The 64,511-nt window shown below is 44.1% G+C and overlaps 17 protein-coding genes across 17 annotated transcripts; 8 read left to right on the forward strand and 9 right to left on the reverse strand.

Annotated features, from left to right (window-relative positions):
* Window positions 1–21,611: 21,611 nt before the first annotated feature.
* On the reverse strand, window positions 21,612–22,463 carry PSV08DRAFT_354439 (uncharacterized protein; the record flags this gene model as incomplete). Its single annotated transcript, XM_014217651.1, has 3 exons — window positions 21,612–21,650; window positions 21,698–22,254; window positions 22,313–22,463. 3 exons carry the CDS (start codon window positions 22,461–22,463, stop codon window positions 21,612–21,614), a joined length of 747 nt encoding a protein of 248 aa, XP_014073126.1.
* Window positions 22,464–24,757: 2,294 nt separating this feature from the next.
* PSV08DRAFT_354440 (uncharacterized protein) lies at window positions 24,758–25,555 on the forward strand (the record flags this gene model as incomplete). The annotated part of the gene is made up of 1 exon (XM_014217660.1): window positions 24,758–25,555. The coding sequence occupies one exon, from the start codon at window positions 24,758–24,760 to the stop codon at window positions 25,553–25,555; it is 798 nt and encodes a 265-aa protein (XP_014073135.1).
* A 4,610-nt stretch (window positions 25,556–30,165) lies between these two features.
* PSV08DRAFT_364625 (kinase-like domain-containing protein) lies at window positions 30,166–31,650 on the reverse strand (the record flags this gene model as incomplete). The annotated part of the gene is made up of 5 exons (XM_014217653.2): window positions 30,166–30,463; window positions 30,511–30,673; window positions 30,726–31,033; window positions 31,079–31,431; window positions 31,490–31,650. The coding sequence occupies 5 exons, from the start codon at window positions 31,648–31,650 to the stop codon at window positions 30,339–30,341; spliced, it is 1,110 nt and encodes a 369-aa protein (XP_014073128.1). The 3' UTR covers window positions 30,166–30,338.
* Window positions 31,651–33,495: 1,845 nt separating this feature from the next.
* Window positions 33,496–33,852, forward strand: PSV08DRAFT_364626 (uncharacterized protein; the record flags this gene model as incomplete). The annotated part of the gene is made up of 1 exon (XM_014217661.2): window positions 33,496–33,852. One exon carries the CDS (start codon window positions 33,496–33,498, stop codon window positions 33,850–33,852), a length of 357 nt encoding a protein of 118 aa, XP_014073136.2.
* Window positions 33,853–35,235: 1,383 nt separating this feature from the next.
* PSV08DRAFT_354443 (uncharacterized protein) lies at window positions 35,236–35,604 on the forward strand (the record flags this gene model as incomplete). Its single annotated transcript, XM_014216971.2, has 1 exon — window positions 35,236–35,604. The coding sequence occupies one exon, from the start codon at window positions 35,236–35,238 to the stop codon at window positions 35,602–35,604; it is 369 nt and encodes a 122-aa protein (XP_014072446.2).
* A 171-nt stretch (window positions 35,605–35,775) lies between these two features.
* On the forward strand, window positions 35,776–36,575 carry PSV08DRAFT_404092 (uncharacterized protein; the record flags this gene model as incomplete). Its single annotated transcript, XM_066093670.1, has 3 exons — window positions 35,776–35,826; window positions 36,134–36,207; window positions 36,262–36,575. The coding sequence occupies 3 exons, from the start codon at window positions 35,776–35,778 to the stop codon at window positions 36,476–36,478; spliced, it is 342 nt and encodes a 113-aa protein (XP_065948561.1). The 3' UTR covers window positions 36,479–36,575.
* A 2,659-nt stretch (window positions 36,576–39,234) lies between these two features.
* PSV08DRAFT_373218 (general substrate transporter) lies at window positions 39,235–40,884 on the forward strand (the record flags this gene model as incomplete). The annotated part of the gene is made up of 3 exons (XM_014217632.1): window positions 39,235–40,125; window positions 40,183–40,566; window positions 40,621–40,884. 3 exons carry the CDS (start codon window positions 39,235–39,237, stop codon window positions 40,882–40,884), a joined length of 1,539 nt encoding a protein of 512 aa, XP_014073107.1.
* Window positions 40,885–41,291: 407 nt separating this feature from the next.
* Window positions 41,292–42,366, reverse strand: PSV08DRAFT_321606 (velvet factor; the record flags this gene model as incomplete). The annotated part of the gene is made up of 1 exon (XM_014217636.2): window positions 41,292–42,366. A coding segment is annotated over exon 1 (845 nt), but the record flags the coding sequence as incomplete, so codon positions are not given.
* A 1,436-nt stretch (window positions 42,367–43,802) lies between these two features.
* PSV08DRAFT_10413 (uncharacterized protein) lies at window positions 43,803–46,476 on the reverse strand. The gene is made up of 2 exons (XM_014217662.2): window positions 45,640–46,476; window positions 43,803–45,579 (listed from the first exon to the last, which is right to left on the reverse strand). The coding sequence occupies exons 1-2, from the start codon at window positions 46,323–46,325 to the stop codon at window positions 43,869–43,871; spliced, it is 2,397 nt and encodes a 798-aa protein (XP_014073137.1). The 5' UTR covers window positions 46,326–46,476; the 3' UTR covers window positions 43,803–43,868.
* A 2-nt stretch (window positions 46,477–46,478) lies between these two features.
* Window positions 46,479–47,651, reverse strand: PSV08DRAFT_228405 (Mnd1 family-domain-containing protein). Its single transcript, XM_014217675.1, has 3 exons — window positions 47,523–47,651; window positions 47,109–47,475; window positions 46,479–47,061 (listed from the first exon to the last, which is right to left on the reverse strand). Exons 1-3 carry the CDS (start codon window positions 47,619–47,621, stop codon window positions 46,760–46,762), a joined length of 768 nt encoding a protein of 255 aa, XP_014073150.1. The 5' UTR covers window positions 47,622–47,651; the 3' UTR covers window positions 46,479–46,759.
* Window positions 47,641–48,408, reverse strand: PSV08DRAFT_321627 (uncharacterized protein). The gene is made up of 2 exons (XM_014217663.2): window positions 48,292–48,408; window positions 47,641–48,239 (listed from the first exon to the last, which is right to left on the reverse strand). Exons 1-2 carry the CDS (start codon window positions 48,371–48,373, stop codon window positions 47,707–47,709), a joined length of 615 nt encoding a protein of 204 aa, XP_014073138.1. The 5' UTR covers window positions 48,374–48,408; the 3' UTR covers window positions 47,641–47,706.
* Window positions 48,409–48,588: 180 nt separating this feature from the next.
* PSV08DRAFT_10423 (WD40-repeat-containing domain protein) lies at window positions 48,589–50,391 on the forward strand. Its single transcript, XM_014217672.2, has one exon. The coding sequence runs from the start codon at window positions 48,675–48,677 to the stop codon at window positions 50,043–50,045; it is 1,371 nt and encodes a 456-aa protein (XP_014073147.1). The 5' UTR covers window positions 48,589–48,674; the 3' UTR covers window positions 50,046–50,391.
* PSV08DRAFT_379175 (uncharacterized protein) lies at window positions 50,251–51,567 on the reverse strand (the record flags this gene model as incomplete). Its single annotated transcript, XM_014217676.2, has 1 exon — window positions 50,251–51,567. The coding sequence occupies exon 1, from the start codon at window positions 51,493–51,495 to the stop codon at window positions 50,251–50,253; it is 1,245 nt and encodes a 414-aa protein (XP_014073151.1). The 5' UTR covers window positions 51,496–51,567.
* Window positions 51,568–51,754: 187 nt separating this feature from the next.
* PSV08DRAFT_321645 (putative methyltransferase-domain-containing protein) lies at window positions 51,755–53,049 on the forward strand. The gene is made up of 3 exons (XM_014217677.1): window positions 51,755–52,263; window positions 52,324–52,689; window positions 52,746–53,049. Exons 1-3 carry the CDS (start codon window positions 51,782–51,784, stop codon window positions 52,969–52,971), a joined length of 1,074 nt encoding a protein of 357 aa, XP_014073152.1. The 5' UTR covers window positions 51,755–51,781; the 3' UTR covers window positions 52,972–53,049.
* A 679-nt stretch (window positions 53,050–53,728) lies between these two features.
* PSV08DRAFT_228412 (uncharacterized protein) lies at window positions 53,729–55,042 on the reverse strand (the record flags this gene model as incomplete). The annotated part of the gene is made up of 3 exons (XM_014217673.1): window positions 53,729–53,821; window positions 53,899–54,143; window positions 54,208–55,042. The coding sequence occupies 3 exons, from the start codon at window positions 55,040–55,042 to the stop codon at window positions 53,729–53,731; spliced, it is 1,173 nt and encodes a 390-aa protein (XP_014073148.1).
* Window positions 55,043–58,691: 3,649 nt separating this feature from the next.
* Window positions 58,692–60,241, forward strand: PSV08DRAFT_250085 (uncharacterized protein; the record flags this gene model as incomplete). Its single annotated transcript, XM_066092396.1, has 4 exons — window positions 58,692–59,178; window positions 59,271–59,617; window positions 59,707–60,070; window positions 60,147–60,241. The coding sequence occupies 4 exons, from the start codon at window positions 58,692–58,694 to the stop codon at window positions 60,239–60,241; spliced, it is 1,293 nt and encodes a 430-aa protein (XP_065948562.1).
* Window positions 60,242–61,590: 1,349 nt separating this feature from the next.
* Window positions 61,591–63,089, reverse strand: PSV08DRAFT_228417 (uncharacterized protein; the record flags this gene model as incomplete). Its single annotated transcript, XM_014217678.1, has 3 exons — window positions 61,591–62,567; window positions 62,646–62,918; window positions 62,972–63,089. 3 exons carry the CDS (start codon window positions 63,087–63,089, stop codon window positions 61,591–61,593), a joined length of 1,368 nt encoding a protein of 455 aa, XP_014073153.1.
* Between the last annotated feature and the right edge of the window lie 1,422 nt (window positions 63,090–64,511).

A 64,511-nucleotide genomic window follows, 5' to 3' on the forward strand; every position in this document is an offset into this window, starting at 1 on the left:
AGTTCTCTTCTAGTTTCATTAGAGGAACTTAGCTCTTAGGCTAAGAATATTAAAATAAAGTATTTATAATAACGTTTCTTTTTCTAAGTACGTACTTAATATTAAAGTTCTATAAAAGTATAGCTAAAATTTTTTAGTTTATAATAGATCTAAGAATATTTATAAATAAATAATTAAGCTAAGCTATTAGAGTTACTATATTAGTTTTAATAGTAAAGTAGACTCTATATAGATATATATAGAACTTCTTTAGTATCTATACTATAGCTTTATACTCTAGCTTTATAGAGTGCTAGTAGCTCTCTTATTTTAACTATAGAGTACTTTTAAATTAGACTAGATACTATTTCTTATCTACTCTAAGCTATTTAATTACTACGCTCTCTCTAATATAGCTAGTATCTACTATTAAGAAGATAAAATATTTTAAGATATCTAAGTAGTTAATATTAATAAGCGTAGAAGCTTAGGTAATTACTATCTTAAGTAGAAGTATAGCTTACTTCTAAGCTTCGCTCTATATAAAGAGAGTTCTACTCTTTATTAGTAAGAAGAGAGATCTTATAATATAGAAGAAGTATTCTACTTAAATCTAATAGTAGATATAAAGGCTAATAAAGCTATATACCTTTTAGATATTTCTATAAGCTAGCTAGTCTAAAATCTTAGTAACTTTACTCTAGCTTAGATAAAGCCCTTTTAGACTAACTTTATAACTTATTACTTCTAGTTAATTTATTATAAAGTAATACTTTTTACTAGAAATAGTACCTCTTACCTTCTTAATATTAGTAAGAACTTTATCTAGTTATATAATATACTTAAGCACGTACTTATAGACGCTAGAGAAAAACTTCTCTTTATTATAGTTAGTCTTTAGGCCTCTATATATAATATTATTAATAAATGCTATTATATTTAGCTAGTAGTCTTTTAGAATTTTTATTATTACTTATTAAAATATAGCTACTAAGTTTATAGCTTCTTAAACTATAGTATAATTATAAATAAGTTTAATTAGTATCTAAATTACTATTATATTCTAGCTATTAAAATATAATATAATTTAATTATATCTAAAGAATAAGTTTATAAGAGAGAATACTTAGTACTTTATAAAATATTCTAAGAACTTATTAACTATTAGTAGTAGATTTATATTATAGATAGCTATACTATTTATTTTCTAAGTACTAATAATTATCTAGTAACTCTTATTCTTCTTTAGTACTAGGTACTAAGAGTTATAATATTAACTATTATAGAGCTTATAAGTACCTTAATCTATTTTTTTAATTACTATTTTTATAACATTAAGTTTAAGAGACTTTAAAACTATAAAATCTCTAATCTACTAAGTTTAGTAGAGGATAGTTTAAATTCTATATAGTAGATATATATTTAAACTAATATACCTAACTTCCTTAAAGATCTATAATAGCGCCCCTTCTTAATTATATAGTATCTAGATTATAAGTTTATATTCTTATATACTTAGCTAGTTCTCTATATAAAGCTACGTAATTATTTACTCTATTAGTTAGGTTCTTTATAGAAATAGAGCGTAGCGTTACTTAAAGAAGTAGTTATATAGCTTAATATTTAGCTTATAAACTCTTAGTTAGAATTATTATTACTTTCTTATAATTTCTTTCTAGTCTATTTAGCTAAACTCTATTAGCTCTTTTAGGCGTAGAATATCTATAAGTTAGACCTTCTTAGCTACTAACTTATATAGTATGTATAGGTTAAAATTATACTATAATATATTAAAATATTTATCTCTTAGGTTTTACCTATTTAGTTTATATATTATAGAGAAAAGGCTTAGTCCTCTTAATACTAAAAAGTTTTTACTTTATATTATAGTATAGAAGAAGACTTAGTTTTACTATTAGATTAGCTAGTTTTAGTTCTCTCTTATAAACGCTATAGAGTAAGGCCTAAAGCTAGTATTATAGTTTATCTATACTACTTTTTAGATATACTTTACTAATACTATATATAAAAGTAATATTAGTATAGAGTTTATAATTATTTATAAGTATAGTATCTCTAAGGCTATACTTATTACTTATTTTTTAAGCTCTTATTATTTTCTTTATAGGCGTCTATATAAGCTAGATAAGTAAGCGTAGAATCTAAGGCTATAAATATAATATTTTATTTCTTATTATTTAATACTACTTTATATATTACTCTTCTAAGGGCTATATATTAGATAAAGATACGCGTAGCTATATACTATAGTTTACTAAGTATAGCTAATCTTAATAAGTTAGTAAGAATATAAAACGTTACTCTTATAATTACTAATTTAATTCTAATAAGAATATTATATATAGTACCTATAAAGGTATTATATATTTTATTTACTAATATTATACTCTACTTTAGCTTACCTAGCTTCTACTCTATAATCTTATATAGAATTTTTAAGGCTTATACTATACTAAGGTATAAAATATTTATTTAGGCGCCTATATTAATTAAGTATTTTATAGTATATCTATCTATTATAGCTTATTACTTAGATAAGTTAGTAACTATATTTATAAGCTCTACTTATTAGTAGTAACTATAAATAGTCTTACTTATAAGCTAGTTAAAGTTATTATTTTATAAATCTTTTTATTTAGTAGCTTTATAATAAACCTACGTACTAACGTAATATATACTAGTATTATAGATTATTATAATGTTATAGTTTAGCTAAGGCTATTTTTTAAGTTTTAATTAATTAAGCTAGTTAATAATAGAGTCTAGAGTATAAGTAGTAGTCTACGCGCACTATTAGGTTTAGTAGAGTAAAGAATCTAAGTAGTTATAGAAGTACTTAGATTCTTAGCTTTAAGTAGTAGCTATTATATTAACGCTTATACTATTTATTATATTACTATCTAGCTTATTTAGTAGCTTATAAAGTTACTTCTAAATACTTAGCTACTCTATAAGGTTAGAAATTATAATTCTATATATCTTTTAGATAAGTATAGTAGTAGCGATTTAGTTTAGCTTACTTTACGCTATTTTATAAAGCTTAGGGTCTTCTATTATATAAAAAAAGTATATAGTCTTCTTCTTTTAATTTCTTAATATTATAGAGTTAGCTAATATACTATTAAGTACTAGAATACTTCTTAGCTTAATAATAGTAAAGAGGTTATTATATAGTTAGCTAATATATAGAACTTTAGCCTACTTACTCTCTATATTACTAGAGTTATCTATTAAGCTATCTTTTAGTACTAAATTAGTAGCTTTATTATAAGTAGCTCTAAGATTAGAAGTATAAAATATTATTAGCTTCTTAGGTTATCTTTACTTTTATATATATTTATCTTAAACTCTCTTAATAGCCCCCTCCTCTTAAAGCTATATTTAATTAGCTACGTTTATTTTTAATATATTAGTAGTATTAAATTGATTCTTAGCTGAATTAATTAACTATATATCTACGCTAGCTAGTAGTATAGTATATTTCTTACTTAGGTAATATATTATTAAATTTTAGAAATACTAGAACTTATATAATATATTATTATCGCCTATACTATATAATAACTTAATAAGTATATTTATAGCTAGCTTAGGTAAGTATATAGTTAAGCTATTTATATAATAATACTAGTATAGTCTTAAGTCTTCTTTAAATTTCTTATACTAGATAAGAGAAGCTAGCTAAGTTATAATATTATTAATAATATTAAAAAATTCTCTAACTTTTAATTTAATCTACTATATCTAGAAAGTTAGAGAGTACTAGTCTTATATCTCTCTAAGCTACTTATAAGATAGGCTAAAGAAGTATATTTTAGACTTTATATTTCTATTATAAATAAAGCTTATCTATCTTAGCTTTAGAAGCTTATTCTAGTTTATATAATTCTTACTAATATACTTAAACTAGCTATATATATTATATATATTATAGAACTCTTAGTTACTTTCTTATCTTAAGCTTTAGGTAATATTTATATTAACTAAAGCACCTAATATAAATAATTTATTATTTCTTTTTATACTTATTCTATATATAGTTACTTAGGATATAAAATAAGTATAGTTACTAGATTAGCTTAGTATTTTACTAATAGTAGTATACTTTTAGAGTATATTAATAGCTCTTATTTTAATTTTTAACTTTTTAACTACTTTAATAAGGTTATTAACTTTTAGGTTTATATCTAAGTGTTTTTCTAGCTTAGACTTAGTATTTTTTAAACTTTTATCTTTTACTACTAGATATATATTCTCTAGCGTAAATATTACTTTATAATTAAACTTAATAATTTACTTTATCTATATAATATTACTATACTCTTACTAGTTAAGCTCTTATAGCTTCTCTCTCTATTTTTAAAGAATTTTTAGATACTAGTATATAATATTAATATTATATAAGTCTTAATTCTTATTCTTAGATTCTATAAGTATATAGAATAAAACTATCTTATAGTTAAATACTAGAAGTCTAGTAAAGAATAGATAGCTAATTTTATCTTCTATAATTTCTTTATTTTAAATATACTTATCTATAGATATTATAAACTATCGCTTAAATTTTTTTCCCTCTGTTTACTATATAGCGTATTAGATTAATTATCTTAGAAAAGAATAGTAGGCTATACTCTAACCTACTAGAATTAGGTATTAAAAAAATTAGCTTTATAGTTAAAGTACGTAATAAAAGGATTTAGGTAGACCTCTGCGAGACCCTATTAAACTCTAAAAAACAGGTTAGTATTACTACTAAAATACGTCTCTTAACAGGTATATGTTAAATAGACAAATCTCTATTAGGTACGATAACTAAAATGTAGTTACGACGAAGGTAGTAGCCTAGCGAACTATAGTTACGACGAAGGTAGTAGAACAGCGAACTACAGTTGCGATAAGATAATAAACTATAGTTATAATAAGAATATATTGCGTAAAACGCTTCTATACTTATATATTCGCTATATTATATCTTATTAAAGGTATAAATCTATTATAACTTAATCTCCTCTTACTACTATGTCGAGCTTCGTTTCGTAGCTACTATCGCAAGTATTTCCCTATAATAAGCTAAATTTATAATACTAATAACTAATTAAGATTACTACTATAGCTCTAAAGGCTATACTAGCTTTCTTTTGCTAGCTATCTTATAACGTTAAATACGAACTTAGCCGCTAGATACTAAATAGGCTATACGAGCTACGTGTTCTTTAGCTAGACTATACTATACCTAGAGATCTAACTAGTATCTATATTATAGATAAGTACGCGTATATAGATAACGTTAACGCTTATACGATCTACTTAGCAGGCACGCGTATTATACTTAAACGTAGGTTAGGACTATTAGAGGACACTCGCTGTTAGCTTAGTAGTAAAATTAACCTTATTAATAAGGCTATTAACGCTATAGAACTAATAATTAAGTAGAGGGAGTTTTTTAATAGGTTATAGAATAAAGAGAGTAAGGCGTAGATAGGGTTAATCCTATAGTTCTTTAGTTAAGAGCTAGGTGTTTACGGCTAGGTACGAGTAAGGCGTCGCAGGCTTGTCGTTCGTGTGGACGCTGCTAGCGTATGACGATATCAATAGGCGGGCGTGATAGTTTTAATAGGTAGAGCTAAGAATAGGCGCGCGTGGTTGCTAATTCAAATATCTATATAACTAGTTCTAATAAATCCTAAAATTTTATTTTATAAAAATTGTTCCTAAAAGGCCGGAGCTAAATAAACTATATATAGTAATTTTATAGTTTTAGTTAATATTAGACGCTCTCTTAAATAAAAGTCTAAAGAAATAAATGTTGTTCTATTAAGATACTAGTATCTTAGTTACGCTAGTACTCCCTTATTAATTTTTAGAGTAGTATCTAGTTCTTATTATAGTAGCTCTTAAGACGCTTAATAGTAAGTAGGAGGTATTAGTTATTAGTATCTATATAGTCTAAAAGAATAGAGACTTTTATTTTCTTTAAAAGTCTTATATTTATAGCTTAATAATTAAACTTATATAAGAATTTAGTAATATCTTTACTAGTAAATAGTACTATATTATACTTAGGTTATACTATATTAATTATACTAGATAATATTATTAGAGGAGAATATAGTAGCTTTCTAAAACTATTATTTAAGAGAGAGGAAGTTAGTATAGTAGAAGGGCTTATCTTATAATCTTTTAGTTTTTATTATTCTTAGTTAGGAGCTTAGTTATTAGTTATTACTTAGTAGGGCTCTTTTTTTTTTTTTTTTTTTTTTTTTTCTTCTCTTTAATAACTAGCGTTCTTTTCTTATAGACTTTAATAATAGTTTATAGTTTTTTAAGCTTCTTTACTTAAGAAGACTATTTCTCTAAATAAGCTAGGCTCTTAGTATATACTTAAACTCTATTTCTAAGCTTCTTTACTTAAGAAGGCTATTCTTTTAAATAAGCTAGGCCCTTAGTATATACTTAAACTTTATTTCTAAGCTTCTTTACTTAAGAAAGCTATTCCCCTAGATAAACTAGGCCCTTAGTATATACTTAAACTCTATTTCTAAGCTTCTTTACTTAAGAAAGCTATTCCCCTAGATAAACTAGGCCCTTAGTATATACTTAAACTCTATTTCTAAATAAAACTTTTCTTACTAGATAGTAGAACTATTTAGCTTAGCGTTTCTTATTAGTAGTAGTTTCTTATATAGATTAGCGCTATATTAGCTAAAGACTACGTAAGAACTAAGCTAGTTTAAGTATTTATTAAAATTATTAAGGTCTTAGACTACTCTCTTTATATAAGTACTATATAAATATAGTAGTAGTATATTTTTATAATATAGTAACGCTAGTATTTAAATCTACTAAGTAGAAGCTTATAGCCTCTTAGGCTTTACTATTTAAATAGATATAGAGTATACTATAGCTATAAGTTCTACTATAGTAGATAATTTAGTCGCGACTCTCTTTAAAAAGGGCTAGTTTAGTATAAGAATAGTAGGTAAGAGATAGTAAAACTTAAATTCTACTTAAGTGTATTAAAGTATATCCTATCTTAAAGTTCTCCTACTATAATTTATAGTCTATTATCCTTAGTAAGTAGAGACTATTTATATAATAGCTACTAGTAACTATATATACTAGTATAATAGATATAATCTACTCTATCTAAATAACTTTTACTCTCTAAGAGTTCTTTATATAAATTTTTATAATTTTATATAATAAAATTATACTAAATCTCTTATTTAAGTTTATATATTAATTTATTAGGTATATTTTTTATTATATACTAGTAACTTTATATATAAGTTCTTAGCTATATATTAATTTCTTTTACTAGTTAATTATAAAGTTATACTCTAATAACTAGTTATAGCTAATTATTATCTTAGTCTTACTAAGATTTATAATACTAATTTTTATTTAGCTTTTTTAACTAGCTAAGTATAATAATATAGTCTTAGTCTTAAGTTAAATCTAGCTATTCTTATATATTATAAGACTATTATTAGCTAATACTACTTATATTAGTACTTTCTTAGTCTAATAGAGTATATTATTCTTTTTTACTTTTTAAAGTAAAATCATAGTTTATATAGCTCTACTATTTATAAGTACTATTACTTTATATTTATTTATAAGTACTATAGCTTATAGTTATAAATCTTATACTTTTAGTTTATATACTTCTTTAAGAGTTATTTTAAAACTACTTTTACTAGTATAACTTTATCTTTAGTAGTATCTTAGTTTTTTATTTACTTATATTTTCTCTTCTTAAGAAAGTAGTCTTTACTATTTTTAGTAAAATAGTATATTTTATACTAATTATTATAATAAAAGCTTTAATAAGTATTTTAGTATAGTATATCTCTTTTTATAATCTTTTTTATTAAGCTTAGCTTCTTTATTTTATAAATTAGGTATTTATTTAACTTATAGATATTTATTAATAAAATATAAGAAAGATAATTATTTACTCTATAAGTATTCTTAAACTATTATTAGTAAAAGATATATTTCTTCTTATAATATATCTATAAGAGTTATTTATAGCTCTTTTCTTTCTTAAACTTTTTTTAATTTTATTTAATTACTTTAGTTATTATAACTTTTTATCTTATATCTCTATATATTCTATAGTTCTATATATTATATTTCTTAGTAGATATTATACTATAGTAGTAGTTATCTATTTTTTAAGTATTTTATTATTATTTCTTATAGAACTAGTAATTAGTTATATAATTGATCCAGTAGAGCTTCTTATAAGCTTTTTTTTCTTCTAGCTAGTATATTTAAAAATATTATACTTAATACTTAATAAGTTATAAGTTAATATAGTAGTAATTATCTTTATTATTTCTAGTTTTTTCTTACTTTCTTAAGTAATAATTATACTATTTTAGGTAGTTAACTTAATATAGGCGCTTATATTACTTTATTTATTTTATAAATATCTAAGGTATCTTCTTATTATTAGATTCTTTAAATTTAAGTTATTCTTAAGTAGCTTTATAAGTAATTTCTTCTATATAGAGTTCTATAATTATAATTTATTCTTTAATATTATAATTATTAGCTTAGTATCTAGTATTTTTATAAATTTAGTACTATAGGTTTCTTAAGTAGTATAATACTTCTACTTTTTTCATTTACTAATTTATTAGTAGTAGTTTATTCTACTTAAAGTCTTAAAGTTTTATTACTTTCTATACTAGCTTAAAGGCCTTATTAGTAGTTTATTTTACTTTATTATATAGGTCTAAGTTACTAAGAGTCTTATTTAGCTTTTTAGTTAGATATAGTATTATTATTTATAGTATCCTTATCTTAACTACTTTTTACTTAATTTTATTCTTTAAGTAGTCTCTATAAAAGTATTCTATTTTACTATAGTAAAGATATATCTTACTATTATAATACTTCTAGCGTTCTTTCTCAAAAAGACTATTATTAAACTTTTCTTTAACTTTATTCTTATTTATAAACTTATTTTATATTTTACAAGTTATATATATATCTCTATAATAATTTTCATTACTTTAATACTTTTAGATATTACTAAAGAGTAGCCTTAGTTTATATTCTTTCTAAGCTTTTTTCTATTTCTATAATTATATATTAATTTTTATTATTAACTTAATTAATAAGTATAAATCCTTTAGTTTATTATAGTATATAAGTTTATCTTTAATATTTTTCTTTAGATCTACTTTATATACTATTTAAAGTACTAAATTATTTTAATTAATTTATACTTATAATTACTTAAACTCTACTATATAAGCTAAAACTACTTTAGTCTACTTTAAGTAAGATATAGTCTTCTTTAATTAGCTTTCTGTATCTATTTTCTTAAAGATATACTTTAATTTCTTTTTAAAGTTAGTCTAACTACTAAATAAAATATATATCTTACTCTTTATTTCTTTACTATTAATATTTATTAAAAAGTTCTCTTTATAAGGTTATTGTTACACGGGGTTGGGTGCTAATACTTCTCTGGCTCGGTCCGGGTTAGGGCGAGTAGGAATAGAGACTAGCTCCGTGAGAGTTGTCTGGCGATTCGTAGTGGAAAAGAGTTATGGATGTAACCGAAGGTTTTGACAACGCTAATCTATTCGATAGACTAACATGTAACTATCTTGTGAAGTAAAAGATACTAGTAAGAAAGTACAATTTGAGTTGACCACAACGAGAGTAATAACGAAATCCATCCATTCTTATATCCTCATTGCTTCCAGTCCTGCCATCCCGTCCATCCCATCTTGGCGGGATGGTTGTGATGGCATTGCCATCCCTTCATGTACTGCCATCCCGGATGGCCAGCCTTGGCGGGATGGCACATCACGTGACCTCGAGCCCCGCGATGCCCTATTACCTTCTGACGTGGACGTCCGTAGGCCTTCAGCCGTCTCGTCATTTGTCAAGGAGAGAATCCTTCTTGTTACTTGTAACATTACCTCCCCTCTTAGGGCTATCGTCCCGATACCCTGGACTATTGTTTTACCGTGCCGCGTGTTGAAGCGTCGGCTGCATATAAGGTCGGTAGGCCCCAGGCCATTGTAACCGTTCCTTCCTGACTCCAGCCTTCCTAACCATGCCCAAGGTCCCGTCTTCCCGTACCCGCGTTCGCGCTCAAAAGTCGAACGAAGAGCGTTATTCCCGTGCTGATCGTGTAATAGAGCAGGGTAACGAGATGACTTCCTACCGTTGTTCTCGCTGCGAGGAGAAAAACCTTCGTTGTTTCGTGGACACTGCAACTGGCCGTTGCGCTGGTTGTATTTCTGTGAAAGCTGAGTGTAGTTTGTTTGTTTCTGAGGAAGAGTGGGAGAAAATCCAGCAAGAGCGTGAGCAAAAGGAGCTGGAGGTTGCTCGGGCCGAGGAGGACGCCGCGCGTCTTCGTCGTGAGCTCCTGGAGGTGAAATCTCGCGAGCGCTCGTTCGCTCGTCGCGATCTCGCCGTCCTTGCGTTCCAAGATCGTGCAAAAGAGAAGGCCGAGGGGAGCTCTGCCCCTGGTACGGATTTTTCACCGACCGAACCACCGCCATCTGGGCCCTCGACTGACCCGGGCTGGTTACAGGCTGATTATTCTTCTTCCCTTGATCCTTTGTCTCTTGACTTCTTCCTTTCCTACGAGAATCCCATTCTCGTTTCTGTGGATGTTTCCGATGGTACTCACGTACCAGTGACTTGCAGTTCGTCAGGTTTCCTTCAGGTTCCCAAGTGTTGTGGTTTTCGGGCCATCCTTGCCACTTAACCAAGTACTTCCACTGACTACCGATTTTCCGCAGGTCCTTGATTTCCTCGACCTCGTACTCGTCGTCTTCGAGCTCTATGTCCGTTGCTAGCTCGGCATCTGGAGGTGCTGGTTCCAGGAGTTTCTTGTGAAAGACAGGGTGGATTCGCATGCGTTGTGGGAGTTTCAATTTGTAGTTTACTTTTCCTATTTCCTCTAGGATTTCGAATGGTCCTATTCGGAGGTTGTCCAATTTTCTGCATGGTCGTTTAGTTTTCAGGTTTTGTCGTGACAAGAAAACTTTGTCCCCCTTCTTAAAGGTTGGTCCCTCAATCCTTAGTTTATTCGCTGCTTTGGACGTCGTGAGGTTTCGTTGAGCTATGTTCTTGCTCAATTCTTCGTGCAATTCTCGCATAAGCTTCGCTTTGTCGTCTGCTCCTACCGCGATACTTTCAATATCCTTTGGATCTCGATGAGCGACCGGCTCATATCCATAGTTCGCGTAGTGCGGCGAATGCTTCGTCGTTGCAGATTTCGTACTGTTGTAGGCCAATTGCGCCGTTGGTAGCAACTCTACCCAGTTGTCCTGCAATTTATTGGCGTAGATCCGTAAGTACTGTTCTAATGTCTGGTTCGTGCGTTCCGTCTGGCCATCTGTTTCCGGGTGAAAGCTCGTCGAAAGCTTCTTCTTAACACCTAATTTTGCCAGGAATGTGTTCCAGTATTTAGACGTAAATAGTTTATCGCGATCGGTGATGAATTCTTCAGGTATCCCGTGCTCTGACACTAGTGCTTTAGTGACTTCGTACGCGCACTCTGCTGCCGTAATAGTTTCTTCCGTAGGCACAAATTTCGCTGCCTTAGTCAATCGATCCACGATTACTAGGATTGTGTCGCAAAATCGAGCTGATCCTGGTTCTAACGATCTCGGGAGCTTCACTATGAAGTCCATCGTTACACTTGTCCATGGTCTAGATGGTGGCTGTAAGGGTTGTAACAGGCCGTAGGGCTTATGTCTCTTGGGCTTGTTCTGGTGACATGCCAAACAGTTGCCTAGGATCTCCTGCACCTTCGTACGCATACGTGGTATCGCAAACACCTTAGCTAGTCGTCTAACCATCTCTTCAACTCCTGCATGTCCATATTCCTGGGATTCATGCAGTTCCTGTATGAGACTCGATCTCATGTGTGGAGGTACATATGTTCGGTCCTTCGAAACCATATTTCGGTACTCTCTCTCGTCGCTCAACAGTTCATCGGAGCCTGCTTCGTCGGGCTCGAACTGCCAGCTAGCTGCTCGCTGCCGCCATTCCTGCTGTAGCGTTTCTACCTGCTCGGCCACCTTAGCTACTTTAGCTAGTTCCGGCTGGTTGTACTTTAGACTGCCGTCGGGCATCGTCTTAAGCAAGGCGTCATGTGGTTCCTTATGACCCTCTTCGTGCAAGTCAGACCTTCTACTTAAAGCGTCTGCTGCTCCGTTGAGCGTTCCCGCGCGGTGCGTAATCTTGAAGTCGAACTGAGCAAGCGTCTCAGCCCATCGGACTTGTCGTCGGTTGAGTTTCTTCGTTGTCATAAAACTCGTCAAGTTCTGGTGATCGGTAAAAACCTCGATCTGGTCGGGGAGTCCTAGTAGGTACACCTCCCATTGTTCAAAGGCATCGACTACTCCAAGTAGTTCCTTATCGTGAACGTCGTAGTTGAGTTCTGCTCCTGAGAACTTCCGTGAATGGTAGAACACTGGTCTCCATTTCTTATCTGGGCACTGCTGTGACAATACAGCTCCGAGTGCGTAGTCGGACGCGTCGGTCTCGACTCTGGTTGGTCGTTGAGGGCTGTACATCTCGAGTACTGGCGCCTCCAGGAATTTCTGCCTGAGCTTCTCGAAGGCTTCCTGATGTTCTTGTTCCCACTTGAAACCTATTTCCTTCTTTGTAATCTCCGTAAGGGGTGTTGTGATCCTTGAGTAATCTTTTATGAACTTTCGATAATAGTTCGCAAATCCTAAAAAGGATTGAACATCCTTGACTGTATTGGGTTTTGGCCATTCCTGTACAGTCTGTATCTTCTTTGGGTTCATCTTTACGCCTTCGGTCGAGATGATAAATCCAAGGAATTCCGTTTCCTGAGTGTGAAACTCACATTTTCCGGGTTGAAGGTATAGCTTATACTCTTTAAGCTTCCGTAACACCTTCTTAACATGCTCGACATGTTCTTCGCGTGTGCCGCTGGAGTACACTAGTACATCGTCCAGATACGCGGTGACAAAGATTCCGAGGTATTCGTGGAGTGCGTTGTTGATGACTGATTGAAAGGTTGCCGGCGCATTCGTCAATCCGAACGGCATAACCGTATACTCAAAGAGTCCGTATTTCGTCTTGAACGCTGTCATCCACTCGTGACCTTCTTTGATTCTGATTCGGTAAAATCCTTCCCGAACATCGAACTTCGTGAACCACTTAGCCCCCTGGAGTCGATCCATGAGCTCTGTAATGAGTGGTAAGGGATATCGGTTTTTCCGAGTAACGCTGTTCAACCTCCTGAAGTCGACACATAGTCGCCACTTCCCGTTAGGTTTCTTTACGAACAATATGGGCGAGGCCATCGGGCCTGATCCCGGTCGGATAAATCCCTTTTTCAAGTTCTTCTGGAGGTAATCCCGCAGCTCAGCATCGTGCTCGGGCGCTATAGGGTACATTCCTCCTGGGCTCAACTTCGCTCCTTCTTCCAGGATGATCTCGTGATCCCAATCCTGATGTTCAGCTAAGTCTGTTGCTTCGTTTTCCTCGAACAGTTCCTTGAACTCTGGTGTTCGGTATTCTGTTGGAATCGCCAACAGTGGTTCGTCCTTCGTGGGCGCAACCTGTGGTACCGGTCCTTCCTTCGTGGTCGCGACCTGCCGTATCCAAATGACTCCTACTTTCCGAGGGTCCTTCGCATAGATTCTCGCGATCTTATGCGGCGAGATCTGGCCTATCCTCCCGTCCTGGGTTGAGCTCTGGATAATCGGGCGCATCTCTTTACGTCTGGCCCCAGCAACCTTGTGCACAGGTTCTCGGCTGAGCAACGTCTTCTTTTGCCAATCGATGGCAGGGTTGTGCTTCAACAACCAATCGTAGCCAATTATCATCTCTGTTTCTCCGAGATCCATAATGCTAACTCGTTCTCGACTTTCTTGACCGGCCAGGCGTAACGATATTGCCTCGGTCTCAAGTCGGATCCAGCCGTTCCCATATATCGTGGGACTATCGTCGGCTAATACCACTCGCATCGGCACCTTCTTGGTTCGATAGGGTATGTTGTTCTTTTCCACCACTCGGGGTGAGATAACGGTTCGTGCGGCCCCACTGTCTATGAGCGCCGTCACCTCGTGTCCGTCTATAAGTACCGTAGCCTGCAGCCGCAGATCTTGCGCTCCCAGTTCGCGTACTTCTTTGAGGGTCGTTTTAGGACTGCCTTTACCAGCGTGACCCTGTCCCTGGTGGCATCCTAGTTTTTTGACTGCCTACTTTTCCCCTGCGTAGGAAAGTAGCCTTCGCCTGCCTTGGCGGAATAGTGTATAGTACACTGGTCGTCGTAACAGAAGCTCCAATGGGTGTTCTGGTGCGGTATATCTTCCTTCGCAACCTTCCTCTTTGGACTCGGCTTCTTCGTCCTGTGAATCGGGCATCCGTCTGCCTCACAAATGTTTGCTGACAGGGTGCTATGGAGATGGTCGTTCACTCCTCGAGCATCCTCAAACTGTTGTCGGTGGAAGGCGCATCCCTTCCTGCAATGCGTCCATAAGAGTCGCTCGTGGCTCTTATCTTTGTTTGGCTTATCCGGCACTTGCTTGAGCATTCTAGTCGTCGTGACCCTTGGCTTGCTTGCCCTAGGCATCTTACAGTGCTTTGCATTGCATTCTGCGGCGGATATCGTGCTATGGTAGTAGTCGTCTACCTTTCGAGCATTCCGTCGTTGTTTCTGATGAAACTGGCAATTGGTCGTACAGTTGATCCAGCATAGCTCTTCGTGAGCTTCCTTTTCCTCTGGCTGGTGCATTTGACAATGCAGTACCCGACACTCGTTATGCCATAAATTGATGTGGCAGCGATCGTCCTCATTGCTCCTGGTCTCCTCTCGGTCCTTTAAGTGATACTCGCACTGCTTTGGACAGTCGACCCAACGTAGGCGCTCGTGTCGCTCCATACGTTCCTTGAACGTCCGAGGTGTCTCCTCGTCATCAGGTTCCTTGAACCTGGGTTGTTCCTGGGCAGCCTTGCAGGCAATTTCCTCTGCTCTAGGCCCCGTGATTGTGACTCGTCCTTCGATGTCGCAATCGTTGGCCTGGTGCTTGGTATTTCCACAAATCCAGCACTGTTGGTTTCTTAGGCGGCGTAGTACTTCGGCCCCTTCAACCTGCCAATCCGTTGGTAGTGGCTCGTCCCACTTGAAGTCTTGAAGTCCTATTGCCTCTTGTACTAGCTCAAAGGCCTCTTCGGTGGCTTGTCTTGTTTCATCGTACAGGTCTAGGTCACTGAGCGTTTCGTCTTGTTCCTCGATTGGGTAGGGCGTCGGCATCCTAATCATCCCAATCTTTACTGCTCCTTGTTTGACTTCATTCTTCGGGCAGTCCCTGCGGAAGTGTCCCACTTCGCCGCAGCGGAGGCATGCCTTACTATCGTAACGCTTCTGGCGTTCTTCCTTGGAAAGACCGTCGTTAAACTTTCCTCGGGCTTTATTCCTATCCTTAGACTTGTCTTGTACTTTGCCGGTCATGTACGTGTCTCCGTCGTGATCCTTGTTGCTCCGATGTCGTCGGGTGTTGGCGAAGGGTGGCCCTGGTCTGTATCCTTTCTGGGCTTCTTTCCGTTCCCATAATCGCGTATCGATTCTTGTTGCCAACTCGATCAGCGAGTACAAGTCCTTCGGCTTTTCGTAGTGTACAAGTTCGTCCTTGATGTTTTCCTTCAGACCTGCTTCGTATACCGTCCGGAGAGCCGAATCGTCCCAATTGATTCGTGCTTGTAACTGCTTGAACTCCGCCGTATAAGCTGATACTGCTTTGGTCTGCTTCAGGCGAGATATCGCTTTCTCCGCCTGGCTTTCCGCGTCTACCTCCCCGAAGATGCGTCCCATTTCCTCTTTGAAGTTAGTCCAACTGCCGAACAAGGTACGCGTCTCGTCCTTCGTTCCTTTGTTATCGATGTCTTTTAGAAAGTCTTCCACGTAGGGTTGCATCCAGCTTGCCGCTTTTCCCTTCAGGTGGGTATTAGCCATGAGAATTTTCTCTTCGTCGTTTGGCACATCGTTGTAGCCGCAGTATAACTCGATAGTGGTGAGGAACGTCCGTAACCCTTCCCGGTTACCATCGTATTTGTCTGGGGTTGCCATCTTGGGTTTCTTGATAGGCTTTTCGTTCGGTGTGGCCATCAGCTGACTCGTGAGTTGGTTGATCATGTTCTGCAACTCGGCGATCTGTCTAGCCTGATTCTGGCCTTCGCGTCTAAGATTAACGAGTTCGTACTCGGGGCTCCCTGCCGCCGGCTCGTTGATACCTTCCGTGGTATGACCAGTCATGTTGACGTTCTCGTCAGGCACCGGGCCTGAAACGTTGACATACTCGTTGGAGTTTCGTGACATGGTTCAAATCTTAATCGGACGCGGTTGGTTAATCCTCCACTGAATCCGTAGGTGGTCAAAGTGTTACACGGGGTTGGGTGCTAATACTTCTCTGGCTCGGTCCGGGTTAGGGCGAGTAGGAATAGAGACTAGCTCCGTGAGAGTTGTCTGGCGATTCGTAGTGGAAAAGAGTTATGGATGTAACCGAAGGTTTTGACAACGCTAATCTATTCGATAGACTAACATGTAACTATCTTGTGAAGTAAAAGATACTAGTAAGAAAGTACAATTTGAGTTGACCACAACGAGAGTAATAACGAAATCCATCCATTCTTATATCCTCATTGCTTCCAGTCCTGCCATCCCGTCCATCCCATCTTGGCGGGATGGTTGTGATGGCATTGCCATCCCTTCATGTACTGCCATCCCGGATGGCCAGCCTTGGCGGGATGGCACATCACGTGACCTCGAGCCCCGCGATGCCCTATTACCTTCTGACGTGGACGTCCGTAGGCCTTCAGCCGTCTCGTCATTTGTCAAGGAGAGAATCCTTCTTGTTACTTGTAACAGTTATATCTAGCTTACTACTGTTCTTTTTATATAAGTATTAGCTATAAGTATCTTTTCTTTATTATTTAGTATATTATTATAGCTATAGTATTAATTTAATATTAGTAAAGAATGTCTATAACTCTTCTTAGTTACTATTATATTTATTTAAGGTTACTATTTTAAGTTTCTTAATAGACTTTTTATTTAGTATAGCTATTAGCTAACTTATAAGCTAATGATTTTTTATTTATATCTTAGCTATTTACTATATATAATTATAGCTTAGTATTTAAGATTTTATAACTTTTATAAGTTATAAACGTTATTATCTATTTTATTATTACTTAAAGTTAGTATTTTATTATTAATTACTAGAGTAGGTACTAGTTTAGAACCTCAAACTAGTTCTCTAATACTTACTTATAACTAAGCCTAGTTATAAAATATTTTTAAATTTTAATTAAGGATTTTAATATTAATCTTTCTAAGTTTACTAAATTAATAAATAGTTTAAGTATTATATAGAATTTAAATCTATACTTATTTTACTAGATTCTATACTATAGCTAGTAAGCTTTATACTAGTATTCTATAAAGTTATCTAGTAAAGTAGTAGAGTAGTATATTTTAAATAGAAAAGTAATAAAAGTTTTAATAAACTTAATTTATATTACTATAAACTAATAAGTAGTAATTTTATTAAGTAAAGATACTAATAAAAAAGTATAATTTAAGTTAACTATAATAAGAGTAAATAATAAAATCTATTTATTTTTATATCTTTATTACTTCAGTTCTAGTATTTAGCTAAGCTATTAGTATCTTAGATATTATTAGTATCTCTAAATATCTTAGTATCTTCAGAGGACCTAGTATCTCTAAATATTCTATCTTAGTAAGATACTAAGTTATATAATCTATACTTTATATTAATTATTATCTTTTAATATAAATATTCTATAGGCTTCTTACCTCTTATCTCTTTATTAAAGAGAGAATTCTTTTTATTACTTATAATATTATCTTTTTTTTTAAGTATATTATCTTAATTCTTTAAATTATTATTTTACTATACTATATATTAAATTATTAACTATAGAGGGGTAATATAAAAAAAGAGTATTACTAAAAGTTCTAGTTTTTAAACTTAAATAACTTAGCGAATATTAGAGCTATACTAAATTAGGTTAGTAATTTAAAAAGCTAAGAAGCTCTAGTATTACCTAGATAAGACTAGCGTCTACTTAGTTAGTATAGGGGAGGAGATAAATCGCCTTTAACTTAGGAGTTAAAAAAATATAAAGTTAAAGTTATTATAACTTTTTAGTAGACGTATTAAATTTTTTAAAAAAAAATATATATTATAGTACTATATATAGAGATTACGTAACTAAAAATTTAAGTAATATTTCTTACTTAAATATTTAAATAAAAAATAAAGAAAAATAGAGCGATTGCTTATATAAGCTAAATTACTAATCTAGCTTAGTAATTCTTTAGTATATATTCTTATCTTTTATAAAAAAAATTCTTAATCTTTTAATCCTTAAAATAGCTACAAAATTCTTAACTTTTAAACTTAAAATCTAACGCTTATTAAACGCTAATATTTCTCCTAAAGATATTATTAATATAATAAATAAACCTACTAAATTAATTTATAACGCTATTAGTTAAGTTTAAAAAAAATAGCTTAAAAAACTAACTAATTTAAGCTATAAAAGAAAAAGCTTTAAAGGTAACTTCTAGAGTTAAAAGAGCTATTAATAAAGACTTAACTAGAAGCCCTAAAAGTAAAATAAAAGATTATTAAAAGAAAATAATCTAGATATATCTACTAGAAGCTTATAAAGGCTTTTTAAAAAATAAAGTTATAGTTATAATATTATAACTAAGAAGTAAATGTTAAATAAATTTAAAGCTAAAAAGTAACTTAAATTTACTAAAGAAAGAGTAAAAGAGCTAAGAAATATTAATTTTAGTAAAATTATATTTTTAAAAAAGTTAGTAATATAATATAAGTATAGTTCTAGGAATAAATTTATTAGAATAAGGTAAAAATTTAATATTAGAAAGACATTCGTTTCTAAAGGTAATAAAAGTAAGTTGAAAAAAAATCCTAATAAGCTATTTTATTTCATTTTATATATAGTTTTTTTTTATAATTTTAGTTTATTCATAGCGCGCTTACTAATTAAGTAATAGGCCGCGATATTACCATTTAAGTTTAGGGAACTATTTAGGTACGTAGTAGATCTAATTTAAGAGTTATTAAAACGCTAAAAATATCTATAAATTAGAATAATTACTATTATATTTATAAAGTTCTAATACCTTAAGTAAAACTAAATATAAAACGTAGTTAGTTTATTTAAGATTTTCTTACTGTTTATTAATTTTTTATTAAATAACTATTATAGTTATAAATATTCTAACTAATAGAAGTTAATATATATACTAATAGCTATTTAGGTTAGTAATTTTAGTAAGATAACTCTAACATTTATAAAACTATAAACGTTTTAAGCTAGTTTTTAAGAAATAAAATTAAGCTTTACCTATACCCCCCCTATAGTCTAAATATAAATATAATTAAAAACGTTTAGAGTATACTTAAAGACTATTTAAATAAAAGAAAAACTAGTTCTTTAGGTATTAGAAATAATAGCAAGAGTATTAAAACGTTTAAAAGAGCTATTTTTAAAGAGTAGTAAGCTATTCTATAATAGGTAATAGATAATTGCATTTTATCCTTACTTAACTATTATAGGAAGGTAGTAGATACTAAGGGCTAGTATACTAAGTATTAAATAATATAATAACTTAGTTATAAGAAAAAAATCCTTTTTTATAATTTTTTTAATAACCTTACTAATACTTAAAGAAAAACTTTAAAACTTAAAAGAATTACTTATTCTAATAGAAAAAATAATATATATTTTTTTAAAAAGATTTTATATATCTATTTAAAAGATATTTAGACTTTAAACTTGCTTTTTTTAATCTTCTTAGTTTAACGCAATTTTACTCCTTTCCCGTGCTAACTAAGCAGACGCTAGTCCTATCTAGGTAATACTAGAGCCTCTTAGCTTTTTAAATCACTAACCTAATTAGGTATAGCTGTAATATTCGCTAAGTTATCTAAGTTTAAAAACTAGAACCTTTAGTAATACTCTTTTTTTATATTACCCCTCTATAGTTAATAATTTAATATATAGTATAGTAAAATAATAATTTAAAGAATTAAGATAATATACTTAAAAAAAAAGATAATATTATAAGTAATAAAAAGAATTCTCTCTTTAATAAAGAGATAAGAGGTAAGAAGCCTATAGAATATTTATATTAAAAGATAATAATTAATATAGAGTATAGATTACGTAACTTAGTATCTTACTAAAATAGAATATTTAGAGATAGTAGGTCCTTTAGAGATACTATAGTATCTAGATATATTAATAATATTTAAGATACTAGTAGCTTAGCTAAATACTAGAACTAAAGTAATAAGAATATAAAAATAAATAGATTTTATTATTTACTCTTATTATAGTTAACTTAAATTATACTTTTTTATTAGTATCTTTATTTAATAAGATTACTACTTATTAGTCTATAGTAATATAAATTAAGTTTATTAAACCTTTTATTATTTTTTTATTTAAAGTATACTACTTTACTACTTTACTAGATAACTTTATAGAATATTAGCGTAAAGCTTACTAGCTATATTATAGGATTTAGTAAGAGAATTATAAATTTAAACTCTATATAACATTATAGAAGTAACTACTAAGTTTTTTATATAATACTATACCTATTATAGCTATTATAATAAATATAATAATATAAAAATTATTCTATAACTTATAAAATAAAGATAAGTAAAAATATATTAGTTTAATAGATTATTAATATTTTATATATTATATATAATATTTTATATATTATATATAATATTTTAATTACTATAAAAATAATATAAAAAAAAATAAAAAAAAATAAAAAAAAAAAAAAAAATTAAACAAAAATAAAAAAAAATAAAAAAAAATAAAAAAAAATGAAAAAAAATAAAAAAAAATAAAAAAAATAAAAAAAAAATGAAAAAAAAATATTTAAAATATTTAAAATAATTATAATTTAATAAAAAAATATTAAGTAAATATTTAAAAATTAAAAAAATAATTAAGAAAAAAAGTATGTTAAGGTACTAACTAAGATAATAGTAGGTAGGCTTAGTAAGGTCTTAGTAAGGTCTATTTCCTATTTAGGAAGGAGTTAATTACAATAAGTTCTTCGCGCGATATAAGAAGAAATAAGCTAAAGTTCTTAATTAGTACTAGCGCGTTAAAGCTAAATAACTCTTTAAGACTAGCGCTGAAGCTATATAACTCTTTTAGTACTAGCGCGATTCTGCGCGAAAACCCCCTTTTTCTACCTTCTTTTCTCAATAACTTAACAACGACTTATCACATTAAAATAAGAGTTGTACCGTTGAATTCCTAGCGTTTAACTCTATCGTTTAAGCTAAAAAAAAATTGATTTTTTTTCCTCGAAGTTGCGCTTACCCTCACCCACTTCCGTAGCTTCATAGTACTAATAGCGGAATATAATTGCTCGACCACCTTGCAAAAGAGCTCTCGCAAGATTTCCGTTGAGTGAACGTAACGCTCCACCTAGAAGCTAGCAGGGACCAACGGCGACGGGATCAGTGTATCATCAATACATCGCAAGGCTGTTATGTTATAACAAAAGCCACTATAATCAACATAGGCGTCTTTCGATAGTTAGAGTAAGCACTACTGTGGTTTCCTCTATACTTACCATTAAACGCCCATTTATTCTGCTCCGAAGAGCAGAACCAGTTTCTGTCGCAGCCAAAGTAGCAGTAGTTCTGGTAGGCTCTGCTTGGGCCGTCGCAGTCACAAAATCGGAGGTCATCTCAGCCTTCACCGCAACATCGTACACCGAGGAACAGAACCCGGTGATACTCGCTAATTCCGCAGCAAGAGTTGGTACCGATGTGCTCGCAAAGGCGGGACATGCAGCAAAGGGACCATCAAATGCTTCACCGACCCATTGCGGGTTATCTATGCTTGGCCAGTCGATACACAGGCAGAGAGCGGCGTCTTCATAGGTAGGGTTCTCGATACCCCAGGAGGAGAAGACGGGGGCACAGACGTCTATGGTGGCTACTGCTTGGTGGCAGGACGCGCAAGCCAGGTCATCGCTACCGCAGACTGTTTCGGAGCTTGTTTGACGCTGTTGTAGAGCGGCTATAGGCGCAGGGGTGATCACAGCTCGCCCTGCTGCGACTGGAGGACGGTTTTGGTTTGCGTAGATATATTGGTAAGCACTTCTTCGCATTCCGTCTACCCCTTCTAAAATAAATATATTAGAACTGTGTTTCGCTATTAGTGGGCGAAGATGTTATCATACTGGATTCTTTTGCATCTTCTATAGCTCCAGGGACAGCGTTCCCAGCCTGCAAAGCGAAATCGACGAGAAGCTTAGGTCCATTCCCTGATAAAGACCCGAACGAAATTCCGGTAAGGGCGAAGAGGATACCGACAAAACACAAGAACCGCATTGGTGACGATTAAGTCGCTGTCAAGAACGAGTATTTTTATTGCGAGCGAACACGCAACAATAAGCAAAGAGTTTTCCGCCAACGAAGTTTACACAAGAGGTTGCTAGCTGTAATTTACTCTGTTGAAGGCAGGAGCTTCTAGTTTAAATATTCCCAATTATGGTAGGACTGGATGCGGCGGTGTACCCTAGAAGGGGGCTCAATCTCTCGGCGATCTCTCGCTAAAAATTGATATACTAATAATTGTTTTTGGGGGAGGATTGGGACCTTGTCTGTGGCTTGATTCACTTGTCAAGTGTCTTAGTAGTAGGGATTTCGCCAACTAAAGGCAGAGGATATGGACACTTGACTCTTGTAGCTACTTGATGGCAGTGTAGAAAGTCTGGGCATAACTTGCACACATGTGAATGGTATAGATGAAGCTTGGGGATTGATGTGATAGGACAGGTTTCACATATCGAGAGTTCAGCTGCGGCTGAATGTAACAGACAACAGCGGCGACGGTGCGCTTGGCGTTTCCTACGAGATAACTGACATCATTGAGGGTTGATAAAGCAAGCGCACGAAGAGTATCTGTAGGTCATAGACGCTCACGAGGCGACGACAGATAGTGTACCTAAGACCGGCTGGGTTAGGCGGACACACTATTGGGGCACTTCTCTAACCGCGACCTAACAGATCCCGCGCATCGGATCCCGCTGCTTGATCGAGGCGAAGAGAAGCTATGGTGGTCGGCGACGGGTAGCGAAGATGGTGGTGGAGAGAAGAGTCAAAGGGCTATCGACCCTCCCGCGATAAACGAGGCGGTGGCTGAGGAGCGCGAAGCGGCGCAAAAAGGCGGTAGCGAGGGAAACGGTGGCCTTTTTGGAGGCCCGGGCTGACCTGTTCATAATCACCTTTAGCTGTGGTAGAAGGAAGTCTACTTTTCTGCCCGCCAATAAAACGGTCACGACATTCGCACGGAAAGCTGCACATATACACGGATCCTTACGGTCGAGGCAACTCGCCCGCTTTCAATTGGATTGTAGGTATCAACGTCAGGCTTGCTCTTCTGGCGAAATGTTATAAATGATAGAAGCTTGGTCTTGGGTTGTTCCCGAATGGTTGAGAAGTCCAAGACAGTCGAGGTGGCCAAGACTCTCCACGCGTGAGGTGGCTTAGAGCTATAGCACACCATGTCTGGACTCTTTCTTTGCGCATAAGGCAGCTTCAAAGTTAGTCAGGACACCCGGCTCCCGAGCACACCATGTTAGTGTGCTACTATCAACCAATTGTGAGGGCGAGTACATTCCTTATTCAGGATTCTTACGGATAGAAACTCACTCGGTAGCACGGGCTTGTCTCCTAAAACACTTACAACCTACACAGCCTTAGGCCTTTATTTAACCTTTTCGCCATTCTTTCAGTACGGAAAAGCATGCTTAGTCTTGCAGCCCCTGGTCTTCAGCCATAATGCGATGACCTATGCGTCACTCCTCTGTGGAATTCTCAAGATAAATTACGCTAATATCATATGGCAACTAAATATTGGTTACATTCTTCCACACGGTTATTCGTTTTGAACCTCTTGTCCCACATCATAACAGTACTCGACTTGCTACACCGAAACTTTATGCATCCCTGAGTTTCAGCAATAGAATTGAGAGGATATTGATTTTCACTAAACACCAACCTGAAGCTCCGTCGCATGACCAAGATGTGGCGCTTGGTCACATACGTGGCTCAGCCTCTTTTGGGCTATGCAGACTCGCTACTGAATGCCTGTATTGGGAAAAACGACACAGCAGGCTGACCTGCGTTAAATTTTAGCAGGGAAGACTCCGCGCTGAGTTGTTAGCTGAAGAAAAAGAAAAAGCCAATACACTTGCATGCAGACTCCGCCTCAACACCAGCCCGTAGAACACGTCGATACGTCTATCAGTGCAGCCGCCTTAGGCACAGTTGAGGCCACTCTATGATTGAAGGATTTGGAGGTTGACGGGTTGTGAGGCGTATAGCGCTCATGTGGCACAGTTGTCGAAACTTATTTTCCTTGCCACTTTCCTTTACTATATAAGTTCCACCCCAATATCAAAAAAAAACCTTTCATCACCTCATCTGCTTCCTGGAGCGCGACCAGAAACCTTAACTTCTTTCAGCACTCGAACACCACTTAATAAACAATAAGTAATACCTGAAGCCTTAGAACCTGAACACATTATCTGCGTGTTGGTAAGTACGATTTTGGCGAAACCAACACCATAGGCAGCAACTGACTGTTGGAAACAGACAATAAATCTTAGACCATCGCCAAAATGGGTGCCGAACTTAGCATGGTGGTCACTACAGAGGCCGCTAAAGCAATTGCAGGAAAAGTCTTTGCCGCGGATCAAGTGATGAAGGACATCGGAGTGAGCACAAAATTCATTGCCAAAGCAGTAGACACCATGGCGAACCTTGCCTACCAGGAGAAGTTTCCTGATCACGTCATTCACATGTTCGAAGACGAAGTCCGAAATACTAGCAAGTGTGACCCTGCCGGGCAACACTACTTTGCTGTATATCACCCTGGTTCCGAATCGTTCGCTGCTATCCAAAACCGGTTACAAGGCAGAATGGAATTCATCGGATGCTTCAACGATCTGAACGAGCTTGGTATGTCGCTTCTTTATACCCGGCAGTCTGTTGGATCAAACGCTGTCCTGCACGTGCTACTCCCATCCGCCCATAAGTACCGCATCGACGAAACAATTCATGTACCACCAGCCATCCTGCCTTTACGTATTTCTGGCCAGACTCACTCAGATGGCAACCCTTATGTGTATGCAAAGCTTGAAGTCACTGGAGATTTTCAATGTAGAGGGCTGGGGATAATCCTTCGAGATAGGGAACGGCTAGCGGCCTATTCAGCTGGCGCAGTTGCCGGGGCTTCAGCTGGGAGCGCGGTGGCCTTTGTTAGTGGAGCATTGCTATTTACCCCTGTAGCACCTCTTGCACTCGTGGGCGTTTTGGCAACCCCATTCGCGGCATATTTCACTGGAAAAGCCTGCAAAGAAGATGTGAAATCAGACATAAGGATGAAGAAGAAGGTTGGAAAGGATTGGCTGGAGTAGAACGGAATCGACCAAAACAGAAAGCGCCTAGAAAGTCACTGTAGTCTAATGGATATGAGATATTAATTAGGCCCGAAGAGATACTCTACTCTTCCGTATTATATTCACGTAATCGCGAATGTCAGGACTTGGTAACATCTTTAACTCCTAGGAAATTCCTAGAGGACAGGCGTAATGCATTTGAACATAGTTGCGGTCCAGCATTTATATTAGACTTGTGTGTAGTTTTGAAGCGATATGAGGATTAAGCTATTAAAGAGGTTTGTTAGAGAAGTGACATGATGTCATATTACATCTCTAAATTGGAAGATGTTGTCTGATTTGAACAATGAACTTCTGTTGAGATGAAGTATTACGAGACGGGCCTATAAATCCTGTTTGTACTGATATAACTATCTTTGCCAATGTGGAAAAGGAAAGAACTTGCTAGCATATGATGGGTAACTCTGCTAACGTCAAATGTGTTGCTAGCGTTTTGTATTGTAGCAATTTGTGCGCTCAAAAGGGCTAATGATAATTTCAACCACATTATACTAGTACTGGAGATACCATGTAATCAACACTCATCCATTGGCGTCATGAGGCTAGGTGAGCACCATCAGGCGAACGCATCACAGTATATTGCACAATTGATCTTTCCCTAAAACTGCTTGTATTTGTATTACCATGAATCCGTCTTGCAAATTGAGCTTGCGCACCTTCGATTATCTTCATATGATAGAAACGCCGACCGAAACGCTGGTTCCGGACAAAGGATGCCTAACCTCCTCCCACATATGCGTGCTGCGGTTTCTGACTTCCACGATAAATGCGAATCAATTGTTCGAAGGATACCGGTAATCGAAGACAGGGAAGAACTCTTCTTTGATTTGACGTGGAGAAACGAAGCGGAACATAGGGTTTGAAGAGCCAGCCTTATCGTTTGTACCACTTGCGCGACTTCCACCGAAGCTCCGCTGACCGATGAGCGCGGCGGTGGTTTTGTAGTCTAATGACTCATTAGCGACTACGTTGAGTAATAGTTGGCTAAAAACTTACTAATGTAGAAGTTTCTAGCAGAATAGCGGAGGGCGTCTTCCGCCTCTCGTATAGCAGTACGGGAGTTGGTAAAAACAGCACCTATTAGCGCGAAATTGCCACTAGCCTAGTTAATCTTTTTTAGAATCTAGCTCTATTCTATTAGGTTAGATATATATGGCGAGTATAGGGTTAAAGGTTTTATAGTTAAAGTGTCTATAGTCTAGAGAGTCTACGAGATAGATACATACTAAGAAGTAGAAGTAATTATATATAATTAATATAGTAATTATAGACGATTAGGTAGTAGGCGTAGTTCTAATTAGCTATTAAGGTAATTATATATAATTAATAAAGTAATTATTTATAATTACGCTCTAATTAGCTAGATATATTCAATTATATATAATTAGTTACGTAACTATAGTATAGTTAAAGGATTGTAGCATAGCTTATCCTCTTAGATTCTCTAAACTCACTACTTATAAGTAGCTAGCCTTAGATCGTAATAATTAAGTAGGTATTAATTACTTAGACTATATTTTACTATTATACTAGATAATATCTAGGAATTTCCTAATTTAGCGAGTTACTTAATACCTAGAGTATAATGCGTAGGCCGTAGAACAATATCTACTAATAATTATTAATCCTAATATATATTGATGTCTCTAGTATCTTCTAATATTATAGCATCTGCCCTCTTAGCGAGATGTTACCTCATGGTAAGATGCTACGTTACGTGATCTTACGCCTCGCGTTGATTATTACCTTCCAACGTAAACGTCTATAGGCTCTTTACCTCCTATCTCTTTATTAAGAAGAGAATCCTTCTTGTTACTTGTAACACTAATCTAACCTAATAACCTGTGCTCTAAGATCTACAGCCTTATTAGTAATAGGCTGCCATAGTTGTTGCGGGTGTTGTATTAGGTAAACTGTTGCATGCACTAACTATATACAGAAGTAACTCTGTTGAGGACTTAGTATACCTGGTTTTAGATAGTTCGCGGATATGGGCCCAAAGTGTGGCTATTATACTTTCCGCCTCTTACTTTTTCCCGCCTTATCTTCCAATAGATTCGAGGGGTTCTGTATAGTACTAGGCTGCTTACAGTCCTCTTATTTATAGCCCGGTTTTCCGCACTCAAAGCAGGTAGGAACCAGACGCTCACCCTTATTTTAGGCTGATATAGGCTAGTTTGAGCCCTCATGTCCCGTTTTGTTCCGCGTTGGCTTTTTCCGTATCTTTTAGGCTTCCCCCCATTCAGCTAGTCACATGTAAGACCCAAGGGCGCACTAGGCGCAGGGCCTTGGTACAGGCAAGGGGCGTGAGGCTGTCAGGCATGACGGCTGGTGCCGCGCATGCTCCGCGCAGCATATAAGCACGCACTTCTCATCATCCTTCGGGAGGCAAGAACTAGTTTTGGCACGTCGAGTGAGTGTCGCTCGGGGCGCCCTATACACTGCTACATACCAACCTTACATCTCGATTGTCGAGGTCAGGTGCGAACGATGAGTTGAGATGCGATTATGCGAGCACTGACGTGAGATGCGAGTGTTGGTCGATATTGTAGTTATGTGCCGTTAACAAGGGACGGAATACGAAGTCCAGACAGGCAATGCCGAACCGGATGTTGGGCCGTTGCAAGGAGGGCTAGTCTTCCGCCGAGGCGAGGAAGCCGGGCGATAAATTGTAATCTAATGGTATCTTTTTCAACTACTACGTACCCATGTAACCTCGTAGATACGGGACAAGGACTGTCCAGGTATGCTAGAATGATATCGGACCGTCTCAAGTCTTTGTAGACGACGGAAGAATATAAAATGGACTGTCCTTGGAAGTTGTGATTGACCATTCTGCTTCCCACTACCATCGCAACACCTTAACCTCAAATACCAATATCGACAATCCTAAGACAATTATTTCAAGACGAACGTCTGTCCACAATGAAGGTCGCCTTGTTTCTAATTTATACGGCTCTCGCCAACGCTGCGTCTGTCTCTAAAAACCCCAGCCTTCGTGCCCGCGACCCGGCATCAACAAATTTTGGTTGTGCTGCGGCTTGCTCCCTACTCGGTGGTACGTCCAGCTTCCTCCTACAGTTGGGCTCTTGGTCCCAACTAATATGCTTCGAAATACTTGTCTAATGTCCGTTCTAGAAGATTGTAATCCATCGCATGATTGTTCATACGACGATGGTTGCTGCTTTGGCTATACATGCACAGGCTATACCTGTGGTGTTGCTGATATTTGTTACTCATGCACCGCGGGATAGGGCTCTGAATTAGGCGGCAGAGCAAGTAGTAGACAATAGGGTAGTGCAGGCAGCTTTATTGCTGCATCGCCTAGTATAGTAGCCGCATAAAAAGCGAAGATAGAGAGTGCGGCTCGCATATGTAATACTATTTGTCTACTAGTGTGCCTTTGTTTCTTTATTGCCAATGCTTCGAGTGCCGGCGCAAGCGGGGTGCAAGATATATAGAGTGGGCTTCTTAAGCGCCAGATTAATGTGGGAAGTCAATGTCTTAACTCGAATCTCTCGTATATCTAACTGCATTATTAGCGCTCAAGCTAGCATGCGACCTCGGTAATCCAGCTTACTCTCTTAGTTGTGGTCAAGACCGTAGGTACGAAGGAGGAGGGCATTGCACGGCGGGTCAGTGTCCATACTAGCAGGGAGATGCTCAATTATATATTGTGGTAAGGCTAACCACAGACGAGCTAAGCTGCAGAGCGCCATGGTGGCGAGAAAAAGAACCTGGAAACAGGAGCAAAGCACTCGACCACGGGAAACGCAGAACCGGATCCATCTGACGTAATGTACACTCTCATGCATTTGCAGCTTCCGCTTTTCGCACGCGGCTTTATTGAGCAAGCGGCGTTCCTAATCTTAGTTATAACACCCTATTACTTTATCTACAAAAACTTACCTAAGGGTCTTAACACTAGAAGTCTTATATTACTTCCACTCGAGGTATACTCTTAACACCAGGCTGATCAGTCACGTGCGGGTACACAGGCAACCAAGATCCTTGATCAATGAATCTGCAGATTACACGAACGCAAAAAGAAAACCATCTGCTAGAGAGATCCGTGGAGATGCCGCCAGCACACGTATCATCGTTCCTAACCACAATAGCTCTACACTTTTGGACGTGCTTCAGATTGTTGTGCAGCGCAATCGATTTGTGGTCTTGCGATTGCAAGGCGGATAGTTCCGGGGTATAGCTCGGGTTGAATGTTCCTAATGAGCTCTCGAAGCTTGTCATCAAGCTCTGCAGTATCGATGTACTTATTCTTCTCGCGAGGTGTTCTGGATGTCTTCTATATGCTTGAGCTCTTTAACTTGTGGCGCGGAGGTGTTCTTGTCAATGGCGCTGCCCCCACTCATGCTATTGCTCAAGGACGACGATATCTAAGCTCCGGACACGTACAACTTAACGACAAAAGGGGTTTTTGCGCGGATTGAATTAGCCGACAGTCGGGAGCAAAACGAGTGAGGTCCAGACTGTCGATATCATGTGCGGATGCTAAAGTCGGCCAGACCAACTGCTAGGTCGGCGATGATGACATGAAATGCCCGGAAGTGAAGTGAAGAAGCATATGTTTTTGTAAAACAATCCTAAACATGTAACTGATACAAAGACTGCGCGAGAATGGCTTTGCAGTGCAATGGCTGCTTGATCGTCGTCGCAACTATATAGTGTCGGCCATCCATGGGTGCTTCAGGAGTTCAGTCGCCGATTTCCTGTCTTCCGGCCGCTATCTGAGCATCATGCGTATGAAATCGAGAAACAATTCCTTTTCCTCCCCTTCAAGCACCGAGACTCTTCCCTCGAGTGAGATCTTAGGAATAGTTACACTCTTGGAGCCACCCGTCCAGTGTCCTATTGAACTTAGCAGAGTCTATGTCGGGACGATCTCAACGACTAACCTTGCTTGTCGAAGACCTTCTTTGTCATATTGTTGCTTTGCGTGTATTCAAGCGGAGGCATTCCAAGGTATGCAACCATTTCGGAAACATGATGTGTCTCTAATGGGTTGCCCTCATTGTCACGGGCGTCGAATAGATGCTCATCTTCAAACAAGTCCCACACCTAATCAAGAGTAAGTCATTAAGACTTCCTTATAATAGTATTGAATACTTACCAACGTGGCGACACTCCAAATGTCCACCTTGGAGCCCCACTCGATCTCGAAAATTATCTCTGGTGCACGGTATAGCTCAGGCTGAATTAAGCCGGAGTGGGAATCTCCTATCCGCGCTTCTCCAAAGTCACAGAGAACTGGTTGGCCCCAAAGATTACCCGTAGGATGGGGAAGCTTACGGGAACTGTAAATGGTGCGTGTGTCGTCAATCACTTTGGATGGTGACGGGTTCTCTGCTTCAGCTTTCTCGAAGTTTTCCAGAATAGTGTCATCATCCACAGTCAGCATGATATTTCCAGGATTGATGTCTAACTTGTCAGTTGATTCAATCATGTTGCATCATCTTGCCGTACCTGTATGCACGACCTTAGCTTCGTCGTGTAAGAACGACAGCGCCTTTAGCACATTGGCTAGCGTGCACTTCAGAAGCGGAACGTCGAGCTTGTGTGCTGGGTTGTAATACTGGAGCTGTCGAATAGTCATGTGCATGGGTGGATGAACAAAGCACAAATGTTTGCCAGTCGGACCGTCGAGCTCAAATTCCCCATACAGTCCGCGGATGTATGCTTGGCCGCGATGCTGTGATTGCATAGAACTGATATGCTCGTAAAAATCTAGCTCTCGATTGAGTTGTGGGGTCTTTTCGGCATCTCGGGTACAAATCTTGACAGCGACGAAGCCAGCGAAAAAGCCAGCGTCTCGTTCTCTTTGCATGGATGATCAGACTTTGGAGGGTAGGTTGGGGTGAAGAACGCCAAACATACCGGATATCCCGACACAGCCAAACCGTGGAGTATGCACCATAACCGAGTTTTCCTATGATCTTAAAGCTAGAATCGAGAATCTCACCAGGTCGTGCTGGATAAAACTGATCATGGCTATACCACGGAAGGCGCTCCTCCTCGAAAAGCTCGCTGGCATTCATTTTCGTACTCTGGAAGCGCGAAATTCTGGAGATGTGAGAGGGAAATTTGAAGCGAGTACATGCGCGTTGACAAAATCTCAGCATGGTGTAAAGACACTATATCATTGTGGGAAGTTAGTGTGACGGTCCAAAGGCATGTTGGCCGCACTGATGCCTAGCACGGTCAATGACAACGACGCTAGCAAAACAAAGTTCTGTCTCACCATCACGCGGACTACGCTTGTTACGCTATTCTTGAACTTCTCCAACAGTCGGACTCAGAGCACACGCGCGTCAACCTCTCACCCCACAATGTCTCATTCTGACTTGGTGCCACTTCTTCATAGCCACATTTGGGATGTGACTGAAGTCGCTCGAGCGAATGACGGAGGAAAGAGTGACGCTCTTGCTATTTTAGCAAGTATTGGATTCTACTTGGAGTGAAGCTTCAAACTGTTGTGGCACAGCATTAAGAGCTCAGTGTTGCGAAGTCCAAGAACTGAGAGTATGAGAGCAGAGGTTGCCGTCCATCAATCATGCCTATTCTCATTAATCAACATTCATTATCAAGCACATCACAACATCCTTCACTATCCCTCTAAACGTTACTAGTACACCATCGCAACTTCTAATATACAAGCCTCATCCCGCAGACTTATCTAGTATATTAGCTCTGTCACCCTTAATAAACTCGATACCTAGAGCGCCACAGTAGTCTAAGCATTCTGCGAAAAGGTTAAGAAAGATATATATCGATACGCAACGCTTATCTAGCTACAAACTTGCTTATATGATTTAGAATCCAGCCATCACGAAGGCAGAGATCAAGGAAAGCAAGTAGCACCAGTCCCATGACGATCTTAAACGATAACCAGCCGGTCCTCTCCATTCGTTTCAAAGACGCAAATGACAAGAGGATCACCACTGACCATATACACCAGGATAGTACCGGGAAGCTCCTGTAGTGCCCGTAACCTGGTTACATAAGCACACGTGAAGGATGGACGAGCATGCGAAGCATGTTTTTGTCCAATATCTCAGTGGATGGCATTCTCTTTTCATCTTAATACACGGCCTTTACAGTTCCTCATATTTCTGAGCCCAAACCCGACACAAATCAAACCTTTCATTACCGCAATCGATCCTGTCTTATTTTTCATGCACAGCCTAGTTCCTCATACGAGCCTTTCCTATTAGAAAACGACTTGACGCGGAGTGCGTGATCCTCAGCATGAATACGTTCCAGCTCTTGATGACTCATGCTATTCAACGCATCCTTTTCCAGTGCTTACCTGTGTCTCTTTTCTTTCTCCAACCAATCAGGGGTACATTTGATACGCAAGGTGCTGTAACAAAACACCTTGGTGAACTCATGGCCCCATTAGCGAGCCTGCAAGGATGGTGGCAGAGTTCATGAGGCTATACCTATGGGCAATGACTGGGGTATCAATCAGATAAAGTCAAAGCTGGCAAGAGCGAGAACCGGTACATTGGGGCCGAAGGGTAAGCTGCCGTGAGAAGGTCCACAGCAAAGTCAAAGACGTCGCCACGACATAGGGCACGACTCGATCTATTCGTACAGTATATCGTGTGATCTCCCGTTGATGTGTCCTTCCATTACCGTACCGTGCTTTTGTTTGATTAGTTGCAGCCTCCGTCTGAGATCTTTGGGCACGTTGTCATTCACCCAGCGCCCGCGCACCGCCTGCGCAAACATCCGGTATGGGCGTTCACGCGCCGTCACATAATCCTAACCTCCCTCGCTCGCCGGTGACCTCTACTAACCCTCTGGCGCTAGACAGACGCCCTGCAATGCGCCATTCTTTACCCACCTACTGCGCAAGGTGCGCGACCTCGTCTACGACTATGTCTGGCGCGACGGACTACATTCAGCAGTACGGTCTCTTTCGGTACTGCAGCTTCACGTACGGTGCGCACCATGGCATGCAGCCACCGACACACCGTGCAAGCAGATCATGGACGAAGCGATCTGCCACTTGCACACGCAACCCCACCGATACTTCGTACGCTGCCACGCTGACAGGGTTCCATTATCGCTCACCTTTCCATAACCTCGCAGCGCGAGTATACCCTATGCCTCCGTGTGCAAGATGGCCAGCGCTCGAAGAAAGCCAAAGCTGGAAGACGAACTGGTTCGACGACAAGGTGGAGCCGATCACCAAATACACAGCTCGCAACATGCACCAGAGACTGTTGACATGAAATTTAAGTCGAACAGATGGTTTGAACTGTTGACAGGTGCGCTTTGCCCAGGTACAACGTCCAACTGGCTGGCGCTTCTCGTGGCTGGGGTTGCGCCGTGCGGTGGCCATGGGCGCAGCTGGCGAGCTTGCGCTCCAGCGGGCGGATGTGTTCGAGATGCGCGTCACGAGGGGTGATGGGGGAGGTAGGTAGGTCGCGGGATGTTGATGTTTCTGTGCGAGTATGGCAAACGGGCTATTCTCGAAGTTTCTATCCGGTCGGAAGTTCCTCAAGCTTGCGCGATTGTTCACAATTGTCTCACCAAGCCCCTACTCGAGCTATTGCACAATACCATTATCAGTCCTTGTGCAACATATAGTAGCGCACTTGCACTGCGCCAGGCGTCCGATCTGGAAAACGTTTGTATATCTCCTTCCACTCCATACTCTACTTATCCTTTGATAAGAGTAAAAGCACTTCGTCTAACTCTATATATATTAGGTTAGAGACTTCGTCATCAAAAATGATTAAAAATTGGCCCGTGCGTAGGTTATCTTACCTTAGAAGTGCTATAATATAACCTTGAAAGTGTAAGCTTCTATTACGCGCAACCCCTTAAAAGTGCAATATTTCTACCTATATAGAGAGGGAAATGTCAGGGAGGGCACCTAGCGGAGCCGAGCAAGCAGCTACACGTACACGCGCCTACCACGCTGCTAAAAGGCAGGCACAAGACAATAAAGCTCCGTTGTTGTCTGCGTAGTTGATACTTCAGCTTACGTTTATTTAGAGAGGCTTTAGTTAAGTAAGAGTGAGGCATAAATAGGTATAGTGCTTTAGTTTTATAGTTAAGCGCTGGGTGTTTAATAGGCTAGAGATAGAACGGCGTTATAGACTATGTAGCGATTTGCTTATGTAGACGCTGCGTGACGATATCAATAGGCGGGTTGATATGATAGTGTTGATGGGTAGAGCTAAGAATAGGCGCTTACGCGTCGTTGCTAATTTGAATATCTGCATAACTAGTTCTAATAAATCCTAAAATTTTGTTTCACAAATATGTTCCCGAAAGGCCGGAACTAGGTCTCGTGATTTATATGGTACGCCCAATTCTGGCAGGTTGGGGTGTAGCCTGCCATTCTTTTCTGAGATAATTGATCTGATACGCTATATAGCAAACAGAGAGAAAAAGGTCAAGCGATATGGTACGCCCATATTACCGAAAGATACTAATAATACCGCCAGTGTATCGGCTAGGCCCGCTAATGCCGACCCCTGTCTTATGGGGGTGCCCTGTAACCTTTGCCGCTCCGGCGCCTGCCGAGCCGCCTCAGTACTCTGTAATGGCGCAATCTCCCGCTTGGACGACATCTCGAGATAGATTTGCTTTACTACCTAAGAAGCATGCTTACCGTTTGGGACTGGTGGATAGGGATCTGGAAACCCGTGTGTGTCGGCGCCCAGCGCTACAGCACTAGGTTATCCTACCTGCTTGCCGCCGTCGAAACCCGTCTCCTGAGCCTAAAGCTATGTGCCGACACCCGCCGCCACCTGGACGACACGAGAGCTAGCGATAATCACCACCAGAGCATCAGCAGCAGCAATGGCAAAGACCACGATGGCCGGCTCGAGACTCAAAGACTACTAACGGGCTTCTACATGGCCGAGGCCAATCCGCTATTCTGTAAGGCGCTAGCGCAGCTGCATATCGCTAACATGGCCCTCTATTTTGACTTTCCGGAAAGGTACTTTGATTTTGTTGTGCTTAATTAGGGCCTGTTCGGTTGCGCGGTTGCGTTTTGCGTTTTTATTGCTAGATTTAGGTTGCTGTTACGTTGATACCCGGTTCTTCGTCCATCTAAGAATACCGTAGCTAAGCCTAACAGTGTTTAGTTTTGGAATGACAGGCTTTCTCGAACCGTATACCTGGGTATAATTGACGTAATGATTATCGTTGAGGTATTTATTATCGTTGAGGTATTTGTTATCGTTGAGGTATTTGTTATCGTTGATGTGATAGGGCTGTGTTTTGCACGGACAATTTCATTGAAATTCTATTACTGTAGCTAAGGCTAATTATTGTTTTACTAGTCCTAGTAGATACAAGTGCTTATATGATAGGCAAGCGCTTGTACCGTAAAACATGCTTTGGAAAGCGAACTATCGTATTAGAAAATATATAAGAATGTTGATTGACTTTACTCTAATGCTTCTTCACTACTGCATAACCACCTTATCATAGAGCTGAACATCTACAAAATTAAGAACCCTTCGCTTTTTCTCTTTTCTACTGTATTTGCAGAAACTTATCTATCCCCTGACACAGGCATACAGCCTTCCACCAAACCTTTATTACCAACTTCTCAATAAAGCTAGGTATGTCCTTCCCTCTCTCTCGCCGTCTAGTAAAAGTCGTTAATCTTACTACAGGTTATCTAGTAAGATGAGACTCTCTACTATCCTCGCTTTGGCCTTCACTGCTGTGGTGGCAGCAACGGCAGTCCCAAACCCACATGCCGAGGCGGATGCTCTCATCATTGCTGGCCTAGAGGCACGCGGCACTTGCTGCACGTGCCCTAATGGACAAGCTGGCTGCGGTGGATACTGCTTCACCAACTGCCCTCAGTGTATCTGGAACAAGTGTTAGAGAGGAATAGCTGCATTGCGGTGTGATTAGCGTTATTAGTAGGGTATTAAGAATATTAGTGACTTTTCGTGAATACAGATGAGCACTGTGTCTATCTCGATACGTATGGGATGTGTAAACCTTTAAGACAATTTGTATTCGTTGCGAAAGAATCTGAGAAAGATCTTGCGTTGACTGGTTAGATGAGAGCAGCGGAAGAAATGGATTCTGGTGGAGCCGAGCACCTGGATTCTGTGTACAGCTATGTAGTTAGGGCTTAGTGTACGTAGGTGGTTAGTGCATGCACCCGGTCTCTGGTTAGCTACAGCACCAACTGCATTATTAAAAGAGCAACCTTCCAAAATCAACACGTGATTAATCCACCGTAATGATAGCAATTTTTTTAAAAAAAAATACGATGAATTTATTTATAAGACGTAGAAGGTTACCGTCTTTACCGCGCAGTCGCAAAAGAGTATAGTATTGCGATACCAACTTTGACGCGCCAATACCGCCGCCAACGCCAGTCCCGTGAAGCCGTCGCTAAAAACTTGTTACTACTTACTCCTCTATAGTAGAAACAGCTTATAAAATATATAAAGAGACTACTAGCGTGCAAGCTGCTCCTTGTAGGATCTATAGTTTCTTAGTTCAAAGTGAATTATTTGGATGCAAATAACAGCAAGGTAACAAGAAGTTAATCTCGCATAAGATCCAGTTTTACCTATGTAGCGCTCTCGCTTCTCGGCTGCGCTAGCCAAAATATACATGCAAGTGCCGGCAGAGTTTGACCTTTTACGTGACTCTGTATGACTACAAAGTCATCGGGCCGAACACACGGCGTGATGGTCGAGGGCACGGGCCTCTTTCTGTGCATGAGGGAGTTGTTGTTAATGCAAAGTTCAAACAGTACCCTACTGTCTACAAGTCATCGTTAATCTCGATGAGAGCTCGCTCGTTTCTCTTGACTTGACTGGTTTTTCCTCGGGCTTCTCCACCATGAGTCAGAGCAGTCAAGTCAGCCAACTAGGACGATTGCTATGACCTTGTCCACGATGAACATGGCCTGTAGTGGCTTGAGGTCTTACATCTCGAGCGATTATTGTGGTCACGATGCAAGCCATGCCAAAGAGTATGGTGATATACCAAACAAATTTAGAACTCTAAATACGTCAATGAACCACCCATATTGGAAGTCAGGAAGGAGCAAAAGTAACCTAAGAGAATTGGCAATACATGCTTGGAAGCATCGACGGTAGCAGCGAGAATGCTAGTGGCAGCTCCTTGCACCTCGGCTGATGGAGTTGGAGGGCTCTTAAGGATTGGGGATGCTTTTGGACCAAAATTTGATGCAATAATGGCGACTACTGCTGAGAGTTCAACGAGCGGTGAAAGAGACGAGACATTGTGCGTTGCGACGTTTCGTGGTCTAGACAACGACAAGACTGATAGTTGTTACTACTTAGGCTCCACCCACAAAGGGGATCAGAGTGTTATAGAGTGGAGTAGAAGAGATTCAATCCTTAATTTCTCATCGCCTCTTATGAATGTTGTCAAACTGTTGGTTATCGATTGGGGTCCACATCATTTTTTTATAGACATCCCATGGAAGCACCAGTTCGATTCAAGATGCTTTAGGGTTCAAACTAGCCACAAGGAAGAAAAAAACGACTCTAGTCTTCAACGTGCTGGCCTCTGGCGGAACTAAAATAGCCGGACAACACCAAACCACCACCAAAAGTAGCCACTTTGAACGCTAAATATTAGTACAACAATAACGTTTAAAAATATATATATAATAAATAAAATTAAGCGCTATATAAGTTTATTAGATATCTAAGGTTTTAGAGAGTTAGACCTTATATACAAAGGTACAGCTACGTATTAAGTTAATTAAGTAGTAAAACGTTAAGAAACTAGCCCTTTCGCTTGCCTGAGATATCCGGCCATTTCGATTCCGCGAGAGCTGGCCTTTGAACAGCGACAAGCGAGCTGTAAATCGGACATGAAGTTTTTGGGGGAGGAAACGAAGATGAAATCTCATATAGGTTGGAACCCCACCCAGGTGGTCTTGACAAGGCAACGAGACATCATGTCACGGAGAAGAAATCCACCAAAAAAAACGGCCTAAGAAATTCGATGCATTTAAACTGGGGCAGATACTAGTCGCATCTGCGTTGTTGGCGATGGTTCGCAGGGCTCGCCGGATCTGTCTCCTAATATGGCAAGTTTTCCGACTTGTACTAACCGATTATGTATCAATACCCGACGCATTGAGGGCTTTCCCGTGGGCTTTCCCGTGGGTTTTCTTATCGACTTCCCGCGGGTAAATCCGCGGGATTCCCGTGGACTCGACATGATGCCGTACCCGCGGGTCGGAGACCCAAGTATGTATCAAATGTCTTAGCACTCTTGCCTCTAGGCTTGGTGAGGCTTGGTGAGCTTGAGATTTGGTCCGAATAGATGCCATTATCGGCCGCTTGCGGGTTGCAAATCTGTACTGTTGGCAGGGCACCTGTTCTCATTCCCCGGATCTTTCGGTGTCCTACAGTGGGGATCTCAATCTGCCCCAACATTTCCCCACAGCTTCTTGGACGGGTGCATTTCTAATCGCACCGATTGAAATACAAATAAGACGCCGTTCGCAGATTTCATTTCAGTCACCTTCCCAGACCGACCTTGCCTGTGTGTCCCCCAGCTCACCATCCGACACGTTGAATCTCTCGACCTAATCAAAGGAACGTTCGACAGTACGCCACCAGGGAGGCAGAGACAGTATGGGGCTCTCCGGAAAACAACTACGGCTAGCTCAGCTGCTGCTTGTAGTCATGCCAGCTTTTGTGCTTTTTGGCTACAACCAATCAGGTGTTGGTGGCCTCCTATCGCTTCGTGATTGGAACCATAATTTCCCCGAGATTGATACAGTCGATGCTCACGGTGCTGAGAAGAGCCAGAAGTCAACAAGGCAGGGTGCTGTGGTGGCATCGTTTACACTCGGCGCCCTCTTTGGGGCTCTATCCTGCTCTTGGTGTGCGGATAAATATGGACATCGCAAGATTATATTTGCGGCCGCCTTCTTAACACTATTAGGGGAAATACTTCAATGCACCAGCTTTCATATTGCGCAATTCGTTGTTGGAAGAGTCATTCTAGGATGGGGTGTTGGAGGAATGAGCGCAACAGTTCCTGTTTGGCAGTCGGAATGCTCGACGACGGCGAACCGCGGCAAACACGTTGTTTTCGATGGCGTCTGTATCCTTGGGGGCTACATGCTTGAGGCGTGGATTAACCTTGGATTTTTCGAGATCAAGGACAATCTCCCTCTACAATGGCGCATCCCGCTCGCTATCCCGACTCTGATCTCAATCGTGCCTATGGCTGCCATCTTTGCGATTCCGGAATCCCCACGGTGGCTTTGCAAACAATCTCGATACGAAGAGGCGCGCGCGAGCATGTCCGCTTTCGAGGGACTTGACTCTAGCGATCCCGTCATTAGTGACGAGATCAACGGTATTGAACTCGCGTTAGAGGAGACCAAGGCCCGGGCTAAGATAAGCGACATCTTCACCATGGGCAAGGATAGATTGTTCTACCGGTTTTCGTTGTGTATCTTTCTACAATTTGCACAACAAATGTGTGGATCTAATCTTATATCGACGTATTCTACGGTATGTACATGGCACTCGGACTGGTTTGCATTGGCTTGACTAACATAACCGTGACAGATTATCTTTCAACAAGGCCTGGGAATGGACAGTGAGATGTCTCGCATCTTGTCAGGAGGAGCTCTTACCTGGAAGTTTCTCTCTTGTTTTGTTGCCTACTTTACGATTGATCGATTTGGTCGCCGCAAGCTGTTCATGTTTAGTGGTTGTGGAATGGCCTCGTGTATGATGGCCCTTGCTATTGCCTCTAGCTTCCCAAAGAGCAACTACTCGGCACAGATTGCTTCAGCGTTCTTTATCTTTTTGTTTAATTTCTTTATACCTATTGGCTTTTCTGGAGCAAACTTCTTATACTGTACTGAGGTCGCTCCAACAAGACTTAGGATTCGCATGGCAGGTATATCAACCGCGAATCACTGGCTGTGGAACTTTGTCGTCAACATGGTTAGTACTGCAGAATCATCGGTTTTGGCAAGAATTGACTCTAACATGTTCTAGGTTACTCCTGTGGCGATTGAAACCATCGGCTGGCGGTACTATCTGGTGTTCCTTTCCGTCTCTGCTTCAATTGTTCCAATCATCTACTTCCTTTACCCAGAAACCATGGGTCGCAGTCTGGAGGAGCTTGAGATGATGTTTCAAGAAAGTGGCTCAATTCTTTCGCTTGTTCGAGAATCGAGGAAGCCAATTGTAGGGTCACTTGTGCCAGAGTACATTATGGAAAAAGGCGAACATGGCACTGTCATCCAGCATATAGAGTAGATGATGTTTCTTTTTTTTTTTAACAAAATTCATAGAATAGAGGTTTCACAGCCCATGATGAGGGTACGATTTGTCTAGGATGTAACGTATCATGTATCTGTAAAAATATTCTACAATGTACTCCAAAGATGAAATAAAGACCATTGTTAGTAAGGAAACATGATTGGAAGCTCATTCTTTGAGTCTAAAGGGATGATGGTAGTTGTAATATGTCGAGGGTCACAATGTTGGACAACTAAGCACTATTTAGTTACAGCACTAGGATATTATTTAATTCATGTTTAGCGATGAATCTGTGGAAGTCCAGGTTGGTTGGAAGACGGTGGTATGGAGTAGGTAGCTAGGACAGAAAGTTCTGGGCCAAGAGGACTACAGCCATCACAAGTATGTGGGGAAACGTAGATGGGAAGGATAAAAAAGGGTATGTATTATAGTCACGTGGTAATCATAAGTCTATGATGAGCTATCTACTTTTCAACCATCATGTTTTGGTGGTTTAAACTAGGTCAAGTCTATTGTTGGAAAAATGGAAATTTTGTTTCATTCGTAGCGAAAGCGGACTAGTAATTACAGCATTAATCATCGGCATCATACTCTGCTTGGTTGGGCAGCTTGGGGCCGTCTTTGCGGATGGGAATCTTGATGCCCTGCTGGGCAAAGCACTTGCTCAGGGGCGTGCTCTCGATGACGCCGGGGAACTTCTTTGCCGAGTAGACGGTAAAGGGGTCGGAGAAGTTGACGGCGAGGCACTTGCCCTTGCCGCGCGTGGGGCCGTCTGCGGCGACGGTGGCGTTTGTGCCGTCGCCGGCGCCAATGTCGAAGAGGAAGAGCTTGAGGCGGAAGGTGCCCTCTGTGCGGACGCTGAGGTCCTGCAGGACAAACCAGAAGCCGGGCTTGTTCTTGGTGTCGTTGAGGCGGCAGGCGTTGACAGCGTTCATGCCAATCAGGTTGCGCGTGTGGTTGGAGCTCATGGGCGTGGCGGGGATCATGGCCGAGGGGGCGGGGGCTTGGCCATAAGGGGCGGCGGGGGCGGGGGCGGGGTACTGCTGGTACGTGGGCGTGGGAGGCTGGGGGGTGGGCGGGTAGTAGGGCGGCACCGCCACGCCCGTGTGGGCGCCGGGGCCGTAGCCCGCCGCGGCCATGGGCTGGGGCTGCATGTGCTGGTGCTGGTGCTGGTGCTGGTGCTGCTGGTGGCGGTAGGCCTGCGAGTGTGCATCGTAGCCCGGAATCGTCGTGGCGACATAGTGGCTGCGCTCGGGCGGGGGCGGGTACGACGTCGTCGTGCTGCTGCTGATGGACACGGTGGGCGCCGCGCTGCTATGGCGCACCAGGTTGACGGCCGACTGGCCCGACTCGTTCCACAGGTCCACCATGAGCACAAAGTACGTGCTGTCGATCTCGTTGAAGTCGAGCTCGCGATCCATCTCGTCTAGCACCACCAGCCGGATGCACGGCGGAGGCGTGATGGGCCGCCGGTCCTTGTCGCCAAACCCACACATGCGTGCTCGGATGGGCTGCTGCTCGACCTCGAGCTTGTACTTGCGCTCTGCTCGCCGCGGCGGGTACTGTGCCTGCCCAACCGTCTCGGCGCGTCCAGTCGTGATGCGGTTGCTGAGGTGGCCTTGGTAGTGAGCCATGCTGGCGGCCATGGTAGCTGCTGTCGCGCCCTGGAAGCAGGCGACGGCGACGGCGACGGCGACGGCGACGAGGGCACTGCACTGAGCTGGCGATGCCGGGGATGGTCAGGTCCGGGTTTGGGGATCAATGGCTGGCTGGCTGGCGGGTGGGCTGGCTGGCTGGTTGGCAGATTCGAGGGAGCAAGAGGGCGACACCGCTCCGGGGGTTTTGTTTTATAGCAAGCGGCTCCAACCAAGCGTTGACTTGTCCGTAGTACATGACTCATGTCCATGCTCGTCACCACATGAACCATGGTCCAGGTGCGGCGTACCCACAGACTGCAAGGCCTCTGATGGTGCGCACATCCAATGCCATTGCTGCCACTAGGCCATGGTCGTTGCGGCATACAGGTGGCCATGGCCTTGCCCGCGCCGGCCTGCAATCCCAGTGCCCTCGATGCCTCGCTTACATGGATGCAATCATGGCCTGCCCGCCTATCGCATCAACCACTCCATACTTGGCCCAAGTACACCACACCCACCCACGCCCTTGTGCCTGTGCCTGTGCGGTGCCTGCATCATCTACAACCATCATCACACGCCTATGCATTGCTCGCACTAGCCAGAGCTGCTTGCTGCATGCCCACTTTCTTTCCTCAACGTTCTTCCAAGGCACCTCCAAGTGCCCAGGCGTGGACAGGGAACTATTCACGCAACCACCATGTACTCGACAGGTATTTCTCCGCAACCCATGACTCGGCTCCATCTACACCTGTCGCCAACACACAAAGCACGCTAAAAATAGCTTAAATCCTCATCATCCACTTCTACCACTACCACTACCACTGCTTCTGCTGCTGTTTGCTATCCTCACATCTACTCACTCCATTTTCCAACCAACCTCAGTCGCGCCAAACAAAAACAGGTTTTCTTTGCTCCAAGAGGCGCTTCCGCGAAAACAAAACCGTGCAACCAACGTCGCCCATTCGGTCATCCCGTCTTGCTCGGTCCATGTGCTTGTTCCCTGCCAACCCAAGTCCTTACTCGCCTCAGTCTGCATTGTCCTTTGCACGCCCAGCTACCCTCGTCACACCCATCCATCTCCACACTCTTCTTCATCATCTTCTCTCCACATCGCCCCCCGGCCTCTTTCACCGCTCCTCACCAGCATGCACACATCATCCTCTACACACTGCTCCATGCCGTCATCACAGCGGCTTTTTCTTCTTCGTCCTAATTGCTTTTCTTGCATCCGTGTTACCATGACTACGGCACTTGTGTGCGCACCATCCCTTATGCGTCCCCTCCCATCTCCATGTACCGAGCGTCCCCGCATGCCCAAGGCCCCCGCTTTTGCTCACTGACCCTCTAGCCCCATTGAAACAGCGTCTGTTTCTTACCCTTGTTGCCTTTCTTCTTTCCAGCTACGCTGCCATCCTCAACTGCTGGTGTCGACGTTCCACTGTTCGCACCTGACCCTGATCCCCAAGCATTCACCACTGGAGTATTGCGCCCACTGTTGTCTCGCCGTAGCCCGTTACCAGTGTATCCTGGGCTGAAAATGGTACTTGTCGGTTTGGCCGCTGCTGGAAGCGCCGGGAATGCATCTGCCAGACTGGCCTTCTTGCTCACGTTTGATGATGATGATGCCGATGATGGCGCTGCACCGCGAGAGGGCGCAGATGAAGCTGACGGCCGGGCGCTACCTGCAGCAGACGAAGACGATGCCCATGGTGTTTGTCCAGGCTTGGCTCCAATGCGACTTGCAGGGGTCGGCAATGCAGGAAACGGATTGCTTGACGATGCCGATGACCAGCTGGCTTGTTGGTTGGCTGTTGAGCGCGATGACTGCGCTGTTGAGCTTTTCAATTTCAGCACCCGCGACCCTCCTCGAGCCGCCGACCCGCCGCTCAAAGCATGCTCAGTAGCAGAGCCAGGTAACGAAGGATAGTCCTCGTTGATGGCCTTCCAATCGTTCCATGCCTTGAGTAGTCCCTCTCGCTTCGGCGCAATCTCAAAAATGTCGGCTAGCTCTTTGATGAGCTTTCCCATCTCTTTCGAATCCGCATCGAACAGTGCAAAGAAGCCTTCAATCAGCTGTGCTGCCGATGTTTTTGAATTGCGGTAGGCTGATACCGCCCCTCTGAACTCTTGTAGCTTGATTTCGTTGTGCCCAAGCATGTTCGCAGCTCGTTCAGTAACCGCGTTGTGACGCAGCAACCGGGCTTGCTCTTGTGGGGTTTGCGGAATGGAACTGGCTGATTGCGCATCCACGCTGAGTTGGCTCATACCGTTAGTAATGTTGCTGGTAGCTCCCGGAGTTGGACGTGAAGCCGTCACTACGGCAGGTCCAGAAGCGGTTGGGGGTGGTCTGGCTGCAAATGCCTCACCAGGAGTGGGAGTCGAGAGTTGCCCACCAAAAGCTCTTCCGGTGATTGAATGGGCATTCTGCGCTTCCATCTGTCGCTGGTAGGCGAGTTCGGCTCTACTCAGGGGCTGCACAGAAGAGGCAGGAACTGGCTCTGCATTCGGATCTCGTCCCCTGCCACGTCCTCTGCCTCCTTCGCGCCTTCGCTCATCTCGTCTGCCGTTGCCTGCACTTTGCTCATGCGGGGCTCGAAACTGGAATCCAGACATGTCCACCCTCCGCGCGTCTCGCAATGCATCTTTGGATAGGCCGTTGGGATGCACCTCGAGCTGGTGTGCCTTGAGATCCATCTCTGAATCAAACACGACAAACTTCTTGTCCAAGCACTCGCGGTCTGGACATAAAAAGTGGTCTTTCCGAAAGTGCATCTCGAGCGAATCGTAATTGACATAGTATTGCTGTTTCCTGCTGCCTCCTTCGCGTCGATCGCAAATGTGACAGCGCTCGTGCTTGTCTCTGCAATGTGCGTACAGCTCATCGTCTCCATAGAAGCGCTGTCTACAAAAGCCGCACTCGGGATGACCTTTGAAGCCACTCTGGTCGATTGCGCCGGGATTGTCATCGCCAAACTTTTGGTGCTTCTTCAGGTCTTGCGGGGTGAAGAGTTCGTGCTCATGGGTGAACACCTTTTTGTTTCGTGTACACAGATCACTACGTCATGTTAGTCCAAGCACAGCCGTGCAGAGCGAGGACTACGCATCTAGTACATACCACATCATCTTGGCGTGTGCCGTCTTTACATGGCGGTGCAGGTCAGGCCATCCGAGGCATGCCACGTCGCACTCGCTATCCGGGCAGTTGTACTGCAGCAACAATCGCGTGTCCTCAAAGACTGCCGCATTCTCAAAGTGTATGCCTAGGGTATCATCCGACTTGAAAAAGTCGGCCTTGGAAAAATCCTCATACGTCTTTTCAGCGTCGTCGCTAAGGATGACGTGGTCGGATTCGGTCCTGCAATGGGCGCAAGCTTTTGTCTTGTATAGCGCTCGCATGCGGATTGAGCAAATGTGACATGTCCGGTGGTTGCAAGGAGCAATGGCCAAGTGCTGGACGGGCGATGCGCAGATGAAGCACACCTCTCCGTCTGCATCTTCGTCGTCTGATTGTGCGGGGGCCGGTGCAGGCTTGCTGAGTGCAGGACCATTTTCTGGTGTTTCTACCGCTGGTGCTTTGCCCTTGTCCTGTGCAGATGCGCCGCGACCACCAGGGCCGTCCCTGTTGCCTCGTCCTCGACCTCGCCCTTGGTTGCCACCCCGTCCGCGCCCTCTTGCCTCAAAATTATCCTGTCTCTCTTCAGAGCCACCATGTGCACCTCTTGCGCGTCCGCGCCCTCTGCCACCGCGCCGTTGTGCGCTTGCAGGAACTTGCGAGGTTTCTTGGGCACCAGTTGAAGCCATGGCGGGGTATCGCGGGAGCCGTGCAAGGTGCGTCTTTGGAAGAGTCCCGATGTGTAAGGCGGTAGTAGAGTGTTGAAGAGCAGCGACAAATCGATGAGTACAGGGCAGGCCGGCGAGGCCTCTTATTCACAGCAGGGCGTTTTGTGTTCTTAGACTAAAGGTATTACGATGACGCTCTCGCAAGCGAATGATAGCTAAACAGTGGCCCATGCGCCACCAACATGACTCAAGAAATATCTAGACTGTGGCGCAGTGAATGAGTCGACATGATGGTGATTTCGCATGTGGAACTCCCTTGTCCTTGCCTCCACAATACACCCTAAAATGATACTTACACAGTACACCCTGATCCTGGTGCCCGCAGCAATTGGTGACTGTCTAGTATAGAGTGTGTATCCGACATGGCCGTGAAATCCACAACCTTGCCTAGGTCATCAAAGCTCACGCAAGCCTTCCTCCTCATTGTCGTACTCATCACCATATAGCATCTTTAGCAAATTAAGAAAATCCTCTCCTCGTCCTCCACCACCGCCCGTGATGGTCTTGAACCATCCCTGCATGGCCAAGATGTGATCAGTGTATCTTTCGGCATCGAGGCGAGCCTTGTGTGCTTCACTCTCTTTCTTCTCTAGCTCAACTGGGTCATACTCGCTGTACGCGGCTAAGTCTGTGCGAAGTTGTTCCACCTCCTTCATCAAGTCGGCGTGCTTTGCGATGAGAGTCTTGCGATCGCCACCTGGAGTCCATCAGTAATGGGGGCACGGCGGACGCGTTTGCACTAACCAGGCTCCATGAGCATATCTTCGTCCTCTGTACGAGCAGCTTCTGCATTTCCTACTTTTTCCTGCAGCTCAGACACAGCTGCGCTGACCTTGTCGTACTCTTCTTGGGCCTTTTTGAGAGTGGTGTTCTTTGTCTTTTTCTCGTCGGCTGGGAAGCTCCAGTACCAGTTGCCGCTGCCAATCTTCTCGACGCGGATTTTGTTGTCATCTGAAAGTGCCTGTAGATAGTCTTTGACTTGCATGCCGTTGATGGAAGACACCTGAGGCAGCGTCTTCTCAAGGTCCTTGATACTGTGCGCCTGTGCTGTCTTGTGAAACCATGCCAAGATGGAAGCTACTTTCTGGGGGTTGGGCTGGATCTTAGGTGCCTTGACTATGTCAGGGTTGCAGATGCTGTGGTTGTTGTAGAACTCACCATGCTCACTGTTTTTCTTGGAGATAGTATGAATATTGGGGGATGGGATACTGGATGTGGCAGACGATGTGCTGCCAAAAAAAAAGAAGATGCGCTCATCCAGACGAGGAAGGCACGCTTGGCTGGCTCGGGCAAGGGAAAAAGGCAGGCGCGAACATGCATGGACAGGCAGCAATCTATCTATCTAGTCTGTCTCTTCTGCGATGCTTGTCGAGTCTTCTGCTGATGAAGCCCAGGAGGCGTGCACGCCACGGTTCGTCTCTTTTGTCGACTGCTTGGTGGCATCAACAGGCTCATGCTCTTTGACGGCAGACGAAGTCGGCTTGCTCTTGCTCTTGCTCTTGCCACGACCGTTGCCTTGGTCAGCCTCGGTGAAAGCCAGATCGCCAGTCTCGCCAATGACACTGCGCGCTGTTTCCTCTAGAAGAATGCCGAGGGCGAGCAAGACAGTTCCGTCCAGGTGTCGCCATCGTATGTTTCGGCCACGGGCGTCGACTTGGGCATACATGTGGGTTATGTAAGCATGGATCGAAGTTGAAAGTTCTCCCCTAGGCAGTTGGTGGGCCGAGAGACGGTTATGCGCTGGGTAATAGTCGTCCTCTTCATACCGGATCGGTGCATTTTTACGCTTGAAGAGGACTTCGTCCGGTCGCAGACGTTTCTTGGCCGCCTTTGGGCCAGTGACATGCCCAATCAAACCAGCTTGCGTCACATTGCCTGTATTTACAGTCAGAATCCGTTTTGCACGGCATGGTTATGTGGCTCTTGCCTGCAACAGAATCGTAGACATTGGCTCTTCGCTTGCGTGGCTTTTTTCCACTAGCCGCCGTTGAAACCTTTTGTGAGGGCATTGCAGATGCCTTGGTTGTATGGTTTACTGTTGTGCTTTGTCCTGAGAGGTGGTCCAGCTTCAAAAGGCAGATTGCGCGAGTAGCCGTTCGTGAGGCGAACACGGGATCCCTGCAGCAGCTTGGCCGCCCCAGTCTGCGCAGGAGCAGGCAGCAACGTCATAGGCACATACTACTATAGATACGAAGCATCAGCCTCGACCCGTCCCTCGGCGTCTTCCCTACTCTCATCCACCTTGCTGTAGTTTGTACCCATTGATTCATCGCTCGCACATCGCCACGTACACAAAAGCATGAGTCGCATATGCACAACCAACACGTGCTCGACCGCGCGTACGGCTTCATTCCCAACCATGTCCTCAAGCGCGCCTGCACCTCCCGCCTCGTCTACGCGCTGCAGCCATCGCCCAGCATAAACTTTAGCCAGCATTTGCCCACTTCCGATGCTCCACACGAGCGCATACCAGCCCACGCATCCGGTGTAAGTGCGCTGACAGTTGACAAGTTCGAGGGGAGGTACCTGTTGTCTGCAGGCGCCGACAGTTCCATCGCACTGTGGGATCTTGAGGCGCAGCCGGGTGCGACCGAGGCGGGCGAGACGTACATACCTCTGACTGGCGCAAGTAAGACGAGCGAAGAGCACAAGCTCGGCATTACACAGATACAATTCTACCCGTTCGACTCGCTAGCGTTCCTCACGTCGTCTTATGACCACACTGTCAAGCTTTACTCGAGCGAAACGCTCACCACATCTGCATCCTTTGACTTGGGCTCTGTCGTATACAATATCTCACTGTCACCTGTGGCATCGCATCTCCTTGTTGCCTGCGCCACGCAGAATCCCAACGTGCGTCTTGTAGATTTGCGGTCTGGGGCGACGACACACACTCTGGCAGGTCACTCTGGGGCAGTGCTATCTACGGCGTGGAGTCCGGTTCGCGAACACATTGTCGCCAGCGGGGCCACCGACGGTACGGTCCGATTCTGGGATGTGCGTCGCAGCGTGGGCCAACTGGCCATGTTGGATCTCGAAGACTCGGTTGGACGACGTGGCAGCCAGTCTATGTCCTTTTCTTGCAACGCAACAATGAAGCAAGCACACCGAGGACCCGTAAATGGGCTGATATGGACAGAAGATGGGAGGCATCTCGTGACATGTGGCCATGATGCGCGCATCCGCGTCTGGGACATGGCCACAGGGGCCAACACACTAGCAAACTTTGGCCCCATGGTTAAAAACACAGGGCTGTTGCCACGGCTGCCTGTGCTTGCCCCAGTTGAGAGCGTACAACCAGGTGGTGAAGTTGTCTTCTATCCCAACGGCTCTGAAGTGCTGGTGTACGAGCTGTGGGAAGGCAAGCTGATACGCCGCCTACGCCGCTCGCAACAGCACTCATATGGAGGGATAGCAGCAGGCAATTGGCAACAGCCAGCCAAGGATAGAATCACGAGTTTGGCTTGGCGGGCGCACGATGTGGAAATGTACTCTGGCCATGGGGACGGTAGCATTAGTGCGTGGAAGCCGCGAACCGAGCAAGATGCCGAGGCGGACGACGAAGAGGCGGCGGAACGAGAGGAGCGCGAGGTGGACAAGAAGAGGAAGAGGGGCGTGCTAGATGAGATTTATCAGGGCCTGACCAAGAAGCCGATCACATTTGGCAACATGGGGCTGTAGTGCGACCAGGTTGACAGAAATGCAATTTGAACCAAGAGCAGCATGTACAGGCAATGGGCATGATAATGGTAATGATGATGATATTTGTGTCCATGGCTATCATGTCTGCGTACGTGTCGTTTCGTTATCTGGTGCCGGGAAGAAGGCAGGAGAGAGAAGATAATATTACAGGCAAGGGAATAGAGAAAGAGCACATGCAGCCAGCCTACCCCGACCCAAAGTGCGGCAGTCTGGCAGGTACGAACTGGTCTTGTCCATCATGTTGCTGCCCCCTGTTTTCCTCCAGAGGACCCAGACCAGTGTCGGGTATTGATTGGGCGTCTACAGTACTGGCAAACGAAAGGTGGTCACGGCTGGTTGAGGCGGTCGGGGTGGGGGACAAGGGCGAGGCAGGGTCTGAGGCTAGGCCGCGCTTGACGGCGAGGTGGTGGGCATTGTGGCGCTTGCGGTCGACGTCGTCGTCTTGCTGCTGGCGCAGACGCTCTTCTTGCTCGTCGAGATGGGCGAGAGTGGGGATGCAGTCGGTGGTGTCGGCGGGCGAGGGGCGGTGGGTTGTGCGCGTCGAGAGGCGCGAGACAGAGGGGCGGTTGCTGCTGGCGCTGTCTTGAGTCCATTGGCCGGTGGTGCGGCGCTCGAGGGCAATGGTGAACTCGTCGTCGAGGGGCACGGCGTCTTCGAGCTCGTCTTCGCTGGGGAAGATGTCGCCTCTGGAGCTGAGCGAGTCGGTCGTGTGGCCCGAGGCATGCGTGTCGCTCCGCTGCCTGCGGTGGCCCTTGTGCTCCGACTTTGTGCGGGCGGCGGCATGGCCGTGGTCGTCGTGGTCGCTGTCGTCGACCAAGGGCTGGTCCTCGTCGAGGCTCCTGCGTGCTGCGCCCGGGTGGTCGATGAGGTCGGCGGCCGAGGGCTTGTAGCGCAGGCCGCGGGCGCCAATGTTGAAGGGGAGGCGGCCGAGGAAGCCAAAGTACGAGGAGCTGGGGATGAGGGTGGGGTCGTGGGAGGTGTCGCGGGCGAGGGGCCCCGTCCTGGGCTTGGTCTTGCTGTTGCGGCGCGGCGTGTTGTAGCGCACATCGCGGCTGCGCTGGCCGTAGCCCATGGCCGGCTGCGTGGTTGCTCCATAGCCCGCCGACGAGCCCAGGAAGCGGTCGAGGCTGTCGCTGCCCCAGCCCAGCAGGCCGTCCGTCTCGTCGTCGTGGTCCCAGTCGTCGTAGAAGTCGAAGCTCGACTCGGCCCGCCCGCGCGACCGCGCCCGGTGGCGGCGCCGGTCATGGCCAGAGGGGAAGCAGGGCGCGGTGCATGCGCTGACGCAGCGGGTGACGGACGCAAAGCACGGGTCGATGTAGCGCTGCGTGAAGCCGTAGATGTTCTCCTGCGCCGTGTCGTTTGCGTGCTCGAGATTCTCCGTGATCTGCTGCAGCGTCCGATTCCAGCGCGGGTCGCTGCGGCGGTACATGGCGACGTCGATGGCGATGCGGGCTTGTCCTCGTCTTCTTCGTCTTCGTCTTCTTCGTCTTCTTCTTCTTCGCTCCTGGCCGGCTGCGCTGCGTCGGGATATGCACTGCAATGGACGCGACGTTGGGTGTCGCCGACACGAATGCGCCGCGGCGAGAGGCGTCGGCCAGTCTGCCTACTCCAGACTGCAGCCAGTGTGTGCTAGTCCGCCTGCGTCCGCCTTGGTCTTGGTGCCAGCCCAGCCTTTCCCTCAGTGCCCAGCCCATGCACACGCACACGCACCCGCCATGCGCTACCTCCGCTTCCTCAAACCCCCCCGCATCCTGCGCGACAAGACCACCACCTCGGCCACCGTCGCCTGTCTCGTCACCCTCGCCTCAGACCTGGGCGACTCGTTTCTTCCCTACCATGTCCATCTCGCCGTCGAGCTCCTGCTGTGCACCCACGACGCAGAGCATGTCCTCGTCTGGACCTCTGTGCGCTGGGCGAGTGGCATGCGCTCCCTGCCCATAACGCTCCCATTGCCCAAGTCCCACGCACTGCCGTCGTCGCTGTTGCGCCTCCGGGTCGGCCTAGGCCCCGGAAACGCGCCCGACGAGTATTCTGCTCTCGCGGGTCAGGATGCGCGAGGTCTTGTATCCGCCTGGAGTGCGCCCTTTACCTTGGACGACGATGCCCCCAAGTTGGTCCAGCGCCGCTTCAGCCTGTCACCCCACTCCGCCATGGCCATCTGGGAGGAGACCGGAGAAAGCATTGCGAGGCATCTGTGGTAAACCTGCCTTCTCCAACACCTCTTGTCAACTACTGCCCACTGAGGTTGCCTTTGTAGGGACGCGGGCATAACCCTGGCCTGCCATATACCAGACTTGGCAGACACAAAGTCGATATTGGCAAAGACTCTATTACACTCCACAAAAGCTTCTCCCTTGACTATCCTCGAACTGGGAACCGGCTGTGGCATTGTTGGCATCGCTCTTGCCCAGACAATATCCAACGCTGACGTCCTCTTGACCGACCTCCCAGAAGCCAGGGAGATTGTCCAGCGCAACATTGACCAAGCGTCCACAGCACCCGGCACCAAGCTCAGCTTCCTCGAGCTCGACTGGGATGCCCAACTGCCTAGTGAATTACAATCAACCTCGACCTCCGTCAATCTCGTCGTCGCGGCCGATTGTACATATAATCCAGATAGCAGGTACGACCTCTTGCTCACCCCTCCAAGTCATCCACCTGACCATCTTGACACCACAGCCCGGCGCTTGTCAGCACCCTCTCCCGCCTAGCCATGTCCAACCCAGCCATTGTGGTAGCCATTGCAATGAAGGTGCGCCATTCGAGTGAGCAAGTCTTCTTCCATCTCATGGCTGACGCTGGTTTCATCGAGACTGCTAAACTCGACTTTTTACTGCCGGGCGATGTCGAGGCGGGTGAAGAAATTGTACATCTGCACGTATATAGCACTAGCATGGTAAGCTGATGAAGACGAGCTTGCCCCCGAAATTACGTACTCTTGGAAGTAAGCAGGGAAGCACATACCACACCATGTTCCACTTCAACAAAACCTGGCCATGCAGCATTCGACATATTGTCCGAGCCGATTACATACATCTGTTTGCTTGGAACAAGGGAAAATCATGGCTCAGGCACCATGTCGCCAGCGCACATTGCGCCTGTAGCCTCAATCGTACAAGTCCCTCTCCATCACAGCCTATCCACAAATCCCACCCCCATCGCACCACACTAAGTATTAACTCCACGTGCCAAGCCGCTTACTCCCCATACTTAACCGCGACGCCCCCAGTCCTCGCCCCACACCACCCGGCAACCAGAAACATCCCGACACCCTCCTAGCCCCTGCACCCACCATTCAGCCTCTGTTAGCACAAACATTGCCGCGTTAGTCGTTGAACCTATTCCAAGTCGGTCTTACCCAAAGTACAACTTGGCTTAGTGGCAACTAGTGCTGCTTTCAACGGAATTTCCTTCCCTCACCCTGACATGAATTACTCGAAGTGGTAGTTTCGAGGGCTGCACCACACATGTTCATGCCACTGCTTATATCCACGTTGATCATGCCATGCATGCATGCATGCATGCATGTATCTTTGTAGTATGTACAAGTTGCATTAACGTTATTTACAGTGTATTTCGGATTATACATTGTTGTTCATCGTCCTTTTTGTAATGAATGCTTACTATGATTATCATGACTTTCTTCCCGAGTCGCCCATCTTCTAAGGAGATATTTTGTACGTTAATCGTCGAGATTTGGCAATAAACGAATTGATCGCATCGTGTAGGCGCGCTCCAGGCGCTGTGATATGAACCTAAAGAGAAAAAGAAGATGTTGTTAGTCTACTTTTTTCGACAAGACATGCAAACACACCACACTCAACAGACTTACCTCTGGCTGTCCATCTTGGGTGGCCGCGCGACGCACAATGTTTCTCTCACTGTCCGTTAGCGCCGTCAGACCGTTGTCTGCTCGTTCTGCCGAGATGTGCGTCCTGTTTCCGTACCCGAGCGTACCACCCTTCTTCTCCTCAAACGAGGCGTTTTCTTCAATATATCGCTCTGCAAGTTCTTGCCGCCTCTTGTTCCTCCTCGCCATGAAGAATATCGCCAGTGCAATGAGCATCGTAATGGCCCCTGTCGTTGCACGTCAGCCGCCATTCATCTAGTGACAACAAACTTTGCGCTAAAAGCCGCTTACCTAGAACACCAAAAAGAACAAACAAAGATCTTGACAACGGCGTTAGTCCCCTGCCCGACCCACCCGTAGCAGAGCTGGCGACAACCGAAGATGTAGGCTGGAGCGTCGGTACCGAGACCGCAGTCAGTGCCGAAGACGCGGTTATGGCTAGTGGTGTGTTGATACTTTTTGGAGATGCCGTCACCTGCCCCCGAAAGTCTTCTGACTGCGAAAAGAGGATAAATGTGCTAAACGATGGCAGTGGAGGGAAGCCGGTAGCTGAAGATGCCGCAGACAAAATGCTGGTAATGGCAGGCGTGGGCCACGAAAACCCAGTACCCATACCAGATTCTGATGTAGTCAATGCTGGATCCGTCCGTGTCTTTGTCAAGGTCGTGTATGTTGTAAGCGTCGTACACAATACCGAAACCGGCATGTCTCCAAGAAGTTGAGCTGCTGCCGCATCGCCTATCGATGGTGGTGGTTGATTCTTGCCTGGCATAGGTCTACTTATAGTACCAGGATCGGCTTGGTTGACTCCTGGGAGAGCTGGTGCATCTACCAATTCAGCTGCCTGTGGAGTGCCACTATCGCTAGTCGAGGCGGTATCTACTTGGCCAGCCGAGGACAGTCGCGGATTCAATGATCGTTTTTGTCCCCCTTCCATCACCGGTGACGGGTCCGTGAGGCGAGGCGATGGTGTGGATTGTACGTTCCGCTGTAGTTTGCTCTCCATCTTGTTGGTGGTGGTCCTTTGATGGCGTTTGATCCGGGCAGCCGTATTCGTTGTCATGCCCAGATGGTGACGGTGTGCCAGCACCAGTAACATATCATTGTGTCCGCCAACGGCAGCCATGACATTCCATAGAAGCAGTCAAAAAGGTGACAGTTTGAGAGGCGGGGAAACAGAAGGTGTCCAGTTACCAGACCATGACTGGATAATACAGTTCCCATGTATAAGAGCATAAGGCCAAGCAACAAGAGACGTGCTTCCATGGGTGCTCGTTTCGGCGTTGCACCCACCCACAAACTCGTGGTTGGCCCACCAAGTGCTTAACACGTCTTTTTGTAACCAAACATAGCATACTTGGCCCATGTTGCACGACGATTCCAAAATCACTTCAGACCACGCGGCGCCAGAATTGGTGCTTTTTGGTGACAAGATCAACTCCGTGCACCCTTTCCAAACGTGCAATTGTTTCATAGGACAAGCGAAACTTTGCACCGACACTCGAAACGTAGCGCAACTGGCGGAACCTTAAACCACCGGTCGGAACCATTCCTACCAAGAGCACGCATTGCGTTTGGGAAGAGACATACGCGTACGGTTCTTGTGCTGCTCGACATGGACAAGCTGCTCCTGGACTTGGTCGTCCTGGTTGCAGCCCTGTGAATTGCCGATGCGAAATCGAAAAAAATCGATTGCAAAGCCTGGCGGACCCAATGTTTCGATTCCGCAGAAGAGGTGAACCCGAAGCAGTACGATCGGCGCAGGGGTTGTTGATGATGATCCGAGGCCTTGAGGCAACTCGACCAGCGACTCTGCTGCTACTACGGGCCACCCCAGATCAACGAACGCTAAGCCCTTCCCGTGTGTGCCCGTGCGCCACATCATCTGCGTCATGCTCACTGGCCACACCAGAGCCCATCCATCTCGTTGTCACGATCCTCCAAAAGAAATCCTCGTATCTTTTGAGATTCCGTCGAGTGTGTTTCATGTACGTGTTCAGCAACGCACATGTGCGACAAGCGCCCACCACCTTACGCTGCCAATTGGCTCCGACAACTTCGATTCCTTTTGAGCATAGGTTGTCATCACTTTTTACCATGTTCTCCATGCAAGGATAGCTATGTATCTCTCCAGATACTTTACCATAAAAGTATACCTTGAACATATCAGTCTATCGCAGAAGATCCCGCATCCACTTTCACCAAGAAACTGCCAGGGATTTTCTCATCTGTCCTCTGACAAGCATCTGCTTACCTTGGCATGGAAGATGGCCGTCTTCGAAGGACTTTCGTGCTAATCTAGTCGACATCGCCCTTTATCAGTTATGATCAGCATTGGCAAGTAGATATGGAGCAGAAATGCATGTCCCTGTCAAATACACATCATTTTCGTCGATCCATTTCCAGCGATTGGCCAACTTCGCTTCGACGCCCTCTTCGACGCGACAGTCCCCCCAACGCCCTAAAAAAAGGTCATCCGAGCTGACGCCAACCACACAGCCAGAAGCTGCCGAACAGGATCATCCAATCACAGTCGTTGGTAGCAAGCATCATTCCCATTGTATTCAGCTTATAGCTTGTAAAGCATCACAGCCATTCAAGACACAAGCGTACTCTCACATGCGCAGTCTATAAGTGGCCATACAATTCCAACTCTATCGAAATGTTGCGCTGCGAATTCCTAAGACCATTGTGTGATTCCACTGAACAATTTCATTGGAGGATACCTGAGTTTTACCCTTCCTTGCCAAAGGATGGCGAGGTTCTAGAAGTCTCTGTCAGTGTTTTGCCCAAGCATTGCTGGTTTCGGCGTCACAGCTGTTTGCAACCTTTAGCTTCTTCAATATAGCTACACCGCTGCCATCGCAACCACACAGCATCTTGTGACCTTAAGCTTTTAATGTAGTCTTCTACGGGGCGGTCGCAAAAGTGAGTCAGTCGTGGGCCGGGCGACAGGCTTGACCCAGAAGCTCCATTCTTTCTCGCAGCCGAGAAAACGGGGAAAAGCGACTGGGTAGGTTGTCCGTGCAACTGGGGTTCTTCACCGCACCAGTCTGGTTACGGGAGAGCTAATGCGGATGAAAAAGTACTAGTATACCAGCCGTTTCTGAGGGAAGAGTTGTACCTTCCTGTAGCCAAAGCTCGCGGGGCAGCATGCCTGACGGTCACTAGCTGACCGGTCATGCCTCTGGGCACACTGACAAATATGGCACATTACCAGCGCAGGGGTACTCTTCATTTGCCAAGCAGCCAAGCAACCAAGCAGAGCCAAATTCTATTCCAAAAGTGGTGTCAAAGCCTACTCGCTTACCGCATGTCACTGCCAGAACTTGTTCAATCCAGCAAATCGAATGTTGGTCAAGCAGCTCAGAAGCATTCTTGGGACAAGACAAGGAACGTAAAGTCGATTTCTTAGTCATTACCGAAGCAATCTGTCAATCATGTGCTGTATTTCGTACACCACGGGTGTATTGCCCCCAATCTACTTCTTGAAGCCAACTGCGTAGCTTAGAAGCCAACTCGCTACCAAAATGCGGCTGACTGACTCTACCACGACTGGGCTTCATCCTAGGATGCTTTACAGCCTTGATGAGCTTACTCGGGTGCACAAAGAACAGCTTAGCGAGCATCACAACTAAGCAGAACGCCAGCTCCACAACACTGAACCGCCACCAATCTTTGGTGGTCACGCTCTCGAAATGGCGTGGCTGCTACCATGGCTGTTAAAGAAATCATCAGATGAGCATCTAGACAGGCATCGTATTCAGCTGAACACGAAGCCCAAAGACCTCTAGCTCGATCCGAGTGGCACAACAAGAGGCTATAAGAAGAGTCTCGATATCCTCCTACTCTATCATCACGGCGGCAACTTCTTTTGTCTGATCCAGTTACAACAGTCCCGGCCAACTCAAGTTGTGCGGTCTTACCACGACTACCCTGGGTGGGCTGATCAGTCTTGCCTCTTCTCGGTTGATTGACCTCGATTATGTTGAGTCCGTTCCCGACCCAACCTACACCATTATTCCTGATCAGAGGGCACAAATTGTCTCATATAATCAGGGCGCTGCAATCGATTCAGATGTTGTTGAAGCCTTGCAGTCGCCGATTCCAGATCCAGGAGCGAACGCTCTCCAAGCACGCTACTTCGACATTCAAAAGCGTTGGAAGCCATGCCAGGACCTGAACAACAATGCAAATACTTACAATGCAGTTCTCAACCCGGCAGAGAGCTTCGTTATGGATGAGAATCTGGCCAGTTAAGCCTTGAATGCTCGTACACCTGATGGATATATTCGGACGTATCAGAACCTGAAATCATGTGCTCAGGCCAACGGATACATGGGGTCATTTTTACCCGTCTTGCGTAGCGTCCCTAGCTGAATTTCAACAGATACACAGTCATGTCTAGCTACAACGTCTAGGAATGTGCTGATAGATGCTCTCGCACTATTGGCTGCCAAGGCTTCAACACATACTTTGAACACAGTCCAAGCAAGGTTCCTGGTCCTACTTGCCCCAACCCAGAGGGTGCTGCCAATCCCTTTTTTGTTCTCTGGGGAAGCCCTGTCACCACTGAGAATGCTCGCAACGAGGGCCAAAAGGCGTGAGCAATATCATGTGGTAATCGCGTAAGTTTCTTCAATCCTCAGAATCAGGAGTCTGCCTCTGACAACCAGACTAACGCGTCTAACGGATATGTGTTGACTTCATCGCTCAACCCGCTCTCAAACAAGGCAATCGATGCCCCCCTTAACTGTAACAACAACGACTCTTACATGGACATGAGGTTGCTCAACGACAATGCTCCCTTCGATCCCCAGCGTTGTGAGGCCGTCTGCGAGGCTACCTCGCAGTACAACATCGACCACCCCGGAGATGACCCCTCCAAGCTTCCTAGGCTTTGCAAGTTCTACAACACCTATATCCTGAACGGAAACTTCTATTCTCAAGGTCTGGTCTGCGCTATGTACACCGAGTCCTGGGATCCCTCAGTCTACGCAATGAACGATGGCCAATGGCGTGGCGACGACCACTACACAACCTCCTCCAGCGTGTTTTTTTACAATACCACTGATGTCACTACCCCGGTCTGTCCAACCGATATTGACAGGCTTCGAGATGATGCCGATGCTGGCGCTTTTTGCACATCCTTCAACTCATACGTTGTGTCTGCAACAAGCACTATTACAAGCTACACTAGCACCACCACCATTGATGCCTGTGGGGCTCCCACCGCCCCTCTCAAGCGTGATGGGGAATCTGGTGCTATCTCGAGGCTGTTGTCACCGTCTACCCTGAGAAGGTAGATAATGCTACGGTCACTGGAAGCACGCCTGCTATGATAACCATTCCAGCTGAGCAATTGGATGCACCTGGCGTATACGCCTCAGCTTCTTCTGCAGCCATTGCTCAGCTTATAGGATCAGATTCTGAACCCACAACTCCGGTATCCCCTCTAGGTTTTTCCACTGCCGTTACCCCCACCAGCACACCCAGCCCTACTACCCCGGCATCTACTGCTGGTCTTGTCAAGCGTGCAGTAGCAACACCCCCGATCTTTGCTGGGCGCCAGTCCCGAGAGATTTCTAGCGCTTGCTCTCGCATAATCAGCATAGTCACACCAACTGTTATAGCGCGGGCACAAGCTACCGAGATAACCTACAACAACTGTGCCCAATATATCCCACTACCTGCCAAAATGGTTCACCACCTCAGATAATTGCTGGGTCTTTCAGCAGCTCTGCTCAAGACATCGACGACAGTTATTTCACTGTTAATCTGCCATTCCAGATCTGCATCTATGAGACGTGTAGTGCAGGGGTCAACCCCAGTAGCAACGGTCTCATCACGCTCGGAGGCCATGGTGTAGCAGACTACTTCAACTATAACATCCCTAATTTTGTGAGAGAGGCAGTCCTTATGGCCTTCTGGATTGATCTCTTCATTACTCGGGGCAGGCAACACTACATGGACTACAGCATTTGCGGAGATGCAGGCCACCGCACTGTGACATTCGATTGGAGAGTGACTTACTGTTGCGATTCCACAAGCGATGCTATATACAGCTTCTCTGTGAAACTTTTCGAGGATCATCCTGGTCGTGTACATTTGAATTACTTTGGTACACGAGATCAGGGCAGGTCAGCTACCATCGGTATGTAAGGCTTCACTAACGGACGACTTAAGTGCAAGACAGCTCTCGCTTGATATGAAATAGCTAACATTTTCAGAATCCTTCTTCAAGTATTCATACGGCCAGCCTTGCGCCAACCATGGCCTCGAACTAATCTTCGACCCTGCTCCTAACTATTTCGGCCGGGCTTGAACTAGGCCTTAGTAGATGTGGAAGAGGTATAGGGCTTTCATAAACATATGTGCATAGTCTGATTCTGTGGGTTGTGAACCAATTATATTAGAACGAGACCATACAATCAACGATACTGAACTGAATTTTGCCTCACCATCCACTGATAAGACGCGCATTTATGATCGGTCTTAGTCCATACTACCTCCCCTTACATGAACAGAAAATGGACCCGCTACTTAATTTCCCTCTGACATTTGAGCAACGAGGAGCGAGTGTTGGAATGTAAACATCATTCCAGGGATTGCTGATTTCCGACGTTCCAACACCGTCCAACGGAACGAACAGATTCTTTTTGTAAGTCCAATCTAATCATAATGATATCACAAAGGACCTGAATGATGCAAGATAGCACCTTCAAATTTCCTCACTTGGTCCACAAGAGTGTCACATATTCGCTCTTGCTAGGTAGTTTCTTGCAGCTTGAGAATAGGAATGTGCTGTATCGTTTGTCCAGAAAGAGATAAGGTCACTTGCAGGATATAGTTTCAATTTGAGACGTGACACGCTACAGACTCTAGGCTAGCTTTTTGTGTATCATACCTTAATTTTCGGGCCAATGGCCATGTAATCGCGCAAAAATCCGTATCACATTTTGGTTCTTACCGCCGGGTTTCCCATATGACGGAGCTTGCAGGGGACTCTTGCGAAGGAACAAATGCTAGATTTGTCAGTTTTCTATCTTTAAAACGTCCTGCCTATGTTATACTCTTCGGTAGCTATTCCCACCCTCTCTTACTACAAAACTTTCTACAAGTCTTTATAGCTTTCTGCCAAAGCGCTGTGTGCTCTTAGAAAGTCTTAAAAATGCACCTAATTGTGATCCCAGTGTGTTCCATTATAGGTGACCGGCCGCCGTAAAAGCCAAGAAGCCGGGTCGCCAATTCTTCAATCCTGTATCTTCTCGGACAAAAATCAGACAATGTTGATAAATCTATCATGAATCAATTGTGACATACGGACGAGCAAATACATCTAATCTGGCGCTTACGCGTCCTTGTCACTATTTACCCGCGCAAATATACAGATATACGTTTACTCAATGGACTCGCTGATAAGCCGGGCCAATTCTGCTATGTACATCCTTGCTGAATTTTAGAGCAGACCAGAACAACGTGCTTGTCATATTTACTACCTTTGTCCGCTCCAACTTTGAATTACAATCAGATTATACATTGGAATCTAAGAAAAATACAAGAAAAAACAAGACGACCGTGTCTAGGGGTATATGTAAACATGAATCTAGGCATTTCCATCTTTTCATCTCCTCCCATAAACGCCAGTTGAGAACATGCAAAAACCACAAAAGTTCACTCAATATTGAACTTGTCCATTTCTAAATCAATCCAACTCGCCCTCTTGACCCGGCGCCTCTTACTGCGCCGCTCTGTAGCCTCATCACGTGTCTCCCACCCTTCCTGATCGGCCCTATTGGATGCCTGCAGCTCAGGATGCGTCAGATTAGAATTGAGACGGCGCGGATCCACGAAATCAGGGTACTGCTGGTTGCCAAAGTCGTACATGAGCGGGCTGCTCGTGGGCCCGTTGACGCGGCGCGAAGTGTCTGGGCGATTGGCACTGGTGTTGGCGCTGTTTGATTTCTCGAGAGCGAGGGTGTTGCGGCGCTCGAGGGTGCATGTTCCGGTACAGCTCAGAGTTTGGAAGTTGGAGCTGTTGTTGCGATGGTTGGCGTATGCGGCAGGGCTGGAGAAGGGATTGGCATTGAGACTGGGGTCGGATTCTGTGCGATCGCGCACAAGCTGGATCAGTTTGCCGAGAACAGCGAATTCTAGTTTTAATTTAACAGAATATACGACACCCTTGAGCGTGGTCTGGATAAGATACTGATTTGCAAATTCCATGGCTAGCAGAGCGATATCCAGGATGATGATCAAGACGTTGATGGCGAGAAGCTGGTACATTGTTTTCCGGACGCTAGCCTGCCTGAGCTGTCCAATGGTGGCACCGTCATCCAAGCTGCGTGTATCGCCTTGGACAGATTGGGAGAGCCTGAGCAACCGAGTTGTCTCTTTGATGTAGATGATGGATAGGATTGTCTCTTGCAAAAAGAAGCCCGACATCTGTATCTTTTCCATGATAGAGTAGGCGCGGACGAAGCGAGCCAAGGTAGCGGGCGAGAGGGTATTCGCGTTTGAGCCAAAGGTCAAGACCGTGGTGATGGAGTGCAGTAGAACGCCATTGCAGATGATCATGTACAGAGTCCAGCGGAGGGTGCGGCGCGAGTTGGTGACGAGGTGCAAGCGCGACCATAGGACGACGGATTGACCTGTGTGTAAAGTGATGTGTCAGTCTCGATACAGGTTATCTATTTCCTCATGGTCGCGCGAAGCGGCAGCATACATACCCGTGACCATGGTGTACCAGCCGATGGTGAGAAACACGACGGCCACATATCCGACACTGGCGTTTGGGTCGAGCAGGCGGAAGAACTTTATGAGGAAGCCGAGTGAATAGGGTAAGATGCCGAAGGCGCTGATGACGAGCGACCAGAAGTAAAGTCCACGGTAGTGTTGGAAGGTGACAAAGGCGAGGATGATGAGCTCAAGGGCATTGTAGAGGGCGAGGCCGAGGAAGAAGGCAATGATGATTTTGAGCGGAACCGAGTTGCCTGTGTAGCCTGTGGTACCGTGGTAAGGGTGGAGTTTGTGACTTGGTAGCGAGGGGACTGACCTCCAGTTATGCCCGCACCGGCGGACTCAAGCGAGCCCTGTGCCGGCGTCGTCTCGGGAGCAAGAGCAGCAGACGTTGCACTGGCCGGCAGGGAGCGGGGGAGGGAGAGCGACGCCATGGCGAGGCTTCAACGCACCCGACACGGACGATTCTTGGTCAATCCAACATGGACGACGGCAACGACAGCAACAACAATGTCAGCAAGACGACAGGCAGTCAGAGGCGGCGGATGCCACGCCACGAGCGAAGAACAGACCCACGTCAATGCGTCCGACATGGCTACGGCTGATGGGGCGCGAACGAGGGCAGAGCAAAACGGGCCGTTTGGAAGGGAACTTGATTGAGAGCAAGCGTGCTGGTGAAGTGAAGGGGGCGGGGATGTGTGCCGAGCACGAGCATAGGCATACGTATGTAAGTAAGTAGGTGCATGCACGGGAGGGAGTGAGTAAGTATAGTACGTCTGATTAGCAAACACATGACGGTATAGGGACGCATGCATCTGCCCTTGATTCGCGGGCAGGGCTGCCGCCCCCCTCAGTCTAGCTGCCTCTGGACTAGCGCGGCAGAGTCCGGGGTAGATGCGCTCCACCTGCGCTTAGTCTGCTATCGGCATGTTTGCATGGCACCCGGTGCACAAGAGTTATGGCCAAGCACGTAGTGTAGTGTACTCGACCCAGGCCATGGCCCAACTAAAACCCTTGCAAGTTGGCAACGGTGTGGCTTTGTATATTCCTACTGCCGTGCAAGTACCACGATGATCTTTTACCCGTCCCATTTTCGCTTCGTGCTAGAGTTGTTTCTGATGATGATGATAGTAATTATAATAACAATAACAATAAACACCGCTAAAATGTGCTGTACGGGAACGGTGCTGCCGACTGCACAGAGTGCATCCTATCTTGGAGTGCCCATGGTTTTGTCCACCGGGTGCATGGCGAGGGCAAAGTCTGCAGTGAATAATGGGTGGTGACAAGCTTTGGATCGCCGTCGGTTGCAGTTCCATTCACGCCCGCCCCACCTCCCCGTGCCACCATCACGCGACATGCCATTTGCTGCATGCATCCGCTCAGACACAAGCACTGCATGCTTGACTCAGTACATGGAAAGGCGTCATTGTCTTTGTCCCTGCGTCTCCATCCATGCACACTCGACCCACGCCCCTCAACCAAAGCTTCTTCAGCGCTAAACGCTTATTAAACCCTGCTCTCTGCAAATCCCAGCTTAAATACTGAAACGGGCTTCAGAATCCATCAGTCACGTTGGTTTTTGCATGGGGAGAGATTCAAAGTTAACTCTATGCTATTATTTTGCCAATATGCCTGTAGCGGTCCAGATCCTGATACTTGCTATCAACATCCGGGAAGGATCCAATCTCGCCTACGTAGTGGAGGAACTACCGATACAAATACCAGGCTACTCCTACAGCTACTCTGTGGCTCTTTCATGTCCCTTTTTCTTACAAGGCCTATAGGTGTTTGATTAGATTCTTGGCTAGTTTGTGTCCTACACACTTCCGTACTATGCCTCTGAGTGACCTTGG

This window comes from Bipolaris maydis (genome assembly GCF_028858645.1).
Source record: "Bipolaris maydis strain C4 unplaced genomic scaffold PSV08scaffold_12, whole genome shotgun sequence".
Lineage (NCBI taxonomy): Eukaryota > Fungi > Ascomycota > Dothideomycetes > Pleosporales > Pleosporaceae > Bipolaris > Bipolaris maydis.

Bases quoted from the DNA above. Each gene is read 5' to 3' on its own strand.
- PSV08DRAFT_10413 (XM_014217662.2), bottom strand. From the start codon at position 46,325: ATGGCTTCAACTGGTGCCCAAGAAACCTCGCAAGTTCCTGCAAGCGCA. The intron at 45,580-45,639 runs GTATGTACTAGA...AACATGACGTAG, and splicing joins GCACACGCCAAGATGATGTG to TGATCTGTGTACACGAAACA.
- PSV08DRAFT_10423 (XM_014217672.2), top strand. From the start codon at position 48,675: ATGCACAACCAACACGTGCTCGACCGCGCGTACGGCTTCATTCCCAAC.
- PSV08DRAFT_228405 (XM_014217675.1), bottom strand. From the start codon at position 47,621: ATGAGCGCATCTTCTTTTTTTTTGGCAGCACATCGTCTGCCACATCCA. The intron at 47,476-47,522 runs GTGAGTTCTACA...GACATAGTCAAG, and splicing joins CAAGAAAAACAGTGAGCATG to GCACCTAAGATCCAGCCCAA. The intron at 47,062-47,108 runs GTTAGTGCAAAC...GATGGACTCCAG, and splicing joins AGATATGCTCATGGAGCCTG to GTGGCGATCGCAAGACTCTC.
- PSV08DRAFT_321627 (XM_014217663.2), bottom strand. From the start codon at position 48,373: ATGCCCTCACAAAAGGTTTCAACGGCGGCTAGTGGAAAAAAGCCACGC. The intron at 48,240-48,291 runs GCAAGAGCCACA...CTGTAAATACAG, and splicing joins TGTCTACGATTCTGTTGCAG to GCAATGTGACGCAAGCTGGT.
- PSV08DRAFT_321645 (XM_014217677.1), top strand. From the start codon at position 51,782: ATGCGCTACCTCCGCTTCCTCAAACCCCCCCGCATCCTGCGCGACAAG. The intron at 52,264-52,323 runs GTAAACCTGCCT...TTGCCTTTGTAG, and splicing joins AGCATTGCGAGGCATCTGTG to GGACGCGGGCATAACCCTGG. The intron at 52,690-52,745 runs GTACGACCTCTT...TTGACACCACAG, and splicing joins ACATATAATCCAGATAGCAG to CCCGGCGCTTGTCAGCACCC.